Here is a 72,089-nt window from a genome sequence, read left to right as displayed (position 1 = left end):
GCATCTATATTAAGTGGAAGAAAATTTTATAGATACATGTAGTTTGTAACTAAAATTTTATGTGATTGTTGAATTTTATTTACATGTGTAATACTTTTGTGTTCATAGAACTAATGCATGCATTATATTTTGTTATATTTTAACAAATACAATTACATGTACATAATATAATATATAGTGTACACAATGTTAATATTCATTCAGTGTTTTTATAATTGTGTAGAAAGCTTATTTTGAGCTTAACTCCAAGTCATTTACTTTATTTACCCAGTATGAAATAATTGAGGATGTAGTTTGGGGTCACAAGGTTCAAGGTCAAAGTATTTTATTTATGTATATTTGTTTACCCTATATTGGCAAATTGAAAATTGTTTCAGTGCCATCAAATAGCAATGATATGACCATGGGTCAGGCTGTTCGAGGTCATTGGGTCCTCAACCGCAGAAAGTATGTATAAACAAGACTAAAAAATGCCTCCTGGTGCATTAAAAAATATAATACACAAAAAGTTGTCAAAAGTAAAGCAAGATTATGATACAAATTAAAAAAATTACCTGTTTCAACCTCTCTATTGGTCTCACCAGTTGATGGTGAGTATATATATCTTAAATGAACTCATAGATGTCCCTGCAAATTTTTTATTAAACTATTATTTGCTTTTGAAAGCACAACTGGGCAAAGTGAATAAAAGTGAGTTTTGTAATGTGACTGTCTTCCCTTCATTAGGTTATCCTTATTTTTTTAAACAACATCTCCTAAACAGTTTGGTTGATTATGAACAAACTTCAAGAGAACGATCCTCATATAATAAAAAGTTTTATATTAATACTGAAGTTATTTTAAACAGTTTCTGTCTGATGTGTGAAAAGGTAACAGGAACTAAAAATAGAATTCAGAAATAGTAAAGTTAGTTTGTCTATAAAGTTAACGTAAGTTTTTAACGTAAGTTTTGAACAACTGAGCCACAGTCTTTAAGAAAAAACTTTCGCGAAATGTGCAATGCCTAGAACTTAGACATTTGGTATTCACATCGTCAAGAGGGTCTCTGCCAAGTTTAATAGTCATAGGTTCAAAATTGGCCCAGCTTCAGTGGGTCATGGCTCTTCCTTATACAAAAAATAAACACTTTCCTCCTGTGAAACCACAAATTAAGACTTGACATGAAATTTTTACTATTGAATAGTCAAAAAGTTCATTTAAATTATAACACTTTAATTCAACTTCAAATTTGTAAATTCCATAGCAAAATTGATTTCCTAAGCAACCAGTTAATTCCAAAGCAACCGTTGTCTTCCCATGGCAAGCAGTGATTTTCATAGCAATCATTGAGCTTACGTAACAATCAATGGTTCTAGTAGAGACGGTTGACTTTTTTATCACCAAGTGTTGCTACTTTCAACAGTAACCAGTGAAATCCTTTTCCTCATTAACCATTTATTTTCAAATTAAGCATTGACTTGATTAAGCAACCATAACTAACATAGCAAACATTGACTTTATATAGCAATCTTTGATTCCATTGCAATCATTCACTTTTTAGCAACAGTGACTTCCATAGCAACCATTGATGTTCCATAGTGACAAGTGAGTTCCATAGCCATTGTTGATTTCTCATAGACATGATTTTGACCTAGACTTTTATCTACTACCTGCTTTCATTCATAGGTATCAATATTAATTGTTCCTTGTCATTTAGAGCCTTTATAGTCAGGTGATGGTTATAATCAGGACCTTCTTGTACCATCATTGATATATAATTATTTTACATTGTTCTCTGTTGGTGTTTCATGCTCTCATACAATGTACATAACTGAATTTTAAAGCCTTCACCAATTTTCCTTTCTAAGAAATAAAACAAGAAGTTATGAAAATTTATAAATGGTATTTTTTTTTTGTAATCGGTGAAAAATATCTATGCATGAGCTACTACTTTGTTGTTGATCGTTGTTAAATTGCATTCTTCTGTTTATAAGAAATAATCATGTAAGACAAATATAAGCTATAACTGCTGTAAGATTTCAACAGTCCTTTCATTAATAATATAAATTCTTATCAGAGGTAAATATATGTAACGATTGTGCCAGGAGTATTTTACAGGCATTGTGGAATCCAAGTATTACTTGGCACAATGTTAAGCGAGCAGGTATCTATATCAAATGACAAGGACATCCTTAGAGGTCAAAGGAAACGCTAGGCTATAGTAAAAACACTTTTGCATACATAAAGGGATTTATATTTAATAATTTGCCATTAATGTTTCAGAAGGTCTATGTCACATGATAAAGTTCAAGTCAGATAAAAGAATGCAAATGCGTGTATTGATCATTTAGTCATCATGAAATGTGGGATTTTAATGTTCATGTTCACTATTATGAGACTGTTCATTTTTACTGGCTTATATTATGACTAAATGCTAATCTTGTTTTTATTGTTTTGTCTTTGTATACTTCTTCCAGTATTAAATTAGTCAAGCATGTTGTCTTCTCTGATGACAATTTTTTTTTTTTAATTATAAAAAAGATAAAAAAGTATGACATTTATTTTCTTGCAATTTATTAATTATTATACAAATCACTCTTCTAGTTATGCAATCATCCAATACAAAATTGATTTGAACAGCATTAAACAATTTTTTCTGCAAATAACGCTTTGACAAATATATTATACTTATGGTAAAAACATATACCCTAGTATTATTCTAAGAATGATTAGTCAGACGTTAATCGATTGGTCTTACAATGTTTTTAGTAGTTGTATTTTTTATTTAATGTCATATATCCGTATACCTTTTTCATCCCCTACAAAAAGTTTATTGTTTGTGTGAAAAACACTAGTAACTTCCATATCTTGGAAAATTTGAAGTTTTTTACATTCAGGAGACAGTCGATGAATACAATTATTCCCTGCGCTGCTTACATAGATATTCAGGTCTTCATCATTCAACTGTTAGGCCATAAGGTTTTTTAAAAGATCTTTTGTCTTTATATATTGCCTTAAAATATGTCCAATCCAATGGTTTAAACTGGTCACAGAATCCTTTTTTAACAAAAATCAATTAAGCATAGATTGGTATTATGATCTTTACTGAGTACTATTCCATAACAATGATAAAACAGCTGTTCTCTATCAGTCTGTTTTGATCGTACTTAGAACTTTGCCATCCTTGTTAAGAATTTTAATACATGTTAAGTTTGATATAATGAAATTTCCACTGCTATATGTAATACCAAAACATGGATTGGTTGGTATTCTGTCCTTTGTTTTACCTAATAATCCAGATTTTGAAATTGATATAATTTGGATTCCACTCACTGTACCTATAGCAACTTTGTCCTCATTTATTTTAGCCAAACACCATGGATCATTTACTAGTTTCAGTTCTCATACCACAGTTTGTTTCCTTAAATCAATTGCTTTAATTGTACTATTTAAATTATCAGCAACAAGGACAAAATGTTGATGTGTTAATGTGACATCCCTGACAAAGGGAGATTTCTTATCATTGTCAGTTTTAACCTGTATTTCTGTGTCAAGTGTCAGTGATTTTAGATTTGCATTTACAAAAATACGGCTAGTTGTGTTAGTTTGAAGTTTGAAAAGTTTAAAAAAGGTTGCCCCCGTATTTTCACTTCAGTGTTGTTATACTTTTTTTGTCCTTTGGGGATAAATTGCCCAAAGCACTTTTAAGTTTTTGAGAATTGAGTACCGCTAAACCCGGGGTGCTGGGGGATGTGGGGGATGTTGTTTTATTCATTATCCCTCATTTTACAGACTCAATCAAACCCAAAATTTCTAAATTTTCTTTTTAAAAATTTCGTTTTTTGAAATTTTTAGGTTCCGGGGGCCAAATTTTGTTTCAGAAAAAAATTTTTTTACATTTTTAAAAGGCCCCCTGGCTTGGTTTCCCAGTTTTTCTGGTGTAAACGGGTTTCTATTCTCATAACTCGTTCCCCTTTCCCCATGTCTGTAATCTGCGGAAAATTTGAAAAAATTTCATACGGAGTATTTTTTTTTCCCAAATTTTTAAAAATTTGTAATTGTTTTTCAACCCCAGTATTCCCAGCTGTTTGTTTTTTTAGCTATAAAAGGTTCACAGTGTTAAAACCAGCTTTTTTTTTTTCAAAAATAAATTTTCTTTTTTCATTTTTTAAAAGGTTTTATCCAGGGTTATTGTATTTTTGTAGACATTTTAGTGAAGGGGGTTTGTTTTAAAATTTGCATTTGTTTAAATAAATTTTTCCTCCCCATTTTTTTTCTAAAGTTTATCAAAAATTTTGGGTTTTATTTTTTTACGTTTTTTCTTCAGCTCATTTTTTGTTTAACCTTTCTCAACCCGCTGACAGATTGAGTTCAGTGTATTCCTATTCATTCTAAAACCCTTTATGTGAAATGACAATCGACCTTTGTTACATATGTTTGTAAAGATCATTCCTGTGATATTTAATAGGGCCTTCACAAGTTTGGAAAAATTTGTGTTCCACTTTATTCAAATTGCCTATGATTTAAAATGTAATTTACATTGTAGTGCATCCAAGGGCATGCACACATTGACGAACAGAAAATTATTCAATAACCACTTGTTACAATGAAGGCTACATGTTGTAACACCAAAATCCTGTACATTATTTTATCCTTCACGTTTGAGGGCAATGTGTGTTTTATCCTGAAAAACATGGCTCCTGGAAGTTTTGAAAGTTTTGATTTCTTGTAACATTGTCCACAGAGATATTCAGGGCAGTCCAACAAGAAACCCTTTAGCCTCTGGCCTGTCTTCCATCTTGTTTCACCAAGGTTCAAACAGAAAAGATAAACTTCTGCCTTTCGTTAAGAACCTCCAATAAACAGACCTGGCTATATAATATTACACCGGCCATTTTTTATCTGTACTAACATTTAAAAAAGTTACCCGTATGTCAGTTGATATGTAATTTCTTGTTTCAAAAACTTTGCAATTTCTTATTGATGCTTTCATAGATATTTAGGTCAGGTTACCCGGTTTTTAATACAAAGGAAGTGTTAAAATTACTATATTTAAACTCCATAAAAACTGGCAGACTGACGCATAGCTGTAGAAACAGGTTGCAGATAAAAGCGACTGGAGGTTTATGTTAAATTTTAAATGTGCTGTATATACATGACTGTAACGCAAAATACAATTATAAACATGATTGAAAATAATTTTTGTGTTGTATTCATTTAACGAGACCTGAATTATGGCGAGGTTAAAGGGTTACAGAAGAAGATTAAAGATTGTAAAAAAATAATTTTTGCCCCGTCGGCCTAAAAACACCCAAGCATTATCAGTTTCATAAACCCTTTTTTAACAGTTATTGCGTGTAAATCTTCATCAAATTATTGTTCATAAATTAGGTTTAAAACGGAAACCCCCACGGTAAACTAAAGTTTCGTATACGAATGTTAACTATAATCAGCTCGTGATATGCGCTACGTCCACGGTGTTATTAGGTTCTATCCGGAACCCAACCGCAAATATAAGATTTTCTTGTGCAAACAACACTTTTAAGCCCGTTTAAAAGCTTCACGGTGCACTAGGCCTGTGGTTCAGAAAAAAAGTAATCATCTCATAAAAAAGATTAAATTTGTATGGAAAATATCCAGTTACAATGCGGAAGTATATATCCGTTAAAATTAAAGGAACTTCGTACTTATTAGTATGTTGTTATTAATATTTGATGTACCGGAGTTTCTCATGCTAACAGAAATTGGGTTACTTCACTCGGAATTTGCCAATTGAGGAGTTGCACATTTTGTAAATGCTCATTTATAAACTCCATTTTGGTTGATACCGCTTGGACACCCGGAAAATAAGATCCGGAAGAGTCCGATATAAAACCCCAATTTTTTTAAAGGGAAATGCCCGGCATTTCTTTTTTTAAAAAAAATTTTAAATTTTTTTTCGGGTTCCCCGGGCCATATTTATGTTTAATTTTTTTAGGGAAAAACTTGAAAAACCCAAATTCTGTGGTAAAAAATTTTTTATCAAAAAACCGCAAATAACAAAAAAATTTTTTTATTTAAAAATTTTAAATTATACAGGGAGAATTTTTTTGGGTGTTAAAAATTTTTCCCTTTTTTCATTTTTTTGGCCCCCTACTTTCCCCTTTCCATTTTAGAGTTAAAATATTTAACATAATTTTTTTAAAATAACTGTTTTTTTTCCCTTTAAATTTTAACCCCTTGGGCAATAAAAAGGGGGGATGTTACGGGGAATAATGTATTGGGGTTCTTCGGGGTTTATTCCTTTAAAAAAAGGGGTGTTTTTTTTATAAGTTTTAATTTTTTTGCCTCTACCGTTTTGTTGTGAGACTTGCTAATGTTTTGAAAAGGGTTTTTTTAAATTTTTAACAAAATTTTAAAATTAAGAGCAAAAAATGACCCCGATGTTTAAATTTTCTAAATTTAGTTTAAAATTTTTTACTGGAAAAAGTTGTAAAATCTTACCCCTTTCTGCCTTAAAAATGTTTTTTAATTTTTTAAACACTGCCCAAATTTCCCAAAAAAATCTAAAAAACAAAGTGATCCCCCCGGAAAGTTTAATTTCACAAAAAATTACAAAAAAAATTGGGCAAAATCGGTTTGTTTGAGTCTGTACATCTCTGGGATAATGAACACATTGCAACATCCCTTTCACACCCCTAGCACCGGCTTAAGCGGTACCAATTCTCACAATTAATAATGCTGGCAGTCCCCCCGAATTTTGATTTTTTTTTAACTTACTTCTTTAAGGCGGATACAAGATGAGTTGGAAAAGTCCTTTACTTAATCAGTATGTATTACTAAGGCCCAACGTTTTAGGAATCACATAACGGGACTTTAATCCAAATTAAAGCCCATTTTTATTTTTTGTTTATGTTCAATTACCCCATCAAACAATACCAATTTTTTCATACAGGCATTTATAAGTATTATTATTTTTTTCTTAAAAAAAATCAGGATATATTCCGACTTTATAGATTTTAAATAACATTCTCCAATCTCCCCCAATTTGGCAACTTAACTTTGAATGGATCCTTCTGGGGTTGATCCCTTTTCATTAGTTGTACAAAAAATAAATTTTACAGAAATGAAACCTCTGTCTTGATGGTAAGAGTTACCGAGCAAATCTTTACTTTTAAACCTGAAAAATCAAAGTAAGGTTCTTTTCTGTAATAAAATTTGGATTAAAGCAACAAGCAACAACAGATAAATATTTGTAATCAAATTTATTTTTGCATTTTAAAAATCTTATGATATCAAATAATGATCTGGTGAACACAATGCAAACCAAATTTTATCAACTTGTTCGCGTACATGTTTTAAAAAAAGTTGGGTAAAATACATAAAATTTAAGGTTGGTTTAAAGGAGTAAACAAGCAGTAATTTATAGTTAGTAAAATGGTAAGTAAAATTGGACAGTTATGTATATAGTTAAACAGTTCTATCAGAACAGAAAGCATACTTAACCGGGATGATTAATCAAAAATATTTCCCAAAAAATACCCTTGACCCATTAAACTTTTTAAAAGGTCAAAAATAATTAAATGAACCCTTAAATTACAGAGTTATTTTAGATTTAAAAAGGAGGAATATGTGTATATACAAACCTTTAATATAATAATTTCTTTTTTTTTTTGATTTCCGCAAATTATTTAAAGTGTTTAAAATGAACGTTAAATTTGGGGAAGTAAAAAAAGAAACAACCGCTGTGTGGTACAAATTGAAGTATCGAAACGAAATATTAAAGAGTTAATAATGATTGACAGGTTTAAACATAGCAGTTCTGTTTAACATGTTACACTTAAAGCAGCGAGGTTTGGTTTCTTCATTTAATCATTTCACTTTTTTCTTTCCGTCAATATTTTTCTCTTTTAATTAATTGAAGTAAAGTAGGAAACTATATAACTATAACCACCCTTTTCTAAAATCAGTTCTAAAATTAGGACCAAGAAATTATGTGAGCCAGTGCACTACTGTAAGTTTTTAATTTCAAAATTCCAAAGATGGATTGAGAAAAAATCAACTTTTTTTTGTTTGGGTTTATGGCCGCAAAGCCAATACACAGTTTATACATTCATGTGGAACCAAAACAAGGAAAGATGATTTTGGGCTTTACCTCGAGTGTTACAAACTTTTAAAGCAAAATCACCCTCTCCTTGGAGCTAGGAAAAGTTACATTTAGCATAAAAAGGGGTTCACTTTTAACAATATAAAGATTGAATTAAAAGGGTTAAGGGTATTTTAATTTCTTTCCCTCATTCTTAAAATGCCTCAATGAATTCTGGTCAGATTTGACTAACATTTAAAAGGGTGTTTAACAAACTACAAATTTACAACCGGGGCTTATTTTATGTTACAATATGTACTTTTTGTATTAATAATACACCATAATAAATATAATATGTGACTTACCTTAATATATACATATACTGAAGGGAACAACATTTTTACTTTACTACATGGTTTCATTGGTTGCTATGGCAACACAAGAATTTATCAAATTTTGTTTTAATTTGTTCAAGTCTTCATCCTACAATAACACCTTAAATGATACAGGTCTGTTTTCAAGAACATACCGGTATGGCAATCTTTCATTTGTATGGATTTCTCATGGTTTTAATAATCAAAGACATAATTTATTTCAGTTTTCCTGCTATCCTTTAACAGGTAGAAAACATGAGAATTGGGGAAATGAAAATTCATGAACCAATACCCTAATAAAGATTCTGCAAACCATCTAATTAAAGCATTTTCTTAAGTCTTGAATGTATACCTCAACAAAGTTAAAACTATATCATTTAATAAACGCAAGTTTCTAAATTCTGCAAATTCTGCATACAGTATGTTGGGAGGGTCAGTAAAATCATTTATAATGTAAAAAAAATAAAGATACCATTTTTAAAGTGTCATAGTCGATGGTGTGTGTTTAAACGCTAAATACATGTGATAGCTAGTATGAGCATTCTTTTAATTTAAGTGTTAATTATGTCTACCCCTCCACAATAAAAGTGCCTATATTCAAGTATTGACCTAATATTCTACTATACTCAAATTCTAAAACATAAAACATACTACAAATTTTCCCTGAAGTTTAAAAGCAATCTCATGGAGTATACTTCCTTTATTAACTATTTAAACAAAGTACTTTTTTTTAAAGTAACAAAACTTTCAAATTTTCTAAACCATCACATATTAATAGTAAATCTTTAAAGAAAAAATGCTATTAGGTTAAGAATGCTTTTCCTATGAAAACTACATGTATTTAACAAAAGTGTTTTAAATTAAAGAAAGATTAAATAGAAAGGGGATTACATAAAAAAGTGAATATAATAATGGGAATACTATATATCTATATAAGCATAGACTTTAATTATTATAAAATAGTTAGTAGACATTTATTTAAACATCTACATCATGGAAGAATCCTATTAAAATGCGAGCATAAGTTGTTGTTGTTTTTAGGTCAGTGGTTAATTTGGACATTCTTTAACATTCAATTGTTACGATTATAAAATAAACAAGTACAATAACAGAGTCGAAAATGTAAAGAAAAGTTTGATATATACTGTCAAGAGTAGAATATTATATACTCGAATCAACAGTAATTACAAAAATCTCTCCTTTAAAAACATCCAGGCAATCTTTTGTTTCAGCGTAACCCTTAACCTGCTGAATTTCTTAAATGAACTTGCCCACCGTCCATTTTTGGAACATTCCATTATCAATTTTGGGGATATCAAGATGACAATATGAAGTTTGTCAGCTAACAGTATAGAGCCTGGTCAGACTTTATGGATGTGCTGGTCGGCCTGACTCTATATTGGTGGCAAAGACTTATCACTTTTGGTTATCAGCAAGATAAGAGTTTCAAAATAAAAACACAAATAAAGCACTAATGGTGAAATGAGCGTCTGTTTTATTATTTTCATTGCTTTATTATTTTCATTTCAAATCCTAAAAATCCCTTGTCCTTCAAATTTATTTTTAAATAAAAATGTTGAGAATTTTATGTCATTAGATAGTTACTGGTTGGGGACCACCAAAACCGGACAACCACCAAACCCGGACGGCCCCGAAAATGCTTGATTTAGAATTTATCTTGTTCAATGGTTGTCAGTCACTTTTTTTATCAACAATAAATGCATGTTTCTTCTAAAATTAAGTAAATAAATTTATTTCAACCTCCGTAAATGTTAATATTTTAATGTCTATTTCAAGAATGTTTACGTTGAAATTCGGGGGTCAAGAAAGCAATGCCTGAACTCATATAACAGCAATAATTATTAGCAGAGTAAACAATTAAATATCCAAAGCCTCAACATTTGCTGCTGAAATATTGTGTGTCATGTTAAAAATAAAAAAAAGAACAACAAAGCTTTTATCTGAATTAAATCAACGTTATTACATATCTGTCCGGACACATGGTACTGTAGTATGTACAATTTATGTAATTTTGATGCCCTCCTTGACGGGCCTCGGATATATGTGTCAACATAATCAGAACTAAACAAACTAGTTTATTAGTTAGGAGAAGAACCTAGCTGTACTGTGTCAAATTTTCGTACCTCTAGCTTTAAAATAATGAAATTTGTATAGAAAAATGATCAAAAAGTGTCCGGTTGATGGTCCCTGGCCAGTACCTTCTGCTCTGAAATTTTAATCATTATTTTGTGCTTGTTTCCTATCAGCTTACAGAACAAATTTCACGAAAAATAGAGAAAGTATGCCGAAATGTAATTGCATCTGTTATGGTAATTAAGGATTTAAATAAATCATTTACTAATTGATTATTATTGAAAAAATGTATCCGAAACACAAATAAATGAAGTTATGCCCCTTTTCTACGCATATCTATTATCATTTATTTACAATCCATGATTAAAGGCATACTTTGTAGCCATGTTACTATGGTAATAACTAGATTTTAAATACCATCATAATTCCTTATTATTAACATATTTCTAGTAATTTGGTCTGAATCTTCAAATCTTGTGTTTCCTCTGACAACGCCTTTACCCTATGTAAGTGTCCAATTTCTTCTCCAAAATGATGAATAGAAGTCTTCCACTTTATTGTTTCCTTGGCAACAATGAATTCCATCTTCTACTCACTTCAAATAATCTATTGCATTTTTGTGTTATGAACGCGTATTTGTAGCTATAGGTACCAATATATATACTACATTTATATACATTTATTATATACAATACTATATACCGCTGGATCGTGTGGAAGTTGCGTTCATTGAACGCCGCCTTTCCTTGTTGGTCTTGTTCATCACATATTATGTATCAGAGGGGAAAGATAGATAACATTTGACCTTCAGTGACACACTTAGTCCTGGCTCATGTTATGATGTCATTATTTGACAACATGTCAGTGCATTGTCAAGCATCAGGGTTTCTTGTTTTCATCAACAATAACGTTACCGTTTTCATCAGTCATCACATGTGACAAAAGATCCCACCTGTCCTGCCATGTTGAACAAAGTAATATTTTATAATCTGTGAAATCTGTTAATGCAACACCATTTCATCTTGTTGATAGAATGCTTTTGTCTGGATCATACCATCTACATGCATGGATTGATGTTTGATATATTCACCAACATGAGAAGTAGTTTAGAACACTTAAGCAGTTCTGTACGCCAAAGGGAGAAGTCAAGCAGAAAATCTTATCTGTAGAAAACTTCAACATACAATGACAGTTTTAATTTTACTTGGCAGAATTATTTACCAGTGTGGATAGGTAAAGGTCACACATAGTGGTCAAAAGTCAAATAAAAATATGACACACCTGACACTTATGTTCCTTGTGAAATCTTATCCTAATATGATTCACTGAGGTATTTGTTAAAAGCTTGTGAAGCCCTAAAATGACTTTTTTAGCTAACCTGACAACGAAGTGATCAAGGTGAGATATTGTCCGTCGTCGTGCATCATGCTTCATGCGTCTTACTACAGTCATCAACAATTGGGTTGTTAACATACTAGCAGTCACAGTTTTGCAAGAATGTTTGTCTTAATGAAATACAGGTCAAATTGTAATATGAAGTATCTCGGGTCAAAACCTAGGTCACAGGAGCTTGAAATAGAAATATCTTTTTAACACTCTAGTGGCTGCAGTCTGATCCAAATATTCTGGAAATTGGTTAAGAAGGTTCGTTTGATGACTTCTAGGTCAAGTCAAATATGGATAATCTCCAGTCAATAACTAGGTTACAGGAGCTAAAAATAGAAAAATCTTGTCACCAGTGTAGATGCTGCAGTTTTGACCTAATTATTCTGGAAATTGGTCAGAAAGGTTGTTTGGATGATTTCTGGGTCATCTGTGGTTAAAACTAGGTCACAGGAGCTAAAAATATAAAAATCTTGTTAACACTCTAGTGGCTGCAGTTTTGATTCAAATATCCTGGAAATTGGTGTGCAACTTTGTTTTGAAGATTTCTAGTTCGAATATGGGTCACCTGGGATCAAAAACTAGGTCACAATGCCCAAATATTGAAAAACCTTGTTAACACTCTTGAGGTCATTTTTAACTCATTTGTAATCAAACTTGATCAGGATGCGTGTCTAAGTAATTGCTCGGATGAGTTCGATGGGTCAGGTGAGCGATCTAGGGCTATCTTTGCCCTCCTGTTTCTTGGAAGCTTTTTCTTTCAGTGATCTGATACAGTTTTGGAAATGGTTCTCATTTAAAAAAAATCAAATGTATCTTTAAGCTTTTGGCCATTAGTAATTTATTGCGATTGAGCATTTTGTATGGCAGAGTTCTGGTCATAGATTACAGCAAGAATGTCCAGGGTAAACAGACCTGAGACAGTTGTTAAAGGTCTATAATTATTATCACAAGCAGTTAAAAAAGCAACTACTACTACTACTACAGTAATTACTTTGTTTGTTATATTCCAGCAACCATGGATGTAATTGTATCCCAGGTGAAGAAAGCTGTTAGTTTTGTTCTCACCTTTGCAACCAGACGAGGGTCAAGGTTTGTGAAATCTTAATTCAATCCATTCTTGTATAGAGTTATAAATATGTTTCTTTTTCATTTGACATAACCATATATATACATCGTGTATATCCCTGTAATACAGGAATATGAAAATAATGTAGGTATTGTGCAATAGTAACTACAAATCTATTTAATATATGGCTGAAATGAGTAACATGGTCAGGTAAAAGGACCAATATGCATAGGTATGGCTTTTCTACTGCACAAATCTTGTGTTACAAATACACTGTGACACATATATAAATTGATTTTAGCACTCAGGTTTGTAAGATATTAATTATTCTAACACTATCGGAAATTTTTCTATATGAACAAAGAAGGCCCGAAGCGTGCATTATTCTACAACAATGCACTCGCCGTTCTTATTATCTCCCTGTGTATTTTCACATTGAGGGCGCCATTTTGTTTGAAAAATCTGATCAATAAAAACAATTTTTTGTCAAATGTGTTGTGAAAACTATCTAGAATGAAAGAAAATGGTCTAACTAAGAAAATGAATCCGAACACCAATATCTTTAATTCAGTCGTTAACGCTGTACAGACGTTTAAAGTGTTGTTTACGTGACTTCACAATGTAGCGCCAAACAGCACGTGCAAAACAATCAAATCGAGAACGCTATTTTAATGACGCAAACGAGTTAAGTTTTACATTTATTTCGTTTTTAATAATTTGAATTTCGCTTGGAAAATTATAGACTGAAATAAAATAAACAAAGTTTTTATCAACGTTTTCAAAATTCGTTATTCTCAAAATGTTTCTACGTACACGGTAGATTTAACGACAGCTTTTTTCAACCCACTGGAACGGTCTTTCAAGAACGTTTCTATTGGAAACTCTGAGGCGAAAACAAATCTAACCACCAAACATTAAGTCCAACTTTATAATAATAATAATATTTTTTCTTGGCGTGTTAGAATGGAAATAGATATTAATTCTTCGCGCATTATTGTATAATAATGCACGTTTTTCGTTCAAATCTTTGTAATAAATCACTCAGGCCTATCGCCCTTCGTGATTATATTACTACACATTTGAACGCAAAGCGTGCATTATTCTACAACAATGCACTCAGAATTGATATCTATTTTCTAAACATCAAATTCTTAGACAACATAATACATAGATATTTTCAACACATAGCTTAACAGTAGTTTTGATGTGTATAATCACATGTGTTGTTTATTTTAAAGCATGCAGCATGCCTTCAGATTCATTCTTATTTTTATGAAATTTTGAAAATGTATTAAAAGATAAAATATTGTCAAGTGAACAAAGAAAGTAATTTACATATTTCCAACAGCAGGTTCAATCTAGGTAAATTACCAAGTAAAGGTCAAACTATGCAAAAATAGCCCTTATTGCATTAATCTCGCTGTAGAAATATGGTGATTTATAATATTTTTTTAATATTTTTATTTTGCTTAAAAGTTTATTTCATTTTCCTCAAAGTTGATTTCCTTGAATTTAGAGGCATGCAGCTTTAAAATGTTTTTTTTCTGTTGACAAATTGATATTGGGTAAACTTAAACAGCTGTTTTCCCCAAGAAATCTGCTAAACTCTACTTACTGTCAGTGCTGTTTTAGATTTGATTGAAGCCTAAAAGTGTTTGAAATATTTTTGTGTTCTGTGTAGGTTAGTTAAGTATTTAATATTGTGATGTTAAAGTAAGTTTAATATTTATCAACTTGATGTTTAATAAGGCGTTGTTTGATGTAACATCATTTTTCAATATTTTTGTGTAATGTTTTTGTATAATGTAATCATGTATTGTTACAGTGCTGTTTATTTATGTGGACATTCAGCTGGTGCCCATCTGGCAGCTTTAATGTTGTCACAGAACTGGTTACAGGAAACCATGGTCAGTCACAGTATCATAAAAGGTTTGTTCTAGTGCTAGTTTAACACTTTCTCAGAGCAGATTGAAAGGGGCAGCTGTGGCTGAGTGGTTTAAATTGTTGACTTCAAACCAGCTAGCTATCAGAAGTGGTTTATACTTGTTTGCCTATTTGTGCCTGAAGTAATGCATTAAGGGGCACCTGACTGAGGTCTTCCTCCGCCAGTAAAGCTGGAAAATTGCTGTATGACCTTTACTGTGTAATTGCAACATTAAATCCAACCAAAAAGAAGGGTGAAAAAACAAAAACAGGGTGAAATTTTGAAGGACATGATTTTGATTTTATCACTATTTATAGTTTACTAGTTTATAATTGAAAAATATATGAAATTCAATTTCATGAATGGAGGAACATTCTCTATAATTGTTATATTAACCTTGTTTGTCAAAGAACATAATAATAATGGGAAAATGTAAATTAATAAATTTAATTAATCAATAATTAATAATTTAGTTGTATGGTGAATGTCTGTCCATTAGCCACATTAATGAATGCTCTATCACTTGATAACTACCAGCTTTGCTGTCTTCTTTCTTAGGAGGAAAGTTGGTCATGGTCAGTAGATGACCCCTGTCAGTGCTTGATGTCATAAGGTCAAAATCACAGTGACTGTGTTATCCTTGCCTATTCATTAACTTGAGGGGGATTTCTATCCTAATTTCAATTAACTTAGTAAAAACATTGCCAAACCCTGTCCAAAATTTTGGACCAATGAAGTCAAAGTTCAAGGTCACAGTGACATTTGTGTTTAAATTCCTTGTTCAAGCATAAACTTGAGAAGGCAAAGGTCTAGGCTTTTGTTACTTGGTAGGGACATGACCCATGGCCTGTTGTTGACCCCTGTAATTTTAGGTGATATGTGTTACATTAAGAGTCAGTCTTTATCCTTTTAACAACTTATACTAATTGGTTTCTTCTCTCATATTTTTTTCAGCGAGTCCTCACACATCTTACAATAGCACATGGGACATCCATGTCAAATGACTACAGACCACTTGCCCCTCAACGCTGTGGGTTCAAATCCTGACAGGGACTTTGGATTCTTACATGTGAGGAAGCTATTCAGCTAGCTTGAAACTTGAAACTTGACAACTTTTTTATTTACTTAAACGCCTATTTTACAACCAACATTCATATTCAATGGCGTTGTAACAGCAATAATAATGATAATAAAATACTTCTAATAAAATACTTATTAAGAAATGGTTACAGTGTTATGAGCAGATATTAAGGAAATATTGAATGATTTTTAAATGAAAATGATAAAATGGTATCAATTCAAGTTAAGGAACATATCATTGCATCAAAGAAATAATAAAAAATTGATAAAAGATTACTTAATATCACATTGAAAAAAATTCACTTTTAGAATATAACTACATATCACAGAACTGATGAATTTTAAAATTTCAAACGTCATTTGCGCTTTTTTCACTTTTGAATTAAAACAAGTTGAAATAAGTCCCTGAACATGTGGGGCTTAAGATTTCTCTTGAATGCTTCTATAGTTTTACTGTTTCTGTTTCTGTCGGTAATTGATTATACCAGTTTTAGGTCCAATGTAACTAAAGGCTTACGGTCTGCGAAAGATTTTCTCTTATCTGAAAGGAACATTAACAATTTTCAACACATTCTTGATGATCTGAGAAACCGTTTTGCAGATTTGCTTTCTAAAAGTTCAGTAAGATAATCTGGTGCGTTTCCCTTCGAACAATTGAACATGTAAGTTAAGATTTTAAAACTTATTCTTGCCTTTACTGGCAGCCAGTGAAGATCGAAACAAGCTTGCTTAGAGCTATCATAGTTTACATCTTAAAAAAACTAACTTTGCACACATTATTTTGAATCCTTTGATCTTTTGTAAATCACAGTTTGCGATACCGTATAAGATGGAGTTACAAGTAGTCTAAGTGAGACATTACTAAAGATACACAAGAGTCTCTGTCGCTTCCTTGTGAGGTATTGTCTTATGTTTTTTGATCCGCATAAAAATTTATCATGGCAGTTCTACATTTCGCTTTACGTGTTCTTTGAAGTTCAAATTTTCGTCGAGGAAAAGCACCAGATTATCGAATGCAGTTTTCTTTGTTGATGGTATCGTTTACAATTTTGATAGATTTAGTTTCACATTTGGTAAGTTGTTGCTTACCCCCAAACAAAAATGAATTCGGTTTTTCGAGGTGTATTCATTTTCAACTTATTAGAATTCATCCAAGTTGTTCGTTGTTTCGCCAGCGTTTCTAAACACTTATTGTAATCTTTTCACTGTTTTGTATAAATTTGGAGAAAACAATTGTCCATATATGTCGTCTGCGAGCACGAAGTGACCGTCGCGGAATGTCATCGAAAAGGGCCTGCATAGGCGAAAGATACAACCAGGGCCCGAAGACAGGATCCTTTGAGGAACAGAACACTCCAGTGCCGACGTGACGCGAATATGCCGAGGTTTTATCTATATATCTCTCTCTATCAACGAACGTGGGTGAAGTAGGAGTCAACCCAGCTTAATGCCGGTAGAGTAGTTCCGTATTTGCTTGTTGAGCACGTCGATCAAATGCTGTGTCACCTTCAAACGCGGCGGCGCTCAGTCAATGCGCGATTAAAGCAGTCACTCCTGTTTTCCATTTGCGCCAGAAGCGTCGTTCACAAGACGCAGAAGCGCAGACTCACAGGAAATGATTTTTTCTATTAAGCACTTTGATTTGTGGTTAGAAGTTTATGTTTCAGCATGGAATTAAACACTAATAGGGGACCTGCTTTTTCATTTAACTTTTGAAAGAAACGGAAGATTACTGACTGGGCGATAATTCTAAATAGATCAATCAAGTCCAAAACTTGTTTATTCAATGGTCGAACTTACAGCCTGTTCCATTTCTCAGCGAAAGATGCCTTGCACTGAGCGATAGGTTCACTAATTAAAGTTATCAACGGAAGTTAATTCATTCAAAAACATTTTCAAAGACGGACAGTTTGTAGTTACGTCAGTTCACACGATTTCGGATGCATATTGTTTAGTGATTCTTCACATCATTCTTCGGAAAGTTCGTTCGAATTTTGTTAGATTTTCCACATTTTGACTCGAAGCCGGTTGTAGTTCGGGTAAAGTTTTCAAAGCATTCTCTGATTTTAGAAATTTTGTTCATAAAATGCGTCCGCAAAACGAATCCGCTAATAGCATTGTCACTCTCGCCGCTCGGCATAGATTTTTGGTACTTTACCTTCCGGGTAATTTCTGTCACAAATTTATATAATTTCTTTGAATCGCCTTTGAACTCCGAAACTTTTCGCTGAATGTTTGCTTTTCCACTTTTTAATTTCCATAAAGTATTTATTCCGGCATTTTGAATATGAATGATAGTCCTCAGGTTTTTTGTATCTTTCCATGTTTTTTCTGCTTTCCGAAATGATTGTTTTCTTTTCAAGAAGTGAATCACTGAAACCATGGCTTTGAGCACGAGTAATACGAGTTTTCTCTGTAGGACTCGGGCATGTTTGGTCCAAAATAACTTGATTTTATTCTCAAAATCACATACATATTCGTTTATGTCTATTTGTTCAATTTCTAGACTTTTCAGATCTTCTGAGAAAGCGTCTTTATCAATATTTTTATAGTTCCTAAACGAGACTGTTTCACTTTTGATATTTTCCTTTTTTATTTCAGTCACAATTTTGACAACACAATGATCTGATAATAATGACCGAATGTTGGTGGTTCTTCTCAGGTGCTCGTCTATGCCTATAATAATGCACAGAAGGATACCCGAGGTCTTCCTTCACTAGTAAATCTTGAACCTTGCCATATGACCTATACTGTGTTGGTGCAATGTAAACCCTAATCAAACAAACAAACATTTGCACATACTTAGGGCATATTATGCTTCAATTTGGTGAATTTTGAAATATAAATTTAAACAAAGTGGAAGATGTGGTTTAACTTGCATTATTTTACACATTTATGAAATAAGGTAAACATGTTATTGTTTTTTATATATATTTGTTATTTTTCAGGAGGTTTGTTAGTGAGTGGTGTGTATGATCTGACACCGTTAGTAAACACATATATATAAATGATCCTCTCAAAATGACACAGTGACAATTTTCTCTCTCATTTTTGTATTTTTTCTTAGGAAATATATGTTTAACTTTTTTAATGTTCTATTTCACTTTATTCCTGTTTTGCTTGTAAATAATTTTAGTTATCTTTTCATTGAATCATGTATTACGTATATCTGTAAAGCCCTGTTATCCCAACTTCATTAGACAGGACTGTATTTTCATTTTTAAATGCTCTGATTTCATAACAATGACAAAATGAATTTATTGTATGTATCATTATCTTAACCGTTGTTTGTTTTTTAGTTCTTAATATTATTTTTATATTTTGTTCGTGTCGGATACAAGCTTAAAGCTTATGTTTTATACTGTCAACCATAACCGATTATAGATAAAGTTTGTCTTACTGTCTTAGAGTCTTAACTTAACTGTGTTTGCATTATGCTCTTTTTAAATTTAAATAACAAAATACAAAACATTTTTATGAAAATCTTTGCTTTTTGAAAAGATAAGACCGTTATGGGTCATATATAATGATTTTGGTCCTTTTCGTGTGAAAAGTAAAGTTGATTTTTCATTTTCTTGGGGAATAATTTTGTTTCACCCTTTAGCTGAAATATAGAACTATAAGCATAGCACACTGGTAATAAGTTTGGACACAATTTGAGATAATATATTTGATATTTTAAACAACAAATGATTGCAACATTTTAATTTGGTTGTAGTTGTATGGTATAAATTTGATTGTTTCACTTGAAATTTCTCAAGAAATAACAAAATTGCTAGATTTAGTCTAGATTCAGTGTTCACATTGAAATGGTCATTTATAAAATATGTATAGACTATTAATACCTTTAATTAACTGTCAGTGTGAGCCTGCAAAACAAATATAGAGATCACATTGTTTATGATTGCTTTAAAGCTATATCAGTTCAGAGTTATTTATTAGAGTGTTTTTACTTATAAAGCTAATGTTATATCGCTCATCAGAGATTGATTTTAGTTTTAAAGCTTTATCAATTAAGTATAAAATCAGAGAGATATTTTAGCTAATTGATATTTCAGAGAAGATGCAGTTAGAAACAGCCCAGTGACACATCTGGACAAGATTGTAGAATTTAGTGAGAAGCGTAGATTTATTGTTGCCTATGGGGATCATGACCCGCCCGAATTTAGGCGTCAGAGCACAGAGTTCAACAGTGTAAGGACTTTTCTACTTGCATTATTCTTTTTTCAAAATGTGTCAATGCATTTCACATAATTAAATGACAAAGATAGGTACATATGACTGTAATATGTATAATAATAAGTCAGGGACATGTTTTTTTCTGGTTTCTGGCTTTACTTAGTACAAAGAAAATAAAATATTGCTCTGGTCATTGATAGGGTTACAAGTCTCTACAATAGTTGCTGTTTTCTCTTATTGCATATGTCACGGTTTAGAACTGTTAACTATATAGGGGAGAATATTTATAAGCAGCTGAATAACTCAGTCAGTAGAGCTGTGGTATGGTATTATGACGGTCCTGGGTTAGAGTCTCGGTCTGACTGCAAATTTTTCTCAACCTGTGACACATAAACTTACTTATTAAAAAGAAATACTCAAGATTCATACAAGAATGTTATTTGACCTTTGTTTGTATAGTTATATAAGGTTTAATGTAAGATGTAATTATTTCAGGCTCTTTTGTCAAAAGGTATTCAGTCTACGTTGATGGTCATACCAGATACAGACCATTTTAATGTGATAGAAAATCTACGTCTGGAGGAATACAGTCTCAGTCAGGTACTTTGTCTTTATATATAAAATGTCTGTAGACGTTACTATAGAAACTTCTGTTCAATAATGTCATTTGAAAAATGTCAGTCAATAAGAGTAAGAATAAACATGATAAAAATGGGAACATTTTCATTGAATGAATATTTTTTCAAATAACTTGCTGAATGTGTGAAATGAACTTGGACTTACCTAATTTTCATTTTTTGAACATTCCATTATCAATATTCTGGATATCAAGATGAAAATATAAAGTTAAGTCAGCCAACAGTATAGAGACTGGACTGTTCAGGCTAGCCTGTATCTATACTGGCGGCAAAGGCTGATCACTTTCTGTTCAAGCAGGGAAGAGGTTTTAAGGAACTTTTTAAATCTTTCTAACCTTGTATATGATCATTAGCACTATATTTTATGTATTAGTTAATAGATTTCCCAGAAATACAAACATTTTAAATGATGTGTCGTTATTCTTAATTTTATTGTTTTATTTTTTTACAGGAAGTTATAAAGTTAATGAATCTGAACATTGATACAATACAGGACCAGATGCAGGCAAAAAATTTATCTTAGCATACATATATAAACATTTTGTGTAAATTTTACTCGCATCAGAATAGTTGCAAATGGTGCAGGGAACCAGTCTTTCAAACTGGTAGTGTGAATTGTATATAAATTTGGGAACCAGCTAGGAACATACTTTATATGAGGAAACTGTCCAGCTAGAGATGGTTGTCTGCTCTACCTAAATGCCCCCCCCCCCCACCTCATTATGTGTACAAGAGTAAGTTAACATATTGGCAACTTGAATACATGGTATAGTTAAACTTCAAGAAGTACCACTGTTTAAATGTTAGCAATTATGTAAAAGTTAACAAAATATGTGAACATAGGAGCCTTATCTGTCCTTCTTTTGTATTAAAGTATATCACAATAATTCAATGTGGCCTGTTTGATGTAATTTTTGTATACATGTACTTTATTAAACACTTCTAAATTATGTATAATGTTGTGACATTTTGTAAAAAGAGCCTGGTTAGACTGCACGGAATACTGCTTATATCTTTCAGCTGCAGAAGTAAAGGTTTAAAAATTGACAGTGGAATCTGGGTAATGAGGACAGCACATCCTGTTACAATATGATCACTTTATAACATATTGTTGGATGGTCTTTTCTGCTGTTATATTCAGATTTGAAGTAAAAAAGTTGTTAGAAAATATTGCAACAGCATCTTTATTTAGTGGAAGAAAATTTTATAGATACATGTAGTTAGCTGTATATACTTTGAAACTAAAATTTTATGTGATTGTTGAATTTTATATACATGTGTAATACTTTTGTGTTCATACAACTAATACATTATACTTTGTTATATTTTAATAAATGTACATAATAAAATATATATTGTACACAATGTTAATATTCAATCAATGTTTTTATAATTGTGTAGAAAGCTTATTTTGAGCTTAATTCCAAGTCATTTACTTTTATTTACCTAGCATGAAATAATTAAGGATGTAGTTTGGGGTCACTAGGTTCAAGGTCAAAGTATTTTATTTATGTATATTTGTTTACCCTATATTGGCAAGTTGAGGTTTTTTCAAGTGCCATCAATAAGTAATGACATGACCATGGGGTGAAGCCAGGCTGTAAGGGGTCATTGGGTCCTAACCCACATAAAGATTGTAAAAATAAGACTAAAAATAAGGTCTGGTGCATTATAAAAATAATTAATACATAAAAAGTTGTCAAAACTAATGAAAAAAACTTTCTATAGGTCTTACCAGTTGATGGTGAGTGTATATATCTTAAATAAATCCATGGATGTCTCTGCAACATTTTGTTATTTAATAATTATTTGTTCAAAGTGCGTAAATGTGAGCTTTTATGATAGCAGTATATTTGTCTTTTCTTAGTTGGGTTATCCACATTTTTTAAAACAACATCTCCTCCAAAACCACTTTGTGGATTATGACTAAACTTCAAAGGAACGATCATTAGATGACATTTAACAAAAATTACATAAATAGTTTCTGTCTGATTTGTAAATAGGTCTGGAAAACAGGAACTAAAATAGAATTTAGAAATAGTTAAGGTATGCTGTTGTTAAAGTTGATGAAAGATTTGAACAACTGGACCAACAAAACTTTGCCAAAATTGCAATGCCAAGAACTTAGACATTTGGTATAAACATCGTCAAAATCGTACCAAGTTGAAATTATAGCCAGATGTTCAAATTGGCCTAGCTCCGGTGGGTCACGGGTCTTTATACAAAAGTAAACACTTATAAAATTTGATATGCAAACAGTGACTTCCATTATAGCAACCATTGACTTTCCTTAACAACAAGTAACTTCTGAAGCAAACAGATACTTCCTTTAGCAACAATTAAGTGATTTTCATAGCAACCTTTAACTTTTTATATAGACTAGTAAATTCCATAGCAAAAATTTATTTCCTTAGCAACCAGTTACTTCAAAAGCAACCATTGGCTTCTTATTGCATCCAGTGACTTTCATTGCAATCAATGAGTTTCCATAACAACCAATAATTTTAATAAAATCAATGACTTGCGGCAACCATTGACTTCTCTTATCAACAAAGCAACCAGTTACTTTCAAATGAACAATTGATTTGCCTTAGCAACCAGTGACTTACATAGCAACCGTTGACTTTCTATAGAAACCAGTGACTCCATAACAATAATTCACTTTCTTTTGCAACTAGTGAATGCAATAGCGACCAGTGACTTTCCACAATCAATGGTTTCCAAAGCTACCATTGACAACACCTTGCCAATAGAAAAGTTCATAGCAAAGTGACTTCCATGGCAACTATTGACCTTCCTAGTGACAAGTGACATCCATAACAGCAGTTGACTTATAATTTTTTATGCTCATCATAGTTATGAATTTTTATGCTCCACGAAGGGCGAGCATATAGTGGCCACTTTGTTCGCCCGCCTGTTCGTCCGCTATTCTTGTCCGGGAAATAACTTTAAAACAACAAGAGGTAAAAACATGAAACTTTGAAGGTAGATAGATCTCATTGAATATTTGTGCAATGCATAAGAACCATAACTCTGCCTTGCCTTATTTGGAATTATTGCCCTTTGTTTATTTTTACACTTTGAACATTCTATTTCAACATGAAATTTTAAAGATAGATAGATCTTATTGGGTAAAAGTGCAATGCAAAAGAACCGTAATTCTGTTTTGCCTAAATTTGAAGTAATTGCCCTTTGTTTATTTTTATACTTTGAAATTGTCCGGGAAATAACTCTAAAAGTATAGGAGATATCAACATGAAACTTTATAGGTAGATAGATCTTCAAATTAAACATTGACTGGCTTAAGCAGCTAGTGATTTAATAGCAGCCATTCACTTTTCGCAATCAGTGACTGCAGTAGCAAATGGTGACTTTCTACAACCACTACCTTCCATAGCTACCATTGACTACCCCTAGCAACAATGACTTTCATATCAGCTGCTGTCCTTCCATAGCGACAAGTGTCACCAATAGAAACCGTTGGCTTCTCATAGATATGAATTTTATTTAAATGTTGACCTTGATTTTTAGCCTACTTCCTACTTTCATTTACAGTTATAAATATTCCTTGTCATGTTGAGCCTTTATAGTCAGATGAGGGCCTTTATTTATATAAAAGTATTTTTCACTGTTCTCTGTTGCGTTTAAAAGACATGTCCAACTTCCGTTTCGTAGATATAAAATGGCAGAATAAATGCTCAGTAGACATTCACGATGCACATCCATCAAAAGATATTTGCAATTTCTATGCATCTTGTATGAATATGGATAAAACATTTTATCTTTGGAAAATATCACCTCAATCAAAGCAGTTTTACATATTTGCGTGAACTGTCTAATGGGCACCATGCATGTGTGACCATTTACAATAAAAAGAAAATGTCATGATTTAAACAATATTTTCATCTTTAAATTGAACTAACAAGAAAATTATTAATGGTATATTTTATAATCAGTGAAAAACTAACTATGCATGAGCTGCCACTTTGTTCTTGATCAAAGTGAAAAGGTATTCTTTTGCCTTTAAGTAATGTTGCATGTAAGAAAAATGTAAGCTAACTGATGTAAGGTTTCAACAGTCCTTTCATAAATCATATAAATTAAATTATGTAAATAAATGTAAAGATTTTGTCAGAAGGTTATTTTCTACATGCATTGAGGAATTACTTGGCACAATGTTCACTAGTGAGTATTTAGTCATCATGAATTGTGGAATTTTTAATGTTCATATTTATTATTATGAGACAGTGCATTTTTGACAGGATTATATTGTGACTAAATGGTAATCTTGTTTTTATGCTTTTGTCTTTGTTTACGGCAACCAGTATTAAATTAGTCAAACATTTTGTCTTCTCTGATGGCATATGTTATTTTTTTTAATTATAAAAATGATACAAAATTAAATAGACAAAAAGATGAAAAAAGTATGACATTTATTGTTCTTGCAATTTATTAATTATTATACAAATCACTCTTCTAGTTATGCAATAATGCAATCCATAATTCATGTCAACAGCCTGTTAATTAAGCTTTAATAAATATATGATACTTATGATGAAAACAAATACCCTAGTATTAGAAGTTATGACTTGTTTTACAGTGTTTTTTTTTGTTGTTGTTTTATTTAAGGTCATATATGTGTATACTTCCATGTCTTCCAACATAAAGTTTATTGTTTGTGTGAAAAACACTGTGAACAATCACATCTTGGAAAATTTGAAGTTTTTTACATTCTGGAGACAGTCGATGAATACATTTATTTCCTGTGCTGCTTACATAGACATTGTCTTCATCGTCAACAGTTAGGCCCCATGGTGTTATAAGATCTTTGTCTTTATATATTGCCTTAATATATCCATCCATTGTTAAACTGGTCACAGAATCTTTATTATAATCAGAAACATAGATGGTATTATGGTCTTTGCTGAGTGCTACTCCATAACATTGATCAAACAGCTGTTTTCCATCAGAGTCATTTCTGATTGTCCTTAAAACTTTGCCATCCCTGCTTAGAATATTAATACATGAATCTGCTGCCTCAATGAAATTTCCACTGCTATATATAATACTAAAACAAAATTTAGCTGATATTCTGCCTTCTGTTTTACTTAATATTCCAGATTTTGAAGTTGATAGAATTTGGATTCCATTTTCTGTACCTATAGCAACTTTGTCCTCATTTATTTTAGCCAAACTCCATGGAGTATCTTCTAGTTTCAGCTCTGATACCACAGTTTGTTTCCTTAAATCAATTGCTTTAATTGTAATATTTGGTCTATCAGCAACAACGACAAAATGTTGATGTGTTAATGTGATACCAACGACAGAGGGAGATACCTTATCACTATCAGTGTTTACATGTATTTTTGTGTCAAGTGTCAGTGATTTTATATTTGAATTAACAACAATATTGCTAGTTATGTCAGATGAAATATCTGATAGATTTAAAGGCTGTTTTGGTGCAGTTATTTGATGATTCCTGCTGCGAGGTTTTGCATGTATTTCAGTTTCTATTCTACATATCTCAGTTACATTTCTCATCATGTCTGTAATCTGAGGAGAAGGAAGAAGTTCATACTGTAGTATTTTATTTTCCGCCGCCTGTAAACTTTGTAATTGTTTTTCAAATTTCGAAGTATTCCTAGCTGATTGGTTCATAGCTATGAAGGCTTCACAGTGTTGGCCAGCTTTCTTTTTCACATCAATCTTCGTTTTAAGTTCTTTAAGGTCTTTATCCATGTCATTGTATGTTGTAGACATTTTAGTGAAGGCAGTTGTATTAGCATGTATTTCATCAATTTTGTTCTCCATTTCTTTCTCAAGGTTATCAAAGAATTTGTTAATTTCTTTACGTTGTTTGTTTAGCTCAGTTTTTGCTACATCTCTCATATCATCTGCTATGGCTGACATTGAGTTAAGCGTATTTCTATCTTCTTGAACTTGATGTGACATGACATCAACCTTAGTTATATATGTTTGTAGGTCATCTGTGATATTTAGAGCCTTCACATGTTTAGGAATGTGTTCCACATTATCACATTGCCTATGATTTAATATAATGCATGTAGTGCATCCAAGCATGTCACATGACGAACAGAAATATTCAATTACCTTGTCTACTTGAAGGTTACATGTTGTAACACAAACATCCTGTACATATTTATCCTTCACAGTTTGAGGCATAGTGTGTTTATCCTGAAGAACATGGCTCCTGGAAGCTTTAGAAAGTTTATGATTCTTGTAACATTGTCCACAGAGATATTCAGGGCAGTCAACACAGAACCCTTCAGCCTCTGCCTGTTTTCCATCTTGTTCACAAGGTTCACAAAAAATAACTTCTGCTTCGTCAGAACCTCCAATTACAGATCTGTAATGATCTGAACACTCGGCCATTTTGTCTAAGCTACATTTAAAGTTACCCGTATGTCAGTGGTATGAAGTACTTGTTTAAACTTGACAATCTGTTATTGAACGCTATCGTAGATATTTAGGTCAGGTCCCCGGATTTATACAAGGAGGTGTAAAATTAGTACAATAACTATACAAGAAAAGCATTGATGCAAAGCATCAAAGGGCGACGCCAAAAGAATTTGATCCAGGTTTGCACCTTAATACTTAACAAAAGGTGTGTACTTTATAGCAGTACCATTTCATGTGACCTGGAGGCTTGGCCCAGTTTAAGTTGAAACTTAAACCAAAAAGAATAGACTCTGTCTTGCCAAGATGCAAAGACAATTTATAGTCAATAAACCAATCTTAAGATTTACTTTACCAGATACAAGGATACCTAAGTCATCATCATATAATGACAGGCACATAAGTATCACACCTGGGAAGAAAAAATATAACCAGATTAATAAAAAATCTGTGTTCATCTTAAAAGTGTCAAAAAAAAAGAGTAAATAATGACCCCCTTTGAAAATATACTATTAACTTAAAGTATATTTTTAAAGGGGGTCATCATTTACATTTTTTTTTGGTTTGTGACACTTTTAAGATGAACACAGTTTTTTTTATCAATCTGGTAATATTTTTTCTTCCCAGGTCTGATACTTGTGCCTGTGCATATAATAAAAGCTTATTGCTTAGGGTTCCAGACATGTCATTGACATATATTAGACATAAAAGAGGACCTAAAATGAACATCAGGGGGACACCATAGGTATTCAGAGAGAAGGAGTACCAGCCACATTCACCTGCTGCTATCAGAGATAAGACTTGAACCATGCAAGAATGTCATTACATATGGCAGATGCTTGAAGTTCCATGAAGAAGAAGAAAAAAGAACTTCTCTTCATGTGCAGTATAGTGTGATCAACTGTACCAAATGCTTTTTGTAGATCTAAAAGTATCACGCAATACTGCCTTTGTCCATTTCAAATTAAATGCAATCTATTAAATGAATCAAACATGTGTCAGTTGAAAAACCACTTCTAAACCCTGACTGAAACTGCCTGACCATGACTCGAACCCATGACTTTCAGAAGACCAACTGAGCTATCTGGCCGGCTACACATTTTCTCTTTAATAATGAAACAGTTCTAAACGTAAACCTTTTCCCCACTATATTGATTCATGTACTTGAATTTCTGATGTTTACAGAGCATAGTGAATTAAACTCATGGTTATTTGCAGTAACAGGATGAGAAAAACTTTCAGCTTGACCAGGACTCAAACCTGTGACCCACAGAATAATGTACCGCGGCTGTAGCGAATGAGCTATCTGGCCGCTTACACATTTTCTCCCCTAAATAGTGAACAGTTCTAAACCGTGACAGATATTTAGATTTTTAAATTAACAGATAATTAATTCTTAATTAATAAATAAGAAAAAAAAACCTTACATACTCATAGTCCTAATTAAAATAACAATTTATATAATTATTATTGTATAATTATTTTTACTAAAAAGGGCTAAGACAGTTATTGGTTGTGCCATTATTTATAACAGGTCAATTTGAAAGTGAATATAACTGTGCTAATACATGTACAATATCTATGATAAGAAATTTTATGAAGGCTGATTTGTATTTTACATCAAGGGCACCGGGCGAAAACATGAAAATGCAACAAACGAACCACTTTGTGGTAGATTGTATTTTCATGTTTTCATCTGGCGCCCGGTTACTTTTTGTACTTTGTTGGTTTTCATGTGGCACAAATCACCCATTATAAAATTTAGTGTACAAATTTATTCAAGGACAAGTATCAATCTACTCTATGAAAAGTCTGTAGTCGGGTTGACTCAGGAGACCTGGAAGTTGAGACCGATGTCCCTCCATTACAAATAGATAAGACAGAAGCTGTCCTTTTCAAACTATGCACATGTTAGAAAAAAATTAGAATAACTATTCAGAACATGATTTTTTGATTCACTCATCAGGGCCTCTATGCTTTTGATGACCTTACAACTGGTAAATTTTATAAAACAAAAATTGTAAGTAATACCTAAGATAGAAAAGAACAAATAATTTAGTAAACATGAGTTACTTCCCCTTGAAATAAAGAAAACATGAAACCCAAAAGAACACCCTAAACATCAAAATTAAGAAATGTAGCAGGCTCATTTTAATTATGCCATGCAAATTAATGGTAAAGTATTCATAAAAAAGTAGATGGCCATGTGACAGCAGTAATTGCAGAAAATCGGATAGCTGTCAACATCCGGATACTGGTACACTATGTAAAAACAACCATTCTGTTCAACAGATAAACGTAATATGGAGAAAAATCAATAGGATAATCGTTTACAGCAGTCCATTACCTAATCTAATACTCATTTGCAGGTGAACTTTCTTCTTGTAGGAAAGTTTTAAAAATATATAAATGAATGAGCATCAATGAAGACCACAACGATATTCGAAATCTGGGTTTTAGTATTGTCAATAAAACAAAGGGACAAGCTGTTAATCTGAGCCTGCAATTTCGTGAAAATAATATCACAATGCACATGTTTTTTACATAAAGTTATTAAATACAAATATAACAACATATTTGTTTACTTGATTTTTACGAATCAAAATAAAACTTATTAACACAACATAACATTAACTGCTAATAATAACAGCTCCTTCCATAGGCCAAAATAAAAAGCATTCCATAAAAGACGACGCCGCTCACCGGCGTCGCCATTAAAGCTTGCACTGACATAGCTGTATAAGATAAAGAATAATAGTTTAAGTATAATTTAAATGTATTATATACACATGACTGTAACGCTAATTCATTACAATGATTGTAAATATTCTGTTGTGTGATATCATATTAAAGTAAAACCTGAATTATGCGAGTTTAATTTTGTTTAGGTTAAAGCAGCGTTTATGTGTGAATTTTTTATGAAAACTTGGATTATTCTTCTAGGTTGTAAATATGTTATCAATAATACATATTAAATGATAACCTAAGCGTGATTTATCACTAATTAATATGGAGCGAAATTACCTATAATCTATTAAGATATACAAATATATTATTAACTCCGTTAGTAATAGGGTGTAATTTTGGTGTTAACAAAACTTCTTATTTTGCACAATACATCAGTGCCATCTGGATTGTATATATTTATGTATTTCTATACAATAAATGTATTTTTCATAAATTTCTGTTTAAACCACATGACGTATAGTAACTGAATATGAATGATCGTCTCTCAGGATGCACATACACTTGACAGTTTTTTCACCACACAAGTTATCATTTAATGCTTATGTATGGGGTCTGGTGAGAAATTGCTAATTGGAAATGTTGCTTGTGGGGTTTTTAAAAATCACTTTTTAAAATTAAGAAAAGAAGATCAAAGGGATAACCCCATAGTGGCATGTCAATGAAAAGGTCCAGAATAGTTTAACCTACCGTAAACTGGCATGTTGTAAAATCTCAAGTTCTGCCTGTACCAATTACTTCTTAATTTAAACAGTGACCAATATTATAAGTATGATCTTGGCAAATTATGTATCTTTCTCCAGGTTATTTCCATTTTAGCACTATGTAAGTACAAGTAGATATGGTTCAGTTATCTTGGTAGGTTGCATTAATACTGTTTATATCTGTAACAATGCTTTCAAAATATACACTCATACTTATTATAGCCATGGCAAGTAACGTTACTGTTATTTCTACCCCCCCCCCCCAATTATTTACCTTTTTGGCACTTTAGAAATATATTTTTCTTTAACTCTCAAGTCGGATATATAATAAATGTTTCTGTACTAATCAGTTATAAGGTCATGCCTTATAAGGAAGTAACATAGCTGCTTTATCCTTTACGCCCTTGTTAATTCTCTATTAGCTCTTTTTTAAAAGAAAACAGCTATTGTTTAGTTATGATCTGCTCGACAGCAACAGCATTGGTTAAGTTTCATCCACACCAATACAAACAAAGCTACATACTCATATGGATTTGTAACCATCATTGAAACTTCACATAGTTATAAAGACTTAACGACAGAAGTGTTAAAGAACCATCGCATATCTATTGTTTAGATTACCTGAACAGAATGTGATCAAGGTTAGCTGTTGCTCTCTCCTTGTCTCCGACCTGCATCTTTAATATGCATCAAACATTTCATTATCTAACAACGTTAGCTTTTAAAGAAATATTATAACAATATTTCTATTATACAGGCACTTTGAGAATAGTAATTTTTTTTATAAAGAGAATTTTTGGAGGAGATATATAGCTTTATATATTTTGAAGCAACAACTCTACCTACACCACAGGCCCAGTTGCAACTAAACATTGCAGAATGAGTCTTTGGTGGTCCCCTTTCTACAAAATGATTAATACCTCTGTCATTAGGTTAGAGATTACTGAGCAAGAACTTCACTATCTACATTTTTCTTGTTTATGTTCAGTGAAGTATTTAAATCTTGAATCAAAAATAAGATTCTTTAATGTAATTAATCAAATAAAACGACAACAACAGCACATTATATATTTGTATCAAATTTATTTGCATTTTATAAATCTATAGATATCAATAATGATCTGGTGAACACACAACCATTTATCAACATTTCACATGTTTTAAAAAGAGTTGGGTAAAAATACATAAAATAAGGTTGTGTTAAAGTAAAAGCAGTACTATAGCATGTAAATAGTAAGTAAAATGGACAGTACTGTATATTGTTAAACAGTTTATCATGAACACAAAACATACATTAACTGTATAATGTAATCAAATTATTCATAAAAATAACATTTGACCTCAACTTTCAAGGTCAAAATATCGAATGACTTTATTACAGAGTTCTTTTAGATAAAAAAGAGAATATGTATATAATTTACATAACAACCTTAAATATAACCCTCTTTGTTTTCTTCCTAATTATTTAAGGGTTAAATGAATTTAAATTTGGGGTAATATAAAAACAACCAGTCTGTATGATATAAATTAAATAGAAAGAAATATAAAGTGTTAATAATGATTGACAGGTAAAACATAGCAGTTTGTTATATATACACTTAAAGCAGCAGTTGGTCATCATTATCAATCATTCAATTTTTTCTCAACATTTTCGCTCTTTAATAAATTGAAGTAAAGCTAGGACTATGTAACTATACACCCTTCTAAAATCAGTTCTAAAATAGGACCAGAATTACGTGAGCCAGTGCCACTATCTGCAAGTTTAATTTTAATTCAAACATAAGAAAAAAAATTCACTTTGTTTTTGTTTGGTTTTATGGTGCACCAGTCAAATCATGTGGCACCAAAACAGGAAAGATGATTTTGGCTTACCTTGAGTGTTACAAACTTAAAGCAACACCAGGGGTCAAAATCACCTCTCCTCCTGGAGCTAGGTAGTTACATTTTAGCAACAACAAAAAATCACTTTTAACAATATATGATTGTATAAAAGGGTTAAAGCTTGATGTATTTGTAATTTCTTTCCCTCATTCTAAAATGCCCAATGAATTCTGGTCAGATTTGACTAACATTTAAAAGGGTGTTTTAACAACTACAAATACAACCGCTTATTTTATGTACAATATGTACTTTTGAATTATAATAGCACCATAATAAATATATGTGACTTACTTATTATATACATATACTTAAGGGAACAACAGTATTTCTTTACTACATGGTTTCATTGGTTGCTATGGCAACACAAGAATTTATCAAGTTTTCGTTTCATTTGTTCATGTTTTCATCCTACAATAACACCTTAAATGATACAGGTGTGTATTCAAGAACATATCATTAAGACAATCTTTAATTTGTATGGATTTCTCATGGTTGTAATAATCAAATGCATAATTTATTTACATTTTCCTGTTATCCTTTAACAGGTAGAAAACATGAAAAAGGGGAAAACTAAAATTCTTGAACCTATACCCTAATAAACATTCTGCAAACCATCTAATCAAAGCATATTCTTAAGTCTTGAATGTATACTTCAATAAAGATAAACTATATCATTTAATAAACACAACTTTCTAAATTCTGCATACAGTATTTTGGTTAAGTTAAATCATTTATAATGTAAAAATAATAAAGATACCGTTTTTATAGTGTCATAGTTGATGGTGTGTGTTTAAACGCTAAATACATGTGATAGCTAATATGAGCATTCTTTTAATTTAAGTGTTTATTATGTCTACCCCTCCACAATTAAAAGTGCCTATATTCAAGTATTGGACCTAATATTCTACTATACTCAAATTCTAAAGCATAAAACATACTAAATTTTTTCCCTGAAGTTTAAAAGCAATCTCATGGAGTATACTTCCTTTATTAACTAATAAAAAAGTACAATTTTTTTTTAAAGTAACAAAACTTTCAAATTTTCTAAACCATCACATATTAATAGTAAATCTTTAAAGAAAAATTGCTATTAGGTTAAGAATGCTTTTCCTATGAAAACTATTTAACAAAAGTGTTTTAAATTAAAGAAAGATGTTGTTTTTAGGTCAGTGGTTAATTGGGGCATTCTTAAACATTCATTCGTCAAGATTAAGAAATAAACAAGCACAATAACAGAGTCGAAAATGTAAAGGAAAGTTTGATTTATACTGTAACGAGTAGAATATTATTTACTCGAATCAACAGTAATTACAAAAATCTTTCCTTTTAAAACATCCAGGCAATCTTTAGTTTCAGCTTAACCCATTACCTGGTGAATTTCTCAAATGAACTTGAACTTGTCTACCTTCCATTTTTGGAACATTCCATTATCAATTTTGGGGATATCAAGATGAAAATATGAAGTTTGTCAGCTAACAGTATAGGGATTGGTCAGACTGTATTGATGTTCAGGTTGGCCTGGCTCTATATTGGTGGTAAGGACAAATCACTATTGGTTACCAGCAAGATAAGGGTTTTAAAACATAAACACAAATAAAGCACTAATGGTGAAATGAGCATCTGTTTCATTATTTTCATTACAAATCCTAAAACTGCCTTGTCTTTCATTTTTTTTTTCAATATAAAAATGTTGAACATTTTCTGTCATTTTGAAACCTTCTGCTCTGAAATTTTTATCACTATGTTGTACTGGTTTCCTATCAGAGTACAAAACAGATTTCACGAAAAGAAGAGATAGTATGCTGAAACGGAACTGCATCAATTTCAGTAATTAAGGATTTAAATAAACTATTTACTAATTGATTATTATTGAAAAAATGTATCCGAAACACAAATAAATGAAGTTATGCCCCTTTTCTACGCATATCTATTATCATTTATTTACAATCCATGATTAAAGGCATACTTTGTAGCCATGTTACTATGGTAATAACTAGATTTTAAATATCATCATAATTCCTTATTATTAACATATTTCTAGTAATTAGGTCTGAATCTTTCAAATGTTGCGTTTCCTCTGACAACACCTTTACCCTTACATCACCAAGTGTTCAATTTCTTCCCCAAAATGATGAATAGAAGTCTACCACACCACTATTTTCTTGGCAACACTGAATTCCATCTTCTACTAACTTCAGTAGTGTTCAGTACCATACCTTGTTGCTCTATCATGGCATGTTCCGCTTTGGTGCACAAAATGGCTACCAGAGCTAAAATATAAAGATATAGTCCGGCTTTCACAGGTCAAGCTACTGGTGCGATTTCATTGAAACTTCACATGAGTGATCATTACCATCCCAAGTTGTTCATATTACTGGCATGTTCTGCTTTGCTGCACAAAATCACCCTGCCAGACCTGAAAATAGAAAAATTACTTCCGGCTATCACAGGTCAAACTGTTGGAGGGATTTCCACCAAAATTCAAACGAGTTCAGTACCATCCCTAGTTGTGCATATCACGGCATGTTCCGATTTGCTGCACAAAATGGCCGTCAGAGCTATAAACAAAAATATCTAGTTCAACTTTCACAGGTTATGCTACTGATGGTATTTTAATGAAACTTCACATGTGTGATCATAACCATCCTTTATTGTGCATGTTGCCGGAATATTCTGTTTTGCTGCAGAGAATGGCTGCCAGAGCTAGAAATAGAAAAATCATGTCCGTCTATCTATGGTCAAACTGCTAGCGGGGTTTCGACCAAAATTCATAGTATACATAGTTTTGGGAGACATAATTATGTTTTTTTGTGACAAAACCCTTCTAGTATTGAAATATGAATTGAACAAAGTGGAAGATGTGGTTTAACTTGCATTATTTGACACATTTATGGAACAAGGTATCTATGTAATTATTTTTTGTTATTTTCAGGAGGTTTGTTATTGAGTGGTGTGTATGATTTGACACCGTTAGTAAACACATATATGAATGATCCTATCAAAATGACGCTGTGAGTGTTTAACAATTTTCTCTCTCATTTTTGTAATTTTTCTTAGGAAATACATGTATATGTTTAACTTTTTTTAATGTTATATTTCACTTTATTCCTGTTTTGCTTGTAAATAATTTTAGTTATCTTTTCCTTGAATTGTGTACTATGTATATCTGTAAAGCCCTGTTATCCCAACTTCATTAGACAGGACTGTATTTTCATTTTAAATGCTCTGATTTCATAACATTGACAAAATGAATTTATTGTATGTATTATTATCTTAACAGTTGTTTGTTTATTTTTTCTCTTAATATTATTTTTATCTTTTGTTCCTGTCGGATACAAGCTTAACGCTTCTGTTTTATACTGTTAACCATAACCGACTATAGATAAAGTTTGTCTTACTGTCTTACAGACTTAACTAAACTGCGTTTGCATTATGTTCTTTTTAAGTTTAAATTAACAAAATACAAAACATTTTTATGAAAAACTTTGCTTTTTGAAAAGATAAGACCTTTATGAGTTATATGTAATGATTTTGGTTTTTCAAAAGTCAAGTTGATTTTTCATATTCTTGGGGGAATAATATTTTGTTTCACCCTTTAGCTGAAATATAGAACTATAAGCACAGCACACTGGTAATAAGTTTGGACACAATTTGTGACAATATGTATTTGATATTTTAAACAACAAATGATTGCAACATTTTAATACGGTTGTAGTTGTAGAGTATGAAATTGGTTGTTTCACTTCAAATTTCACAAGAAACAACAGAATTCCTAGATTTAGTCTAGATTCAGTGTTCACATTAAAATGGAAAATTTTAAAAAAATATGTTAAGCCTAATTAAATTTATTTTTAATTTAAATGTCGGGTTTACCTGAAAAACACAACTATAGATATAACTTGGGTTTAAATGATTTTTTTTAAAAGCTATATCAGTTAGGGTTTTTTTATTAAAGGGGTTTTTATTTTATAAAGTTATAGGGGCTCATAGAAAATTGTTTTGGGAAGTTTTTTTAAACCCCCTTTAAAATCCTTTTTTAAAGTATAAAATCAGGGGGATTTGTTTTTATTTTTTAAAGGCTTTTTTAAAATTAATTTAAAAAAATTGGTGAGATTTTTTTGTTGAATGATTTTTTCAGAAAATAGGGCTGATAGAAACACCCCAGTGACCATCTTGAAAGATTGTAGTTTTTTAAGGGAAAGCGTAGTTTTTAAATTGTTCCCTATGGCGATCATGACCCGCCTGAATTCAAGCGTCAGAGTACAGAGTTCAACAGTGTTAGTACTTTTCTACTTGCATCATTCCTTTTTTCAAAATGTTTCAATGAATTTGACACCTAATTAAATGACAAAGATAGGTACATGTAATATGCATAATAATAACTCAGGGAGATGTTTTTTTCTGGTTTCTGGCTTGACTTAGTACACAGAAAATAAAATATATCTCTGTTCATTGATAGGGTTAAAGAGTCTCTACAATAGTTGCTATTTTTCTCTAAATGCATATGTCACAGTTTATAACTGTTTACTATTTGAGAGGAGAATATTTATAAGCGGCTGAATAAGCTCAGTCAGGTAGAGCTGTGGTATGGTATTTTGAGGGTCCTGGGTTAGAGTCTCGGTCTGACTGCACATTTGTCTCAACCTGTGACCACATAAACTTACTTATTTAAAAAATATTACTCAAGATTCATAAAAGTATGTTATTTGTCCTTTCTTCATATATTTATATAAGGTTTTTAATGTAAGCTGTATTTATTTCAGGCTCTTTTATCAAAAGGTGTTCACTCCACGTTGATGGTCATACCAGATACAGACCATTTTAATGTGATAGAAAATCTACGTCTGGAGGAATACAGTCTCAGTCAGGTACTTTGTCATTATATATAAAATGTCTGTAGACGTTAATATATTGAAACTTTTGTTCAATAATGTAATTGGAAAAATGTCAGTCAATAAGTGTATGAATAAACATGATAAAAATTGAAACATTTTCATTGAATGGATATCTTTCAAATAACCTGCTGAATGTGTGAAATCAACTTGGACTTACCTAATTTTCAATTTTTGGAATTTGTCCGTAAAATAAAGGTAAAATTTAAAAAGTTAAGTCAGCAAAATTATAAGTTCGGACTTTTTTCGGGCAAATTTTACCCTTTACGGGGGGCAAAGGCTAAAAAAACTTTTCTTTTTAAAAGGGGGAAAAGGGTTTCCAAAAAAAATTTTTAAATTTTTCAAATTTTATATTATCATTAGCAATATTTTATGTATTTTTTTAATTATTTCCCAGAAATACAAAATTTTTAAATGATGTTTTTCGTTAATTTTTAAATTTTTTTTTTATTTTTTTTTAAAGGAAATTATAAATTAAAATGAATTTAAAATATTGAAAAAATATTTGGCCAGAGGGCGGGGACCCAAAATTTTTTTGCATACATATAAAAAAACATTTTGTTTTAATTTAAACCCAAAAAAATGGTTGCAAAATGGTGAAAGGGAAAAAAAGGTTTTTTCTAATAATAGGGGTGAATTTTAAAAAAATTGGGGGAAAAAAGCGAAAAATACTTTATTAGGGAAAGTGCCCCAGCTAAAAAGGGGTTTTGTTTTGCTAATCTAAATGCCCCCTCATTTTTTTGTACAAAGTTTAAAAAGTTCGGGTTTTTATTTGGGTAATTTGGGGTTACGGGTTTAAGAAAAACATCGAAAATTTTCCAAACTGTGAAAAAAGTTAACAAAATTTGAACATGGGCTTATCTCCCAGTTTTTTATTTTAAATTAAAATCAATTTTAATTAAAAATGGCCTGTTTTGATTTTAATTTTGTATGCATGTCCTTTTTAAAAAACCTTCTAAATTTATGTATAATGTTGGTGACTTTTTTGAAAAAAATCCCGGGTTGACTGGGCACAAATTTACAGATGATCTTTTTTTAGCTTTTAGAAGAAAAGTTTTAAAAATTTGACAGTGGAATCTTGGTAATCAGTAGTACACATCGTCTTACAATATCATTGTGTTGGATGTCAAGATTTTTTGTGCTGTTATATTCAGATTTTAAGTAAAACATCTCAGCAGTATTAAGAGGCAGAACTTATATAGATACATGTTGTTTGTACTTTCTTCTTTGTTATTGAGATTTTATGTGATTGTTGAATTTTATGTACATGTAATTCTAATGTGTTCATAGAACTAATGCATTTTATGTTGTTTTATTTGAATAAATACATAATAAAATATATAATTATATCATACAAAATGGAAATATCCAGTCAGTGTTTTTATGATTGTATAGATAGCTTATTTTGAACTTAATTGAAATAATTATGTATGTAGTTTTGGGTCACTAGGTTCAAGGTCAAATCTTTTAATTTTGTATATTTGTTTACCCTATATTGGCAAGTCGAAAATTTTTTCAGTGCCATCAAATAGCAATGACATGACCATGGGGAGAGGCCAAACTGGTGGGGGTCCTCGAGTCCTCATGCACAGAATATAAGAATCAACAAGAAATGTCAAACAACACATATGCCCCCATTTCTAGTACTGGACTCAAATTATTGGTTATTTTGTTGTAGAAACTTGCCATAAATGGGTACATGGAAGTGTTCAGTTATGGAAAAAAGATAAAAAATGAAGACTGTGATAGTTTTCAAGAAAATGAAGTGTGACCTTGACCTTTGAACTTGTGACCAAAATTAATAAGGGTCATCGAATAGTTATGACAAATCAATATTACAAATATGAAGACGTTATGGTAAATTGCTTTCAAGATAATGAGAGTTCCCATGTTGTGTCACGTGTAGTTATGACCAATCAGTATGTGAAATATGAAGACTCTGTGATAAATAGTTTTCAAGATAATAAGCGGAAACCATTCTGACACTTTGATATTTATATTTCATATTTATCTTAAAAAAAGGAAATATATTTGACTGATATAGCACCATATTTCATGGGAAAAATTAAATAATACTCAAGATTCATACAAGTATGTTATTTGTCCTTTCTTCATATATTTATATAAGGTTCTAATGTAAGCTGTATTTATTAGAGGCTCTTTTATCAAAAGGTCTTCGTTCCACGTTGATGGTCATACCAGATATTGACCATTTTAATGTGATAGAAAATCTATGTCTGGAGGAATACAGTTTAAGTCAGGTACTTTGTCTTTATATATAAAATGTCTGTAGACCTTACTTCAATAATGTAATTAGAAACATGTCAGTCAATAAGAGTAAGAATAAACATGACATAACTGGTGGTAAAGACTAATCTTTTTCTGTTTACAGCAGGGGAAATGTTAAAGGAAATGTTAAATTCCTCTAAACCTTGTATATGATCATTCGCGCTATATTGTATTAGTAATTAGATTTTCCAGAAATGCTAACGATGTGTCGTAATTCTTAATTTAACAGTTTTATTTTTACTATTCTAAATTTTATTGCTATATTTTTTTCCAGGAAGTTATAAAGTTAATGAATCTGAATATTGATACAATACTGGACCAGATGCAGGTTGCAGCAAATTTATCTTAGCATACATATATAAACATTTTGTGTAAATTTTACTCACATCAGAATGGTTGCAAATGGTGCAGGGAACCAGTTTTTCAAACTAGTAGTGTGAAATGTATATAAATTTGGGAACCAGCTAACAACATACATTATATGAGGAAACTGTCCAGCTAGAGATACTTGTCTGCTCTACCTAAATGCTCCCCTTATTATTTGTACAAGAATGGTGTAGGGAACCAGTCTTTCAAACTAGTAGTGTGAATTGTATATAAATTTGGGAACCAGCTAACAACATACATTATATGAGGAAACTGTCCAGATAGAGATGGTTGTCTGCTCTACCTAAATGCTCCCCTGATTATTTGCACCAGAGTAAGTTATCATATTGGCAACTTGAATACAGGGTATAGTAAAATATCAAGAAGTACCGCTGTTTAAATGTTAACAATTGTGTAAAAGTTAACAAAATATGTGAACATAGGAGCCTTATCTGTCAGTTGTTTTGTATTTAAGTCTATTACAATAATTCAATGTGGCCTGTTTGATGAAATTTTTGAACCATAACTCTGCCTCGCTTATTTTGGAATTATTGCCCTTTGTTTATTTTTACACTTTGAACATTGTCCGGGACATAACTCAAAAATTATAAGAGATATTAACATGAAACTTTAAAGAGAGATAGATCTTATTGGGTAAAAGTGCATTGCAAAAGAACCGTAATTCTGTTTTGCCTGATTTTGGAGTAATTGCCCTTTGTTTATTTTTAGTCTTTGAACTTTGTCCGGGACATAACTCTAAAATCATAAAAGATATCAACATGAAACTTTATAGGTAGATAGATCTTATTGAAAAGAAGTAAAGAGCAAAAGAGTAATTACTCTGCCTTGCCTTATTTTGGAGTTATTGCCCTTTGGTATTTTTTTTTTCGCTTTTAACATTGTCGGAGACATAGCTTTTGAAACATAAGAGGTTTGTAGGTAGATTGATATCATTAAATAGAAGTGCAGACTTCTAGATGCATAGAATGGTTTAAATATAACTTGGCAGAATTTTTTACCAGTGTGAGCTGGTGTTGTACACAAAATCAAGGTCCGTGTTTCATAGGTCAAGGTCACATATAGTGGTTAAAGGTCAGATAAGAATATGAACATTTTTATCGACAATTTTGTACGCTTGAAATCACAATTATTCACATTTATGCAATGAGTGTAATTTCAGACTCACCATGCAAAGATAAGGTCACCAAAGGTTAATAATTGTCAGAAGCATATTTTCTACATATATGGAGAAATCATAGTTGCATACATTAAGGGATTGATATATATTAATATATAATAACTTGCCATAAATGTTCAATGGTCAAGGTCACATGTTGAAGATCAAGGTTAGACAAATAAATGAAAATGTGAGTATTGAGCATTTAGTCATCATTGTTGGATTTTAATGTTCGTGTTCACTATTATAAGACTGAGCATTTTTTAATGGCTTATATTATGACTTAGTAGTAATCTTGTTTTTTTTTTAAAAAATTTGTCTTTGTTTACTTCTTCCAGTATTTAATTAGTCAAGCATGCTGTCTTCTCTGATGGCAATTTTTATTTTTTTAAATATAACAAAAATACAAACTGAAATAGATAAAAAGATGAAAAAAGTATGACATTTATTTTTCTTGCAAATTATTTATTATTATACAAATGACCCTACTAGTTATGCAATCATCCAATACATAATTCATGTCAACATCATAAAACTATTATTTTCTGCAAATTATACTTTAACAAATATACGATACTTATGGTGACGACTATACCCTAGTTTTATTCTAAGAATGATTATTCAGAAGTTAATAGACTTGTCTTACAATGTTTTTATTTGTTTTGATTTTTTTATTTAAGGTCATATATCCGTATATTTGTATCGCCTACAAAAAGTTTATTGTTTGTGTGAAAAACACTGCAAACTTCCACGTTTTGGAAAACTTGAAGTTTTTTACATTCGGGAGACAGTCGATGAATACAATCATTTCCTGTGCTGCTAACATAGACATTGTCTTCATCATCAACTGTAAGGCCCCATGGTTCTATTAGATCATTATCTTTATATATTGCCTTGATATGCCCATCTAATGTTAAACTGGTCACAGAATCTTTATCATTATCAGAAACATAGATGGTATTATGATCTTTGCTGATTGCTATTCCATAACAGCTAGTAAACAGCTGTCCTCCATCAGAATCTGTTTTGATCGTACTTAGAACTTTACCATCCATGTTAAGAATTTTAATACATGTTCTTTCAGTCAGAATAATTTTTCCACTGCTATATACTATTCCAAAACATAATTCGGTTGATATTCTGCCCTCTCTTTTACTTAATAATCCAGATTTTGAAATTGATAGAATTTCGATTCCACCCGCGGTACCCATAGCAACTTGGTCATCATTTATTTTAGCTAAACTCCATGGAACATCTTCTAGTTTCAGTTTTGATGCCACAGTTTGTTTCCTTAAATCAATTGCTTTAATTGTTCTATTTTGTCTATCAGCAACAAGGACAAAATGTTGATGTGTTAATGTGACACCAAGGACTGAGGGAGATTTCCTATCACTATCAGTGTTAACCTGTATTTCTGTGTCAAGAGTCAGTGATTTCATATTTTTGTTAACAACAGTACTGCTAGTTGTGTTATTTGAAGTATCTGATAGATTTGAAGGTTGTTTTGATGCAGTTGTTTGAAGTTTTCTGCTGTGATGTTTTGCTTGTATTTCTGGTGTAACAGTTTCTATTCTGCATATCTCAGTTACCTTTCCCATCATGTCTGTAATCTGAGGAGAAGGAAGAAGTTCATACTGGAGTATTTTATTTTCCGCATGTAAACTTTGTAATTGTTTTTCAACTTTCCCAGTATTCCTAGCTGATTGTTTCATAGCTATGAAGGCTTCACAGTGTTGACCAGCTTTCTTTTTCACATCAATCTTTGTTTTCAGTTCTTTAAGGTCTTTATCCATGGTATTGTATGTTGTAGACATTTTAGTGAAGGCGGTTGTATTACTTGCATGTATTTCATCAATTTTGTTCTCCATTTCTTTCTCAAGGTTATCAAAGAATTTGTTAATTTCTTTACGTTGTTTGTTCAGCTCAGTTTTTGCTACCTTTCTCATATCATCTGCTATAGCTGACATTGAGTTCAGTGTATTTCTATCATCTTGAACTTGCTGTGACATGACATCGACTTTAGCTACATATGTTTGTAGATCATCTGTGATATTTATAGCCTTCACAAGTTTAGGAATGTGTTCCACTTTATCACATTGCCTATGATTTAATGTAATACATGTAGTGCATCCAAGCATGTCACATGACGAACAGAAATATTCAATGACCTTGTCTACATGAAGGTTACATGTTGTAACACAAACATCCTGTACATATTTATCCTTCACAGTTTGAGGCATAGTGTGTTTATCCTGAAGAACATGGCTCCTGGAAGCTTTAGAAAGTTTATGATTCTTGTAACATTGTCCACAGAGATATTCAGGGCAGTCCACACAGAAACCTTCAGCCTCTGCCTGTCTTCCATCTTGTTCACAAGGTTCACAAAAAATAACTTCTGCCTCGTCAGAACCTCCAATAACAGACCTGCTATGATCCATACACTCGGCCATTTTATCTGTACTACATTTAAAGTTACCCGTATGTCAGTGATATGAAGTACTTGTTTAAACGTGTTTATCTGTTATTGAACACTATCGTAGATATTTAGGTCAGGTACCCGGATATATACAGGGAGGTGTAAAATTACAATGCAGTATTTAACTCTATAAAAAGCTTGCACTGACATAGCTGTATAAGATACAGCAGTACTAGTTTATGTATAATTTAAATGTATTGTATATACATGACTGTAACGCTAAATTATTATAATGATTGAAATATTTTGTTGTGTTGTATCATATTAAACCTGAATTATGCGAGTTAAAGTTACATTAAATAAATATGTAAAAATATTTTGCCGTCGGCCTAAAAACCAAGCATTATACAGTTTCATAAACCTTTTTAACAGTTATGTTGTAAATCTCATCAAATATTGTTTATAAATTAGGATTTTAAACGGAAAACCCCACGGTAACACTAAAGTTCGTATACGAATTTTAACATGCAAATGAAGACTATAATCAGCTCGTGTATGCGCTACGTCACGGTCCGGAACACAGCAAATATAAGATTTTCTTGTGCAAACACACTTTTACCGTTTAAGCTTCACGGTGCACTAGGCCTGTGGTTCAGAAAAAGTAATCATCTCATAATAAAGATTAAATTTGTATGAAAATATCCGTTACAATGCGGAAATATACCGTTAAATTAAGACTGCTACTTATAGTCATATTTGTTGATTTAATATTGATGTACACGGAGTTTCTCATGCAAACAGAAATTGTACTTCCGAATTTGCCACAATGGGGTTGCACATTTGTATGCTCATTAAACTCATTTTGGTTGTCTGGACACCAAAATAAGATCTGAAGTCGATATGAACCCCAATTTATTAATGAAATGTCGCTATTTCTTTTTTATGAAATTTATTTTGTTTCGGTTCGCAGCATATTTATGTTAATTTTTTATGAAAACTTGAAAAATCCAAATTCTGTGTAAAAATGTTATCAATAACGCAAATACATAAATTTTATTTACTCCATTAGTAACAGGGTAGAATTTTTTGTGTTAAAATATAAAAAATATTTCATATTTTGCACAATACATCACTGTCATCTAGATTTAAATAGTTATATATTTTCATACAATAAATGCATTTTTTCATAAATTTTAACCCCTCGGCATATACATGATGTTACTGAAAAATGTATGATCGTCTCAGGATGAACTTACCCTTGACAATAAAGGGTGTTTTTCATCTACATCTACATCATACTGCTTAACAATCAATTCTGATTATGACTAGCAGGCGCGTTGTCAGGGAACTGTTAATAAAAGAATTTATTTATATGCAAATTAAAAAGTTAAAAGAATAAAAGTTCTACAAGACTATTAATTTAAAAACATAGTGTGCAGTTTAGAATTTATAGAATGGGTCAAGCCTCTCAGTAAAGATGTTTAAACTGGGGCTGGACTGAACAGTTAGGGGAAGGCTATTCCAAAGACGTATGCTCCTAGGAAAGAAAGAATTTTGATGATATTGTGTCCTCGAGTAGGGTATCAGGTAGTTCAGATTTCTTGTTTGAGTAAGGTGTTGGTGGTCAACAAAAACAATTTTGTTTTGGATTTTACACAAGTAGGTTACAGCACTGATGTTTCGACGCTGCTCAAGGGTTTGCCAATTAAGATCATTTATCATTTTTGAGACACTACTTGTATAGTCATAATCATTAAAAATGTATCTAGCAGCTGATCTTTGTACTTGCTCTATCTTATAAATTAGGTATTTCTGCCAAGGATGCCAAACTATGGAGCAATATTCAACCTGAGGTCTAACATAGGTCTTATATGCAGTTTCTTTTATCTTTTTATTTGGAGTTTTAACATTTCTTCTAATGAATCTGAGGGAGTTATTTGCCTTAGATGTGATGTTGTTTATATGTTTGGTCCATGAAAGGTCTTGACTAATAGTGACTCCTAAGTATTTCGCTTCTTGAGTTGAGTTAAGTTGGATATTATGGAGGGTATAAGGAAATATTACAGGGTTTCTTTTTCTTGTTATCCTGAGAACTTCACATTTGTCAGGGTTGAATTCCATGGACCAGTCTTTTTCCCATTTTTCTAAAGCATGAAGGTCATCTTGGAGGGTTTGGGCATCTTGTTTAGATCTGATGGTTAGGTAGACAACAGTATCATCTGCAAAGAGTCTAACCTTACCTTTGACACTATCTGGGAGGTCATTGATGTAAGAAAGGAAAAGACAGGGACCTAATACCGAGCCTTGGGGGACACCTGAGAGAACTGGTAGGATTCCTGATTTTTGACCTTCAACTACAACTTGCTGGGAGCGTGACTTAAGGAAGGAATGGACCCAATTTGTAACCTCATAACTTATACCCAATCTTTCTAGTTTACTCACAAGTTTGTGATGGTCCACCTTATCAAATGCCTTACTGAAATCCATGACTATGACATCAGTTTGTTGGCCACTTTCAAGATTGTCATGAATTTTCTGGGAGAAGCTTACTAGCTGGGACTCACAACTCCGTTTTGACCTGAAGCCATGTTGATAGGGGCTAAGGATGTTTTGTTTATCATAAAAGGACATAATATTGGACACTAAGATGTGCTCCATCAATTTGGACGCTATGCATGTGAGGGAGATTGGTCTATAATTGCTGGGTTTGCATTTTGGGCCTTTTTTGTAAACTGGGGCAATTATTGCATGCTTCCAGTCTTCTGGGACAATACCTGTTTTAAGTGAGATCTGGAAGATGTGGGTCAGTATGGGAGTAACCTCTTGATGGAGCTCTTTTAATAACCTTGGGGATATTTGGTCAGGACCAGAAGCTTTATTTGGGTTTAGATCTTTTAAAAGTTTATTCACACCATCTTCCGATATAGATACTTCTGGCATAGATGGGTGGTGTTTTGGAATAAGCTTCTGTTTGCAAGCCTGGGATAAGCTAAGGGGCTGGGGCCGAGAGAAGACAGACTCAAACTGGGAGTTAAGGATATCTGCTTTAGCGACTGGATCAGTAAATGTTTGACCTTCTGATTTGAGGGGTGCCACACCACAGCTTTCAGTTTTATTACTTTTAACATATTGGTAGAATTTTTTATTTTTCACATTTTGGGAGTCTTGGCTAAAAATGACAGAGTCTAGGTATTGCCAGTATGCTTTCCTAGTTTCTCTTTGGATTTCACTTTTAAGTACTTTGAGCTTTTTGACCAAATCATTTGATGGGGACTTAGACCTTTTAATGTTTGAATAAGTTCTATCACGTTTCCTAATTTTTCGAATAATGGACTTGTTTAACCATGGTAGATCTCGACGTGTTTTAGTGACTTTAGTTGGTATGTGAATAGAACAAAGGTGGTTTAGTTCGTCATTGAAGGAAATCCAGGCTTTGTTGGGATCAGTGTGGTGTGTTTCACTGTAGACCTTGGCATATTTACTTACATCATTTTTTAAACAATTCCAGTTTGCCTTATTATAACATTGGATTTCCCTCTTTGATTGATGTGGACGCCCTCTGTTAATTTTGATTTCATGAAAGACTATGTCAGAGTCTCCATATAAGTTATCATTTTATGCCTATCTACCGTATATGTGGTGAGACATTGCTAATGGTGCTTGTAGGGTTTTAAAGATCACAATTTTTAAAATTAAGAGCAAGAAATGACCCCATGATAAAGTCTAAACTAGTTTAACCCTTTACCACATATATACGCGAAACAACGCACTTTCGACCCCCCCCCCCTTTTTAGGCCTCAAATAGTGAAAAAATGTCCTGTTTGGGCCCCAACATAAGTTTTTGTTTGAGAAATGTTGCTAAAAAAATTGAGCACTTTTTCGGCGCCGCCCCCATCCAAAAGATACATCAGGGGGTTGCCAGAAGGGGGATGTGCCCCCTTCTGTTAGGGGGGTTTGAAGGGGGCGGATTCCCCCTCATCGCCAAGAAAATTTTGGACTTGTGAGAGGCTAAAAATGACCCCAGGTCGATTATAATGTAACGTTTAACCAACGCTGAAAAGCCTTTGACTCTATTTCAATCCCTTGAGCAGTTACAGCACTTTGAAATAAATTTTGATGGAAAAAATCGAGGCAAAATAGTGATTTTTGGCAATTTTGAGATGTCCCCTCGTTGCCATGGTAACAGGAAATTTAAGACTGAGCATGTCGTTACAAAGGCAATGGTCCAGTCAACATTTGTGCCAAGTTTGATTAGTATTGAAGCATTTTTCATAGTTTCATAGCAGTTTGAACTTGTAACAGGAGGCTTTTCAGTGAAAACGGCCATTTTTCACAATATGCTCATGGGGGAAAGGGTTAACCTTAACTGGCAAGTTGTAAAATCTTATGTTCTGCCTATACCAATAGCTTCTTAATTTAAACACTGACCAATACCAAAAATCTAGCTAGAAACAAAGTGATCCCTTTATTAATCACAACAAAATTACAAGAGAATTGCAGACTCGGTTTGATTGAGTCTGTACATGAGGGATAATGAACACATGCAACATCCCTCACACCCACTAGCACCGGCTTAAGCGGTACTCAATTCTCAACACTTAATAGTGCTGGCACCAATGATTTTTTCTTTAACTTATTTCTTTAGTCGGATAGATGAGTTGTAAAAGTCTTACTAATCAGTATGTATACTAAGGCCACGTTTTAGGAAGTCACATAACTGCTTAATCCATTATGCCCATTTTATATTTTGTTTATGTTCATGTACACCCATGCAAACAATACCATATTTCTTTCATACAGGCATTTTATAAGTATTATTCTTTTCTTACAAAAATCAGAAGATATAAGACTTTATAACATCTCCAATCTCCCCCAATGGCAACTTAACTTTGAATGATCCTCTGGTGATCCCTTTTCATAGTTGTACAAAAAATTAAATTACAAAATGAATACCTCTGTCATATGGTAAGAGATTACCAAGCAAAATCTTTACTTTAACCTGAATCAAAGTAAGGTTCTTTTCTGTAATAAATTGGATTAAGCAACAACAACAACAGATTATATATTTGTATCAAATTTATTTTGCATTTTATAAATCTATAGATATCAATAATGATCTGGTGAACACACAACCATTTATCAACATTTTACATGTCTTAAAAAGAGTTGGGTAAAATACATAAAATAAGGTTGTGTTAAAGTAAAAGCAGTACGATAGCATGTAAATGGTAAGTAAAATGGACAGTACTGTATATTGTTAAACAGTTTATCATAAACAGAAAGTACATGTATACATTAACTGTAGGATGTAATCAAAATATTCACAAAAATATTGTTGGAGCTTTACTTTAAGGGTCAAAATATTCAATGACTTAATTACAGAGTTTATTTAAGATAAAAAGAGAATATGTATATAATTTACATAACAACCTTTAATAAAACTTTCTTCTTTTACTTCGCAATTATTTAAAGGTCGAATGAACATTTAAATTTGGAGTAATACAAAAAACAACCAGCATGTGTGGTACAAATTGAGTAGAAGTAAATATAAAGAGTTAATAATGATTGACAGGTAAAACATAGCAGTCTGTAACATGTACACTTAAAGCAGCAGTTGGTCATCATTATCAATCATTCACTTTTTCTCTCTCAATATTTTCTCTCTTTAATAAATTGAAGTAAAGCTAGGACTATATAACTATACACCCTTCTAAAATCAGTTCTAAAATAGGACCAGAATTATGTGAGCTAGTGCCACTATCTGTAAGTTTAATTTAAATTCAAACATGAAACATCAACTTTGTTTTGGTTTGGTTTTATGGCACACAAACACACAGTTTAGTTCATATGGCACCAAACAGGAAATATGATTTTGGCTAACCTTAGGTGTTACAAACTTAAAGCAACACCTGGCACCTGCTGGAGCTAAGAAGTCACTAAAAAATTTTAAGCAAAAAATATACGAAGGGTTAAAACTTGATGTATTTGGAGTTCTTTTTTCCTTCACCTAAAATGCTCAATGAATTCTGGTCAGATTTGACTAACATTTAAAAGGGTGTTAACAACTACAAATACAACCGCTTATTTTATGTACAATATGTACTTTTGTATTATAATAGCACCATAATAAATATATAAGTGACTTACTTATTATATACATATACTAAAGGGAACAACATTTTTTCTTTACTACATGGTTTCATTGGTTGCTATGGCAACACAAAAGTGTATCGTTTCATTTGTTCAAGTCGTAATCCTAAAATAACACCTTAAATAATACAGGTCTGTATTCAAGAACATACTAATATGACAATCTTTAATTTGTATGGATTTCTCGTGGTTTTAATAATCAAAGACATAATTTATTTCAGTTTTCCTGCTATCCTTTAACAGGTAGAAAACATGAAAATACGGGAAATTAAAATTCTTGAACGCATACCCTAATAAAGATTCTGCAAACCATCTAATTAAAGCATTTTCTTAAGTCTTGAATGTATATTTCAATAAAGATAAACTATATCATTTAATAAACGCAACTTTCTAAATTCTGCATACAGTATGTTGGGAGGGTAAGTTTGTTTGTTTGTTTTTGGTTTATGTAACGTTCCGTAAACTTCCTCACATGAAAGAATCCAAAGTCCCTGTCGGGATCCGAACCCACAGCAGTGAGGGGCAAGTGGTTTGAAGTCAACGACCTTAACCAGTCGGTCACGGACGCCCAGGGAGGGTAAGTTAAATCATTTATAATGTAAAAGTAATAAAGATACCATTTTCATAGTGTCATAGTCGATGGTGTGTGTTTAAACGCTAAATACATGTGATAGCTTCTTTTAATTTAAGTGTTTATTATGTCTACCCCTCCGCAATGAAAAGTGCCTATATTCAAGTATTGGACCTAATATTCTACTATACTCAAATTCTAAAACATAAAAAATACTACAATTTTCCCCTGAAGTTTAAAAGCAATCTCATGGAGTATACTTCATGAACTTATAGAATAGCATTATTTTTTTAAAGTAACAAACCTTCAAATTTTCTAAACCATCACAAATTAATAGTAAATCTTTAAAGTAAAAATGCTATTAGTTAAAGAATGCTTTTCCTATGAAAACTATTTAACGAAAGTGTTTTAAATTAAAGAAAGATTAAATAGAAAGGGGATTACATAAAAAAGTGAACATAATAATGGGAATACTATATATCTATATAAGCATAGACTTTAATTAGTTAGTAGACATTTATTTAAACATCTACATCATGGAAGAATCCAATTAAAATGCGAGCATTAGCTGTTGTTGTTTTTTGGTCAATGGTTATTTGGGACATTCTTTAACATTCAATTGTTAAGATTAAAAAATAAACAAGTACAATAACAGAGTCGAAAATGTAAAGGAAAGTTTGATATATACTGTCAAGAGTAGAATATTATATACTCGAATCAACAGTAATTACAAAAATCTCTCCTTTTAAAACATCCAGGCAATCTTTAGTTTCAGCTTAACCCTTTACCTGCTGAATTTCTCAAATGAACTTGTCCAGCTTCCATTTTGGAACATTCCATTATCAATTTTGGGGATATCAAGATGAAAATATGAAGTTTGTCAGCTAAAAGTATCGAGCCTGGTCAGACTGTAAGGATGTTCAGGTTGGCCTGGCTCTATATTGGTGGTAAGGACAAATTACTTTTGGTTACCAGCAAGATAAAGGTTTTAAAACATAAACACAAATAAAGCACTAATGGTGAAATGAGCATCTGTTTCATTATTTTCATTACAAATCCTAAAACTGCCTTGTCTTTCATTTTTTTGTTGTTTCAATATAAAAATGTTGAAGATTTTCTGTCATTTTGAAACCTTCCGCTCTGAAATTTTAATCACTATTTTGTACTGGATTCCTATCAGAGTACAAAACAGATTTCACGAAAAGAAAAGAAAGTATGCCGAAATGGAACTGCATCAATAACAGTAATTAAGGCTTTAAATAAATAATTTACTAATTGATTATTATTGAAAAAATGTATCCGAAACACAAATAAATGAAGTTATGCCCCTTTTTTACGCATATCTATTATCATTTATTTACAATCCATGATTAAAGGCATACTTTGTAGCCATGTTACTATGGTAATAACTAGATTTTTTTAAATATCATCATAATTCCTTATTATTGACATATTTCTATGTATTTAGTCTGAATCTTTCAAACTGTGTGTCTGCTCTTTAAACACCAAGTGTTCAATTTCTTCTCCAAAATGATAAATAGAAAAAAATCTGGAAACTAAGTGATCCCTCGGAAGCATTAATCACAACAAAATTACATGAAAATTGTAGACTCGGTTTGATTGAGTCTGTATATGAGGCATAATGAAAATGTGAAAATTACCTTACGCCCCCTACCACCGGCTTGAGCGGTACTCAATTCTCAACACTAGTACTGGCATCAATGATCCCGAAGGCCCAGAAAAATATAACAACAATAAAGTGAAGTACGGGGCAACTTTTACAGCTGTCACACAGCACTTTACACCTGCTGTTGTGAAGTATAAAAAAATCTGGAAACAAAGTGATCTCTCAGAATCATTAATCACGACAATTGCAGACTCGGTTTGATTGAGTCTGTACCTGAGGGATAATGAAAATGTGCAATATCCCTTACGACTCCTAGCACCGGCTTGAGCGGTACTCAATTCTCAACACATAAAAGTGCTGGTATCAATGATCCTGAAGGAAGATAGATAACCTTTGACCCTTAGTGACACATTTGGTGTTATGATGTCATTATTTGACTACATGTCAGTTCACTGTCGAGCATCAGTGTTTGTTGTTAGTCCCCTACCGGTTTACCGGAGGGGACTTTAGGTTTACCCTCCGTCCGTCCGTCCGTCTGTCTGTCCGTCTGTCTGTCTGTCTGTCAGTCAGTCCGTCCGTCCACAAAACTGGATCCCGCGATAACTTGAAAAGTACTGAAAATGTTTTTATGAAACTTGATATATGGATAGATGGCAGTATGGAGATTATGCACGTCTTTTTCTTTTCTTCCTATGTTGAAAATTCTGGTTGTTATGGCAACAAATAGGCTGAAAATATGGCAAATTTTACACATAAACTGGATCCAGTGATAACGCAAAAAGTACTGGAAATATTTTTATGAAACTTGAAATATTGGTAGATTGCAGTCTGGAGATTATGCACGTCTTTTTCTTTTCTTCCTATGTTGAAAATTCTGGTTGTTATGGCAACAAATAGACTGAAAATATGGCAAATTTACACATAAACTGGATCCAGTGTTAACGCAAAAAAGTAATAAAAATATTTTTATGAAACTTGTAATATGGGTAGATGGCAGTCTGGAGATTATGCATGTCTTTTTCTTTTCTTCCTATGTTGAAAATTCTGGTTGCTATGGCAACACATAGACTGAAAATATGGCAAATTTTACACATAAACTGAATCTAGTGATAACTCAAAATGTACTGGAAATATTTTTATGAAACTTGACATATGGGTAGATGGCAGTCTTGAGATTATGCTTGTCCTATCTGTTCTTCCTATTTTGAAAAAAATATTGGTTGCCTTGGCAACAAATAGGCTTAAAACATGGCAAACATAACAATATTTGTTATTACTCAAAAAGAGCTGAACATTTTTATGAAATTGCATCTTTAATTCAAGAGTTAGCTCCTTTTTAAGAATTTTGCTTTTAAAAATGTTATATTTTGGTAACAGGGATGTTTTAAATATTAACTTTAGAGTGTCCTTCAGTCCGTCTGTCTGTCTGTTCATAAAAACTGTTTCCTGTGATCACTTTTAAAGAACTTTTCCAACAAATTTACTTAAAATAGAGAAAAATTGAAACATTAGTGAATGACCAATGGCCCTTCAGAATGTTGATGGGGTTCTAACCGGTAGGGGACTTATGGATTGCTTGCAATACTATGATAATTGCTTGTTTCACTGTTGTCATCGGTCAATACTGTGATAAGAAATCCTTGCTGTCCTGCCGTGTTTAACACAGTAATATTCTATAATCTATGATATCTGTGCATGCAACACCATTTCGTCTTGTTGATAAGTTGATTTCTAAATGCATAGATTTATGTTTGATATTTTCCCTACCATGAGAAGTAGTTTAGAGCACTTCAAGCAGGTCAAGAAGACAAGTTTGGCTATAGCAAACTTCTAGATAAATACAACGGTTTTAATATAACTTGGTAGAAATATTTACCAGTGTGAGCCAGTTTCGTACATGTGGCTTAGGTCAAGGTCACACATAACTGTCAAAAGTCAAATAAATGTATGAAAATATTTATAAGGAAAATTTTGTAGGTTTTAATTGATGGATTATATCACAATCATATTCATGAGACAGAGTACAGTCAGCATAATTTAATGTAATATTTCAAGGTCAAGGTCAGAAGAATATTTCTACATGCATTATGGAATCTTAATATTTCTTGACAGATAAATTAGCCAGGATAGATTATAATAAAGTCAAAATATATTATGAATAAGTGATAATTTTGACATAAATTGACAATTTGTTTCAAATTATGATAAGTGAATGTTCTCACATGGAAAACTAATTCATATATTTCTTACAATCAGTTCATGGTTACACAAACATTGTGACAAGGAATTAAGATTTCAACATAAAGTCAGTTCAATTACCTGAAACTTTTGACATGATATCAGCTTATGATTATGTTAACATTTTGACATTCAATCATAGAGATTTTGACATGGAATCTAATGTTTAATATTGAAAAAAAAAGGAATAGATACAGTATATATGAATTGTTCCCCAACAACAAGGATTATGTGACATTCTTGAAATAAGTTTAGAAAAAACTTTATATTGACACGGTGATATGTCAGTCATCTTCCAGCATCTAAGATATAACTTTTGAGTAAATGAATGCCCCTTCCTGCTGAATTTTGACTTAATTAAACACTTTTTCTTGGAGACAGAATAAAACCCTGATATAAAATTTAGTACATATGTTTCTTTGTGCTCAACTGATGTTACTCGCTCATAGGTCTCAGATGTATTGAAGAAAATGAAAAAAAAAATTCCTTTTTATAGTCCAAAATCTAGAAGAAGGTTGATCCCTCGGAAGCATTAACCACAACAAAAATCACATGAAAATTGCAGACTTGGTTTGATTGAGTCTGTACATGACGGATAAAGAAAAAAAGTACAACATCACTCACGGCCTTAGCACTGGCTTGAGATGTACTCAATTTTCAACACGAAAAATGTGTTGGAGTCAATGATCATGAAGGACCAGAAATGAAATGAATAACAACACTGAAGTGATGTACTGGGCAATTTTTTACGGCTGTCACACGGAACTGAACACTTGCTGTTGTGAAGTATAAAATTGTAAAAGAAGGCTCATCCATCGGAGGCATTTACCACATAAAAATCCCATGAAAAATTCAGACTAAGTTTGATTGAGTCTGTACAGCGGGGATATATTTACACAGGTGATAATAAATACTCCCGAATAATTTAAGTCCTATACGAGGGTCATCCGGAAATAAATGGAAGTTAATTTGTTTTGTTTTTTAAATAAAGCCACTTAATAAGTATAGTGACGTTGACGTCATCTCAAACAACGTTATGGCGTGCTGACGCGAGAAGAAATTTATGCGTATATCAAGATAGAGAGTAGACGTGGAAAGTAAGCGACTGAAATATTTAATGCGCTCCAGGAGTTTGACCGGACATCTGCAGTTGGATTGACTTACAAGAAGCTCTCCTCCGGTAGGCCGATGACAGTGACAGACGCCGATAACTTTGAAATTGTTGCTCAACTCTGAAAAACGATTTACATGCGAGAAAATTGCTAATGAAACGGAGATAAGTAAAAGTTATGTTCACATTCTGACACAGAATTTAGGCATGAGAAAGATCGCAGAACGGTGGGTGCCGCAAGCATTCTCAAAAACTGAAAAAGACAAACGTGAATCTACTCACGTGTTCAAATTTGCACTGAATTGTTGAAAAGATATTCGGAGGAGGGTGAAATGATGCTGAGCAGAGTGGTTGCTATCGACAAAACATAGATACGGACATTTGAGCCGGAATTGAAACGCCAAAGCTCTTAATGGCATAATCCAAACTTGCCAAGAGTACACTATGATTGGTATTTCACTAAACTTCACGGACTAGTGATACGTTGCAAATGACAGGAACTTCTACAGGTTATTATAACGCCACGCAAATTAGTCTGGCGTTGTTACGGACGTGTTTGAGCGGCACGACCCGTCATATTCGCAAGATTTTAGTCCTCCTGACTACGACCTGTTACCAAAAGGTAAAGAACCACTACGGAGAGTCCGATATGACGTTTTAAATGAACTATATGTCGCCCTTAACGCAGTCGTTTTGTTTCATCAACAAACGTTGCCTAGCAATGGGAGCTCGGGATCTGAATAAAGAGCTGGAGTCGACCATAGCATCCGTGGGAGTTTATATTGAGGGGCTATGAAGAGAATGTGTGTGTCAAACTTGTAGTTTTTACGTAATTAAGCACCTCTCATTCATATATGGATAATCCTCGTACATGCATGCTCAAGCATTTTTGTGCTGGTGGCAACAGATTCTACTTACGTGGCCAGTGCAGACTATGATCAGCTTGTATATGGTCTGCACTTGAAATCTTCCCTAAAATGATAGATGTTTTTTCCCAGATTGAAAATAGAGAAATTAATTTAACATATTTAGTGTGATAGGGGTTATTTAATAATCAGATGCTGACCAATCACGTTAGCCAAAATCCTCTTGCACTTGAAAATAAAAACCTTGTTATGTTGTTATAACATACTCATTATTGTAAGTTTATGTAATAACTTCTTCAAAAATATACAAATAATTTTTTACATTGTCCAGAAAAACAACATTATTATTGGCAAATTATAATACTTGAGTGAACTATTATTTCCAAAAATGATCTGATATGATATTACAATGTCATATTTATACGAGATCGAACTTAATTAATGTGAGTTAGAGATGTAAGTGTCAAAAATGAAGTTAATGCCTTATAAAAAAGGTTTGCTTATTAATATACAGGACATATTACTGGATGCTTAAAACTATGGATCATAATGAGGCTGAATCAAAACAATATTATAAACAAGATCAATGAACATAACACCCACCCGATCCTGCAACAATAACCAGTGGTAAGGAGCCCAGGACGACATCAAACAAAAACAAGACAGGGCGTAAGGCAGAGCAAAGAAGGCTTATCACTTAAATGATACTTAAAAAGAAAAAGTAGTAACCGACAAGGAAAATAAAGAAAACAAATAATTGATTGATTAATAGGCCCACAAAGTAAAGGGGCACATGGGAAGGGGATACGAGATTCGGTGAAGGGATGGGCAAAACCGAGGTTGCAACATTTTGCCGTTTTGGGCTTTCCTCGGAGATTCTATTTTCTATATTTAGATTTGTAATTTCAAGACATGTAAATTAAGTTCTCTTATTTCTCAAACATAAGGCTATATGCCAAGAAACACACAAATACAATAAGAACATTTTATTGGAAAAACAATATCATTCTTATTCTTATTCTTACATATATGCACTAGTATTGAGTATTCAAGCTTTTATTTTTTTTAATTTTATTTATTCCAAAGATAAATCATACACTTTAATGCTATCAGTATGTTGACTCACATACAATCTGTTCTTATTCTTGTAGTATGCCAAACCTGCTGGTCTATTAATTCCTTGTTCTTTATCAAGCAGAATCTTCACCTTCGTCAAATCAGATGATAATTGATTTATATTGCAAGAGCTATGTCCACATATAAACACTGCCCCAGGCCTATCCACAGTCAGTTGACAGGTTCCCTTCAACTGGTCGTCTTTGTAAATTGCCTTGACTTCGCCGTCTATTGTTAAAGCTATCACACAGTCTTTGCCATAGTCAGATACATATATAACTGTTTTGTCTGCACTGATTGCTAAAAAACGGGGATCAACAAAGAGATGCTTCCCATGATGATCTTTGTCGATTATTTTCAGTACATTACCAGACATATCAATTATCTTTACTGTTGCTGTTTTGTTTGTGTAAGATACAATAAGTTTGTTGTTACTATAGACAACACCATTACATAGCTGTCTTACTTTAATATTTTCAGTGTTTGTCACTGTCATCAACTTGGAGAATGTTATTAATCTTATAATTCCAAGTATAGGAAATGTGACAGCAACTTTGTATATGTTAACTTTAGCTACAGACCAAGGTCGTGCTAACAGGTCTATTCTATCATATGATGAAGTACTGACTGACATATCATTGAATATAATCAGGTTAGAAGACTCGGTTATCAGAAGACAGTTTTATGATAATAAACATAAAGATGAGAACAACTCACATCTGAATTCCATACATGCGTAATATGTAGCAGTTCTTTGTACTTCAGACTCGTGTATTTCTTGAAAAAGGAAAAACTTGTCACAGTTTTGAATATTAGCTAAATTTTGTTCTGAAGGTTTGCATTCCACTCTGTAATAATGAATTGAATTGTTTTTACATTGTATATCTGCATCTGATTTCAACTTTTCCTTTCTTCATAGCAACAAACAGTTGACATCTTTGGTCTGTTATTTGGTGATGAACAAGTTGGGTTGACATGGTTTTTAATTTTGTTTTAATTTTTGAGGTTTCTTCCTTGGTTGTCTTCAAAATATTTTTGTCATCCTTGTTTATAATTTCAATTTTCTTTTTTACTTCATTTTCCTCATCATTTGATAAATTTTCTAACCTATTTTGATTTTCTTGTAATTTCACGATCTTCTCTATTTTCTCTTGCTTAAGTTTTTTTAAGGTTTCTATGATTTTCTTCTCCGAGTCTTGAATTATTTCTTTGTGCTGTTTTTCAAATGATGACCGTAATTCTTTCTTTTTTCTCATGATTGTATTTAATGCCTTTGTTTCTTGAGACACTGTTTATGTTCACATGCTCTTCTGTATTGTCCACATCTTTCATTAACTTATTAAGATTTTCAGTTAGCTCTTTGATTTCTTGGCTGTTTTCAATCCCAGGAACAAGAGATGGCAAATAACTGATGATACGACAGTTCCCATGGTCTTCAGTTTTGCATTCAGTACATGCAAATTTCTCACAAACTTGACAATAAAACTTAATGAGTTCATCTGGATGAATAGAACATTTCTCTAGACAGAAATCCTGTGGCATGTTGTCCTTGTCTTTGATGGTATGAGTAGGCATATATCTTTTATGAAACTTAAGGCAAGTCCCACACAAGTACTCTAAACAATCCTCACAAAATCCCTCAGCAAGAACACATTGCTTGTCATGTTTACTACATTGTTCACAAAACATTTCCTGAACTTCATCAGATTCCTGTACAAAAGAAGTACTGTAATCGATCGTGGAATATGCCATGACTTTCTTTTAATCTTGAATTAACTTTGAAGACTTTCTATTTAGTTGTGATGACATGTATTTATATGAAGAAATATTAACCCAGTGACAGATTACCTGTGTTTGCGTTTTTTAAAATATGCGTAGATAAGGAATTTTTAACTGGTATCTATTTGTTTTTATGTAAATGAAATATGGTTTATAAATAGCAGTTGATAAAAATGCACTAGGTGATAAAGTTGCCGGGAAATAACTGCACAGCAAACTATTTTGCATGAAGACAGAATGAACTTTACATTTAAACATTTTTTGCTCACCAGATCAACAACTTGATTAAGGTGTGCTATCGTAATCACCATTAAAATGTTTGGCCTCCAGAAACCATCTTTAATTAATATTTTTACTTCAAATCACTCGGCTAATAGTGATGAAATTATACTTTATTGGTTCTTTGATTGTGTTCTATGAAAATGGCTTAAATAGCTCAATATATTACATATCCCACGTGGGGATAGAGTTCCCCAATTTTTGACGTTGGCTAAAAGATTAGCTAAAAGATAATGAAGCGGTGTCTTCTTGTTTATTAAAAAAAACAATATAATACAAAATTGTTAAAACTATAGAAGGATTATGATTCAAATTTAAGAAAATTACCTTTTTCAACCTCTTTATAAGTCTCACCAGTTGATGATGATGAGTTAATATATATTAAATGAGCTCCTAAATGTCCCTGCAAAATATTTTTATGATTTTTTTTTCTGGCACATCCGTGCAAAAGTGGGTAAACATTACACTTTACAGGAATGTTGGTAAGCATGTGGAGCATGTGAAGTTGTGCACCTCGATGTTTGCTTGTGGATTTATTCAGTTGTTGTTTAGGAAAATAATTTATGTCGCACATAGCCCAAAAGCTCAAAAGTATTTGACATAAAGTCATGAAACTTTAAAGAAATATTGGTTGTGCACCAGGGGTTTGCTGGGGGGACTTATTGAGTGTGTGTAGGGTTAATGCCCTTAACTTTGTAAAAAATTGCCATTTTCAACTTTCGTCGTGCATAGCCAAAACGTGTTTGAACATAGAGTCATTAAATAATACAGAAATGTTGTCAAGCATTGTAGTTTTGCTTGTATATCTTTTTGTAGAATTTGTAGAGTGATTTGTTTATACAAATTTATTTTAGTTTGATTGTGTTGGAAGCTGTAAGTTTATTGAAACATTCTCGAATCCGTTCCTGGAACCAACCGGTACTAAGCAATGAATGTAAAGTTTCTTGCTGAAGGAAACAACGGCTTGCCCCCTGACAGAGTTTGAACCAACGCGGTCAGCAATCGTTAGATTACAAGTCCGACGCGTTAACCACTCGGCAACGCAGCCACAATTTATGTAATTCACTGGATTAAAGTAAAATCCGTTCTTTACTTTAAAAAAAAATTTTCGCCAAAAGTGCAACACCTAGAATTTAGGCCCCGCCCCAGTGGATGATGGGTCTTCCTTATACAAAGGAACACTTATACACTTATCAAATCTGTTATTCTGAAATCACAAAGACAAGAGTTTAGATAGTTGGCATGTAATATGATAAACAAGATCAAACAAGGAAAGGCGGCGTTCAAAGAACGCACCCACCCCCCCCCCCCGACCAGTAACAAAAGCCAGTGGCAAGGAGCCCAGGAGGATCCCAAATAAAAACAGGACAGGGCACAAGACAGAGCTCGGACAGGTTACAAAAGGTTAAATAAGTAAAACACCAAAATGATCATGTAGAAACATATAAAAGTAAAACCCAATGACCATAACAAAACTTTTCGATTTCTTAAAGGAAGACAGAGCAACAAGAAAATCACCTACAAGGGCCCGACGAAGCAAGACAGAAGACAAACATTAAGGCAATTCAGTCCCAAAGGGCTTTAAGAACTGTCCATCTTAGAGTCTCCCACTTGGTCCGTCAGATGTAATCAAAAGAGGAAAGCGTTGCGTCCAACTGTAAATTGGTTGAACACTAAGCATGCGGTATGTCTTAAAATAGTAGGGTCATAACACCTTTTAATAAAACGTTTAATAATTTTAGTAAAGACAACAGAAAAATTACAATGACCCAAGATCTTACGAAGTTTGTAAACAACATCCCCGTAAAATCAGGCTGGCTAATACCTTGTCGCAGAAGTGTTGTAGATCACTATTGAATTTTGAAATTAAATCAAAGTTACGATTGTAAAATTTTGTAAAATATTTACGTAATTAATAATAGCGGTAGCCCTGTTTGAGTAGCTTACCGGTAATGAAAATATTTCGCTCGTTAAAATCCTTTTCGTTGCTACAAGCCCTAGCGAATCTAATAAACTGAGATATATAAACCCGTAAGATGTTGAATGCGGTACGTCTCCATTCAAATGAGGATAATTTACTGTACTAAAATCAAAGTCATCTCTTTTATCATACATTTTGTAACTTTGACTATAAGTCAAAAAGTTAAATTTAATTAATAGCAATTTGGTAAAAATTAGATATGCAAATAGTGACTTCCATAGCAACCATTGATATTCCTTTACAACAACAAATAGCTTACGAAGCAAACATCTACTTCCGTCGGCAATAAATTATTGTCATTGCATTAATTAACCATTAATAGAGACAAGTAAATTCCATAGCAAATATTGATTTCCATAGCAACCAATAATTGATTTCAATGGCAACCATTGACTTTCTTTAACAACTTGTGGCTTCCATAACAACCAATGCCTTCCCTGATCAACAAAAGAATACCATATCAGCCATTGACTTTCAAAAGTAACCAGTGAAATCCATAGCTTCAATTGACCCCCTTTTACACCCCTGTCACACAGGGCTACGAATGTAAGCAACACACTTGCGAACAGCATTTGAGAGATAGTTTCAAAAATGTCCCGAAAGCTCTCAATTTCGTCGCACGAGTCTCATGCCTTCGTTTTCTTGTCGTTTGAATTTTCAACATGTTGAAAAATCTTGTGCGACTAAATTTCTCTTAATGTGTTCACAAAATCATCGCATGGATCGGGAAGCCATCTCAAACCGATCCTTTGTGGTTTCCACGAATAAAACAAGCAGATAATATCAAGTTGGATACTTTAAGGCCATCAAGAAAGGACAAGTTAAGTAAAGCCCTGTCCCATATCAACCAAGTTCCTAAAAAGTTTACACAGTGCATATGACGGCTGACAAAGTTACACTTGTGTAGAATGTGAGAAAACAGAACTTACAATTTGAATGGACATGTTTGGAAATGTTGATAATAGAGGAGTATTGCACCTTGTGCATTAACATTTGTCTGAGCATGTGGAAGCATTAGAAAGCCCTAGCACTCAGGCAAAAGATTCAATAGGTTCTAAGGCTTCTGCAGATGTTTATGCAGGACAAAAGATGATATTCTTGCATAATAAATGCGTCTTTTCCGATAAAAAAAGTTCCTAAAAAGTTTAAACTTTAAATCATCTGTTCTATATCATTTGCTGACTCTTACTATGTATTATAATATAAATCATATTTCACCGGTTTTGGGTAGTTTCATTAATATAAAAGTTGATAAATGAAATAAATGGAACCATTCCACAATTATTTTGTTAAAATTTTATTATAATATGTCTGCGAAAAACTGGAAAAAATGCTTTTTATATTGTTTCGGGTTACTGTACGGACCTACTTCTTTTCGCTTTAAATTCATCTATGTGGCTTATACCCTACGGAACTCTCTTGGGGTTCAATAGTCATTACTTTGTACTTCAAAATAATCCTTTAAGGGAATGACTGGTGACCTAGTTGTGTACCCGACAACGAATGCTGCTTTTTGTTGCTTAATGGGCAGATGGGCCCTCGTTCAACACAAACTTCTGCCACTCACACTTAAATCTTAAACGGATATGTGTCCGAGCCACAGTTGTTTTTTCAATATGCCAAGCCGATGTATAGCACCAAGGTCCCACACAGAAACAATGGAGCCAGACTGCGAGTATGCCGCACTCACAAAAGACTCGGCATCATAGTGAGCACCATAGATGTCAATATTAACATATGTAAACTTGTATTTGGAGTCTACCAAGTCGAGCTTGTATCCTTACATGTTTGCAGTTATGGAAGTTCTATTGCCTTGAGAAACCCTCCGCCACCTACTTCCACTCCTCTTAGTCATGTTATTGGAAGTTTGAATGCCCCTGATGATAGTGCTCATATATGACCTGACATACCTCTCGACCAACGTTTGCGACGGTTTTGAGGGCCACTTTGAACCCACATGACATGTGTAAAGGTAAGTTACCTGAGCGTGATAGTAAGTTTCGAGTCAAGCATGACAAAGTTCTTGAAAGTATTTTCATCACTTTCTCTTAGATGCTTCATTTGTTTCTCGTACATCCCATAACATAAAGTCATTCTTTACCAATTCACTCCTTCATTTCTTGATTTTCTTTTTCTTGCTCTCTGGCTTTTGTCGTGGCTTTTTGGATCGCAGGAGCAGCAATGAGTCATCCTGCAGCCTTCAGCAAGGCATTGTCGTCTGCAACCAAATAAGGGTTCTCATCCAGTGGTTGATCCATTTCAAATAATGTCTGACCGCTGAAATTCGATTTTGCTTTTAATTTTGTCTTAATTTTCCCATTTCTTCATTGCATTTTATAATTGTCGTGCGATTTTCGCGTAAAATTCGCACGTATTTTGCAAATACAGAAAATTCCCACATATGCAAAACAGATGACAAAAAGGTCTAGTGAGATAGTTCTGCTTTGTTCTCGCGAAATATTTAGAACTTTATGAGATATTTCGCAGGAAATGCGTGTGACACTCGCGCAACATTTGGGCGACATTCATGTCGTTGATATTTGGACGTGAAAACCTGATCGAGTTTTCACGCTAAAATTCGCAAAGTGTGGCTAAAATTTGTGTCTCAAACAACTCGCAAGTTGTCTTAGTTCAGTGTGACAGTACCTTTAGCAACCAGTTGCTTTCACATCAACCATTGACTTCCTATAGCAACCAGTGTTTCCCTAGAACCATTCACTTTCTTTTACAATCATTGACTGCAATAGAATTAAGTAACAATGAATTCCATAGCTACCACTGACTACCTCTAGCCTCCGGGAAATTGCATAGCAACAGTTACTTCCATAGCAACCATTGACTTTCCACAGTGACAAGTGACTTCTATAGCAATCTTTGACTTTTTATAGATATGTATATTTGTAAATTGACGACCTAGATTTTACCCTACTACCTACTTTCATTCACAGGTGTAAATATAAATTGTTCCTTGTCATGTAGAGCCTTTATAGTCAGGTGATGGCCTTCCATTATTTATATGAAAGTATTTTCATTGTTCCCTGTACAAATATGAATATTTGTAAATTGACCTAGATTTTACCCTACTACCTACTTTCATTCACAGGTGTAAATATTAATTGTTCCTTGTCATTTAGAGCCTTTATTGTCAGGTGATGGCCTTTCCTTGTTTATATGAAAGTATTTTCATTGTTCCCTGTACATGTTGCGTTGTAATTCTGACATACAATGTATGTAACTAAATTTAAAAGACTTTGCCCACTTACGTAACTAAGATATAAAATTGCAGAGGAAATGCTGAATAGACATGCAGTGACGCACATCCATCAACAGTTATTTGCAAGTTCGATGCACCTTGTATGAATACGGATAAAACTTTTTATCTGTGAAAAATATCACCTCAATCAAAGAAGATTTACATATTTGGATAAACTGAGTAGTGGACACCATGAACGTGTGACCATTTACAATAAAAAGAAAATGTAATGATTAAGAGAGCCTTTTCATCTTTAAATTTAACCAACAAGAAATTTATCACTTCTATAGTGGTACTTTTTATAATCATTGAAAACTAACTATGCGTGAGCTGCCACTTTGTTGTTGATCAAAGTGAATTGGCATTCTTTTGTCTTAAGTAATGTTGCATGTAAGACAAATGTAAGCTAACTTTTCATAAATGATATAAATTAAATTAGGTAACTAAATGTAAAGATTTTGTCAGAAGCTTATTTTCTACATGCATGGAAGAATCATAGTATTACTTGGCACAATGTTCACGATCACGAGACCTAGTGTTACCCACACAAAGCAGGTATCTAAATGTTGCGTCGTTCGTCATCAACATTTGGGTGTTAACAATCTAGAAGTCACAGTTTTGATTGAATCATCATCAAACTTTGTCAGAATGATTGTCTTAATGAAATACAGGTCGAGTTTGAATTTGTCATCTCGGGTCAAAAACTAGGTCACAGGAGCTAAAAATAGAAAAATCTTGTTATCACTCTAGTGACTGCAGTTTTGATTCAAATATTTTGAACATATATCCGAAGAAGTTAAAGTCAAAATTGCAGCTTTGATCCAAATATCCTTGAAATTGGTCAGAAAAGTTGTTTTGGTGATTTTAGGTCAATTTTTAATATGTGTTTTCTCTGGTCAAAAACAACATCACAGGAGCTAAAAATAGAAACATCTTGTTAATACTCTAGCTGCTGCAGTTTTGATCCAAATATTTTGAAAATTTGTCAGGAAGGTTGTTTTGATGAGTTCGAATATGGGTCATCTCCGAATAAAAACTAACTTGAAGGTGCTAAAACAGAAAATTCTTGTTAAAACTCTAGTGGATGCAGTTTTGATCCAAATATTCTGAAAAGTTATCAGGAAGATTTTTATGATTTCTAGGCCAAGTTTGATTACGGATTACCTGGAGTCAAAACTAGGTCACACTGCCAAAATATGGACAAACGTTGTTAATACTCAAACGGTAACATTGTGACTCAATTCTCATCAAACTTGGTCATGATGCTTGTCTAGTTAATTGCTTGGAGGAGTTTGACTATGGGTATTTCTCATGAAAAACTTGTCACAGGAGCTAAAAATAGAAAATCTTGTGAACTCTGTAGTTGCTACTGTTGTTATCCAAATATCAGGGAAATTGGTCTGAAAGTTTGTTTTGATGACCAGATGCAGGCAGCAAAATTATCTTAGCATACATATATAAACATTTTGTGTAAATTTTACTCACATCAGAATGGTTGCAAATGGTGCAGGGAACCAGTCTTTCAAACTAGTAGTGTGAATTGTATATAATTTGGGAACCAGCTAACAACATACTTTATATGAGGAAACTGTGCAGCTAGAGATGGATGTCTGCTCTACCTAAATGCTCCCCTCATTATTTGTACAAGAGTAAGTTATCATATTGGCTACTTGAATAAAGGGTATAGTTAAACATCAAGAAGTACCACTGTTTAAATGTTAGCAATTCTGTAAAAGTTAACAAAATATGTGAACATAGGAACCTTATCTGTCAGTTCTTTGGTATTAAAGTCTATTACAATAATTCAATATGGCCTGTTTGATGTAATTTTTGGTATACATGTACTTTTATAAACACTTCTTAATATAATGCTTTTACATTTTGTAAAAAAGCCTGGTTAGACTGCACGAAAAAATTTATTATTTTAAATACAGCTGATCTTTTTCAGTTCCAGAAGTAAAGGTTTAAAATTTGACAGCGGAATATGGGTAATGAAGAGTACACGTCCTCTTTCAATATCATTTGTTGGATTTCAAACTTTTTCTGCTGTTTTATAAAACATCTGTCGGTTAACATCTCAACAGTATCTTTATTAAGTTGCAGAAACTTATATAGATACATGCCCTGGAGATTTTATGACATTGTTGAATTTTATGTACATGTTATACTAATGTGTTCCTAGAATTAATGCATTTTATGTTGTTTTATTTTTATAAATACATAATAAAATATATCATACAAAATGGTAATATCCAGTCAGTGTTTTTATGATTGTTCGTATAGCTTGTTTTGAACTAAATACTCAAAACTAATTATAAAGAAGGATTATGATACAAATTTAAGGTATTACCACCCTCATAGGCACTATAAGGAACTAAAAATATGACATCATAGGTCAGATATATACCTTAAAGTACACCTGTATGCCAAATTTAAACAGTTTACCGTACGGAAATCAAGTTATGGCCACTTTTCTGAACTCAAGCTAGGATGTTATGAGTGCCCTTTTTAGAAATGAGGAACCTTTAAATAATCTGCAATAACATTCTAATGAAAAATGTTTTCCCATTAATTTTTGGTAAGAAACAAAAAGTACCATTCAGCTAACAATCTACATAAGCAAAATTATGGTTTCTACTTAAAATTTATGAAATCTGTATAAAAATGTTACCCTACCCCACCCATTTTTACCACGTGTCTGACCATTTTCCTACTTAGGGAGCCTAATTTAAAAAATCCTTAAAATTTACCCAAATGAGTGCCTGTTTTCAAAGGTTCTCTACATTTTTAAAGAAGTATATTGCTTGAACTTGTAAAATATGAAATACTTTTACCGTCTAGTTTTGATTTTATTACACTTTGAAAATATCAGGTACCATATTTATTACTAGATTTAGCATAATTTAACCAATAAATACCTATATAAATTAGAAAATCAAAATTAAACACTTTTTGTGCCCCCACGTTAGTGGTGGGCATTTAGATTTACCCTTGTCCGTCCGTCCATCCGTCCGTCCGTCTGTCCGTCCGTCCTTCCGTCCGTCCTTCCGTCCGTCCGTCCGTTCACTTTTGTGTCGCACGTAACTCAAAAAGTATTTGACATAGAGTCATGAAACTTTACAGGAATGTTGATCAGCATGTGTAGTTGTGCACCTGGGTATTTTTGTCTGGATATTTTTAGTATTTTCAGAGTTATTGCCCTTGACTTAGTAAAATTTTGCAATTTTCAACTTGTGTCGCACGTAACTCAAAAAGTATTTGACCTAGAGTCATGAAACTTTACAGGAATGTTGATCAGCATGTGTAGTTGTGCACCTGGGTATTTTCGTCTGGATATTTTTAGTTTTTTCAGAGTTATTGCCCTTGACTTAGTAAAATTTTGCAATTTTCAACTTGTGTCGCAAGTAACTCAAAAAGTATTTCACCTAGAGTCATGAAACTTTACAGGAATGTTGATCAGCATGTGTAGTTGTGCACCTGGGTATTTTCGTCTGGATATTTTTAGTATTTTCAGAGTTATTGCCCTTGACTTAGTAAAATTTTGCAATTTTCAACTTGTGTCGCACGTAACTCAAAAAGTATTTGACCTAGAGTCATGAAACTTTACAGGAATGTTGATCAGCATGTGTAGTTGTGCACCTGGGTATTTTCGTCTGGATATTTTTAGTTTTTTCAGAGTTATTGCCCTTGACTTAGTAAAATTTTGCAATTTTCAACTTGTGTCGCAAGTAACTCAAAAAGTATTTCACCTAGAGTCATGAAACTTTACAGGAATGTTGATCAGCATGTGTAGTTGTGCACCTGGGTATTTTCGTCTGGATATTTTTAGTATTTTCAGAGTTATTGCCCTTGACTTAGTAAAATTTTGAAATTTTCAACTTGTGTCGCAAGTAACTCAAAAAGTATTTGACCTACAGTCATGAAACTTTACAGGAATGTTGATCAGCATGTGTAGTTGTGCACCTGGGTATTTTCTTCTGGATATTTTTAGTATTTTCAGAGTTAGTGCCCTTGAGTTAGTAAAATTTTGCAATTTTCAACATGTGTCACACGTAACTCAAAAAGTATTTAACCTAGAGTCATGTAACTTTACAGGAATATTGATCAGCATGTGCAGTTGTGTACCAGGTATTTTCGTCTGGATTTATATAGTATTTTTAGAGTTATTGCCCTTCACTTAGAAAATTTTTGCAATTTTCAACTTAAGTCGCAAGTTTCTCAAAAAGGATTTGACATTGTCATTAAACCTTATGGGCAGGTTGCTCAGCATATTTTAGATTTGCACCTGGGGTTTCGCTTGTGGATTTATCCAGTATTTGTAGAGTTATTTCCCTTGACTTAGTAAAAAGATTGACAGAACAGTGGCGCGGTGGGGGCACCCGTGTCCTATGGACACATTTCTAGTTTCTTTCCAAATGGGACATGAGAGATACATAAAAAATGTAAAAAGAAAAAAAAAGAAGAAAAAGTTGACCCTTCTGGGGATTGAACCCACGACCCTCATTTTCAATGTAGTTAACCACAGGGGAAAACGCTGTGATCTGACATTATCCCGGGCCCCCTCCCCCCCGAAGGCCCTGCTACAACCCATTTAAAATATCAATGCAAGTTGATTTGCACAATAAAAATTCATAAAAACAATATTCTGACACGTTTCGACGTTTTTCATTACACCCCTATAAGTCATAACTTATAGTATAGGGGTATAATGAAAATCGTCGAAACGTGTCAGAATATTGTTTTTATGAATTTTTATTGTGCATATCAACTTGCATTGATACATGTGTATTTTTAATGGGTTGTAGCAGGGCCTTCGGGGGGAGGGGGCCCGGGATAATGTCAGATCACAGCGTCTCCACCCTGTGTAGTTAACAGTAGTTCTAGCCTATTTGAATACTCTTCAAAGCGGAGGTAATGCATTAGGATGGTAATACCTTAAGTAAATTTCCCATTTTAAGCTCTATAGGTCTCACCAGTTGATAGTGAGTGTATATATCTTAAATGAATCCATGGATGTTCCTGCAACATTTTGTTACTAAATAATTATTTGTTGGTTTTTTTAAGCACACCTGAGCACAAAGTGTGTGAAAGGTGAGTTTTGTGATGACAGTGTGTCTGTCTTCCCTTGGTTAGGTTATCAAGATTTCCTTTACCACTTGGTGAATTATTACCAAACTTCAAAGGAACGATCCTCAGATACTTTCTACAAACCAGTTTCTGTCTGATGTGTAAAAGAGGTCACAGGAACTAAAAATAGAACTAGAAAATAGTAAAGTTATTTTGTCTTTAAAGTTAATGTTAGTTTTGAACAACTGAGCCACAGGCTTTAAGTGAAAAAAAATTCACCAAATGTATAAACATCGTCAAGAGGGTCTTTGCCAAGTTTCAATTATAGCCATAGGTTTAAATATTGTCCCGCTCTAGTTATCCCCGGCCGATGAAATCGGGAGGCGGATATTGTTTTGGCGTTGTCCGGCGTCCTTCTGTCCGCCCGTCCAAATTTCATTTCCTCGCTAGTTCTCTGCAATTACAGGCTGGAATTTAACAAAACTTTATGGGAACCATCAATACCAAGAGGAGATGGGCATATCGTTGCCTTGTTCCAGTCAGACACTATAACTCAGATTTATGGTCCTTGATTAGTTATGCAGTATGCATATAGAGCAAAAATCGTTTACGCGCTACTTCTCCGCAACTACAGGCTGGAATTCAACAAAACTTTATGGGAACCTTCAATACCAAGAGGAGATGCGCATATTGTTGCCTTGTACCGGTCAGACACTTTAACTCAGAGTTATGGCCCTTGATTAGTTATGCAGTATGCATATAGAGCAAATATCGTTTCCGCGCTACTCCTTTGCAACTACTGGCTGGATCCAACGAAACTTTATGGGAACCTTCAATACCAAGATGAGATGCTCATATCGTTGCCTTGTTCCGGTCAGACACTTTAACTCAGAGTAATGGCCCTTGATTAGTTATGCAGTATGCATATAGAACAATAATCGTTTTCACGCTACTTCTCTGCTACTACTAGCTGGAATCCAAGGATACTTTATGGGAACCTTCAATACCATGAGGAGATGGGCATATTGTTGCCTTGTTCGGGTCAGATACTTTAACTCAGAGTTATGGGCCTTGATTGGTTATGCAGTATGCATGTAAAGCAATAATCGTTTCTGCACTTCTTCTCTGCAACTTCTGGAATTTAACGAAAATTTATGGGAACCTTAAATACCATCAGGAGATGCGCACATCGTCGCCTTATTTAGGTCAAACACTTAAACTCAGAGTTATGGCCCTTGATTAGTTATGCAGTATGCTTTTAGGGCAAACTTTATGAGAACCTTCAATACCAAGAGCAGATGCGCATATCATCGCCTTGGACAAGTCAGACACTTTAACTCAGAGTTATAGCCCTTGATTAGTTAAACAGTATGCATATAAAGCAATAATTCTTTCAACGCTACTTCTCGGCAACTACTGGCTGGAATTTAATTAAACTTTATGGGAACCATTAATACCAAGAGGAGATGTGCACAAGTTGTTGCCATGTTCAGACCAGACCTTTCATTACAGAGTTATGGCCCTTGATAAGTTATGTAGTATTCATATAAAGCAATATAGCTATTTCTTTACCACTGCTGTATTGATGTCAACAAAACTTTATGGGAACCATCGATACAAAAAGGCAATTTACATCTCATTGGCATGTCCATACTATCCATTACTATTTAACACGGAGTTACGGCTCTGTTTTTGCCCTGAATATTTATCATGTCGAAGAATACTACTGTTGACGCAATGATAAATATATATAAATAAAGCCTTATGTCTTCAGTTGTTGCGTTAGTAACAACCAGTACTCGGCGGGGGATATAAATTCAACGAATTTGCTTGTTGGACATAGGTTCTTATACAAATACAAAAGTAAATGCTTATAAAATCTCTTCTTGTGAAAACCACAAAGGCTGGAACATATTTGGCATGAACTTTGACTTATGGATAGTTAAAAAGTTCATTCAAATTATAGCACTTGGCTAAAATTTCATATGCAAACAGTGACAGTCAAAGCAACCATGGATTTTTCTTAACCACATGAGACTTTGGAAGCAAACATCTACCCACCTTAGCAACAATTAAGTGATTTTCATAGCAACCATTAACTTTAATAGAGACTAGTAAATTCCATAACAAAACTTTGTTTCCTTTGCAACCGGTAACTTCCAAAGCAACCAATGTCTTTCCATAGCAATCAGTGATTTTCAGAGCAATCATTTAGTTTCCATATCAACCAATGATTTCAAAAGAAACCATTTTCTTTTCCTCAACAACCAGTTACTTTCAAATAAACCATTGACTGGCTTAAGCAACTAGTGATTTAATAGCAACCATTCACTTTTTGCAATCAGTGACTGCAGTAGCAACTGGTGACTTAAAGTTGCC

At 32.7% G+C, this 72,089-nt stretch overlaps 2 protein-coding genes and 1 long non-coding RNA gene across 3 annotated transcripts; 2 read left to right on the top strand and 1 right to left on the bottom strand.

Moving 5' to 3' along the window:
• The first annotated feature begins 12,903 nt into the window (after nucleotides 1-12,903).
• Nucleotides 12,904-22,289, top strand: LOC132736675 (kynurenine formamidase-like). The gene is made up of 6 exons (XM_060723865.1): nucleotides 12,904-12,987; nucleotides 14,790-14,893; nucleotides 18,917-18,997; nucleotides 20,027-20,162; nucleotides 20,643-20,747; nucleotides 21,237-22,289. Exons 3-6 carry the CDS (start codon nucleotides 18,990-18,992, stop codon nucleotides 21,306-21,308), a joined length of 321 nt encoding a protein of 106 aa, XP_060579848.1. The 5' UTR covers nucleotides 12,904-12,987; nucleotides 14,790-14,893; nucleotides 18,917-18,989; the 3' UTR covers nucleotides 21,309-22,289.
• A 14,456-nt stretch (nucleotides 22,290-36,745) lies between these two features.
• Nucleotides 36,746-40,614, top strand: LOC132736674 (uncharacterized). The gene is made up of 3 exons (XR_009626609.1): nucleotides 36,746-36,809; nucleotides 37,296-37,400; nucleotides 39,988-40,614. It is a non-coding gene; the product is annotated as an uncharacterized LOC132736674 (long non-coding RNA).
• Nucleotides 40,615-41,927: 1,313 nt separating this feature from the next.
• Nucleotides 41,928-43,779, bottom strand: LOC132736677 (uncharacterized). Its single transcript, XM_060723867.1, has one exon. The coding sequence runs from the start codon at nucleotides 43,704-43,706 to the stop codon at nucleotides 41,928-41,930; it is 1,779 nt and encodes a 592-aa protein (XP_060579850.1). The 5' UTR covers nucleotides 43,707-43,779.
• Between the last annotated feature and the right edge of the window lie 28,310 nt (nucleotides 43,780-72,089).

This window comes from Ruditapes philippinarum, unplaced genomic scaffold (assembly GCF_026571515.1).
Source record: "Ruditapes philippinarum isolate M1 unplaced genomic scaffold, ASM2657151v2 ctg5215_1_1_1_1, whole genome shotgun sequence".
In the NCBI taxonomy this organism is placed as follows: domain Eukaryota; kingdom Metazoa; phylum Mollusca; class Bivalvia; order Venerida; family Veneridae; genus Ruditapes; species Ruditapes philippinarum.
This window is presented reverse-complemented; position numbering and strand designations above follow the sequence as displayed.

Bases quoted from the DNA above. Each gene is read 5' to 3' on its own strand.
- LOC132736675 (XM_060723865.1), top strand. The intron at 20,163-20,642 runs GTAAGGACTTTT...TAATTATTTCAG, and splicing joins AGAGCACAGAGTTCAACAGT to GCTCTTTTGTCAAAAGGTAT. The intron at 20,748-21,236 runs GTACTTTGTCTT...ATTTTTTTACAG, and splicing joins AGGAATACAGTCTCAGTCAG to GAAGTTATAAAGTTAATGAA.
- LOC132736677 (XM_060723867.1), bottom strand. From the start codon at position 43,706: ATGGCCGAGTGTATGGATCATAGCAGGTCTGTTATTGGAGGTTCTGAC.